At 45.8% G+C, this 72,089-nt stretch overlaps 1 long non-coding RNA gene and 4 other non-coding genes across 5 annotated transcripts; all 5 read left to right on the top strand.

Annotated features, from left to right (window-relative positions):
• The first annotated feature begins 29,249 nt into the window (after positions 1-29,249).
• On the top strand, positions 29,250-31,847 carry LOC105418011 (uncharacterized). The gene is made up of 2 exons (XR_965429.2): positions 29,250-29,522; positions 30,314-31,847. It is a non-coding gene; the product is annotated as an uncharacterized lncRNA (long non-coding RNA).
• An 8,326-nt stretch (positions 31,848-40,173) lies between these two features.
• On the top strand, positions 40,174-40,245 carry trnae-cuc (transfer RNA glutamic acid (anticodon CUC)). The gene has a single exon. It is a non-coding gene; the product is annotated as a tRNA-Glu (tRNA).
• A 255-nt stretch (positions 40,246-40,500) lies between these two features.
• trnap-cgg (transfer RNA proline (anticodon CGG)) lies at positions 40,501-40,572 on the top strand. The gene has a single exon. It is a non-coding gene; the product is annotated as a tRNA-Pro (tRNA).
• A 1,024-nt stretch (positions 40,573-41,596) lies between these two features.
• On the top strand, positions 41,597-41,668 carry trnae-cuc (transfer RNA glutamic acid (anticodon CUC)). The gene has a single exon. It is a non-coding gene; the product is annotated as a tRNA-Glu (tRNA).
• Positions 41,669-41,923: 255 nt separating this feature from the next.
• Positions 41,924-41,995, top strand: trnap-cgg (transfer RNA proline (anticodon CGG)). Its single transcript has one exon. It is a non-coding gene; the product is annotated as a tRNA-Pro (tRNA).
• The last annotated feature ends 30,094 nt before the right edge of the window (positions 41,996-72,089 follow it).

Genomic DNA, 72,089 nt, shown 5'->3' with positions numbered 1-72,089 from the left:
TGTTACATCTGATCCGTTTTCACAAATATTCCCTTGATTGGCAGTGGGAAAACACTCACCGGGGCTTCTAATAAACCTGCGAGATCACAGATTACATAAACATCATCTTCACAGTTTGGTTCATGGCGGAACGCTGCGGTCTGGAGCTGTCTATAGTTTACGTTTGTGCTAACGAGTGCGTAGGGTGGATGTCTACAGCTGCATCTGTCAAAGAGGATGAAAACTCAGATCACGACACAGTTAGGAGCAGATGATAATGAGAAGAAGGATGAAAAGGAGGATGAGTCTGGAGGAAACGTAGCAGCGGTAGCTCAACACATCACTGAGGTGCAGCTCGCTAATAAACCCGGGAACGTCAGGAGCGGGAAGCTCTGACATGCAGTAAAATCACTTCTAAAAATGGAAGCGCAAACAGAGCCGCGACCTCTCTGGGTCACAATCCAAACCCAGCCCAACCGTGCCACGCCCTGATGGCTGCTTAACAAATCAGGAAGCTTTTCTCCAACAAAACTGGGCTCCGGGCGAGGGGGTGAATAATTTATTCACAGTGGTAGTTCTGCCTTGCAATCCCCCATTAGCATTGATCGTGCCTCAACTTCAACTTTTACATTAAGGTGAAATCTGTCTCTGCAGCAGTTACTGCTCACGCCACCGCCACGCCGAGCACTGCGCATCCATGCGGGCTAAAACGCTACTCTCCCAACGTATGGCTAAGTGGTCCTTATTGACTTTAGCGGCAGCAGCAGATACGGCATAATGACAGAAGATTAGCTGCTGGTGTGGAGCTGTGTAATAACAGCGGCGGCGGGGGGAGATATCACAGCAGATAAGCACTGTAAGCAATGTGATTATGTGGAGAGCGGCGTAATGTGAGCCCTATTAATATGTCTAATTGTAGCCATTTGCAGCGGCCCTGAAGCGCCATCTAGGATGGCTTGGCATTTGTTCTGGGTCTCCACCTAAAGCTTCCCGACGACGCTCATATATGTGTAACAATGTTGCTCGGAAAACAATTTCAGTCATGCAGATGGGGGGCCGTGAGTTATCCCGTTCGGGTTCACCATTGCTGTGTTTAATATTTACAACCTTGTTTCTCCCACCGTTGCCCCGCTCACCTCTCCCACCCCCGCATCTATCATCAGATGGAGGAGCTCAGGGCAGAAAAGCCCGTCTTTACTTCAAACGCCTCTCTGTCTATTTGTCTCCACCCTCCATCTCCATCTCCATTGTCACAGAGGCGCGGCCCCCCACCCCCACAGCGCCTGTCCCGCTATCGATCTCCTTTTCTTCTGTCCTCCCCCTCCTCTGCTCCTGTTTGCATCTCTTTTTCTCCTCATTTCTCCCCCTTTGTCCTCCCACTTCCGCTCGCGCAGCAGAGCAAATTAAATGCGATATTGGCTGCTTCATTCCAGAACTCCACACGAGATGGAAACTGTTATTTATGACACAAACTAAATCCTTTTTCACTGTAATTCCTCCAAATTGCTGCACGATGATACGAGAGGAGCCTGATATGATTATGATGCGCTGTGATTGGGAATAGAAGCCTCGCTGGATAAGATTGCAGCAATTATGGAGCATTTATAAAACAGCGGAGAGCCTCATGACGATCTCCTCACAGTTGTACTATTGCTTCTGTCTTCTACAGGCTGCTGTCGCATACGTTTGCATGATTTAAGGTTCTGTTGGAGCGCAGGGATGCACAGTGATGCAACTGGACGAAACCGTACTGAAGGCTGGAGAAGTTCTGCTCGGCAAAATCTCCTCAAATCTGTCCAACATGAAAACTGTGTTCTTATTTACTTTAGCATCTCTGTGGCACGACTTTCTGAAGGTTCTTTCCTTCTAATTTGGACTGTTTTTCTGTAATTGCGCCTGCTCTGACATGCTGGTGACAGCAGGAAAGAGAGCGTAATGCAGTGAAAGGATGAATTTAGCTTCTGTAATAATCCTCTAAACAGAAACGTCACTCTCACCTTCAACTTTCCTGCTGGTCAGACACGTTTATTAGCTGGTTTCGGCACCAAAGAGGAAAAGTAGGAAAATTGGTCTAAACCTTAAGAAACATCAGTGTTAAAGTGTACATAAACCTCAGAAGCATCGGCATCTTGTTGTTGTGACAATGTGCAAGAGTGGTTACAGAGGGCTGCTTCAACAAAAAAAATACTCACTTATGCATAAAAGAAATCAAAGCGCTTTTCAAAAGGATCTGGAGAGGTTCTTTTTATCCTCTTTTAACATCAGATCAAGGCTGGTCCCACTTCCCTGAGAACAGAGAGGGAAGGATTCCAAAAAAATCAGGCAAAAATGATGAGACTGATAAAGACTTGAAAGTGACAGCGAACGCAACGGATTCATATTTTATGTCAGTGTTTCCCAATAAATTGTGCCTGGATCGGCGCCGCGACAGAGAGTCGGAATTTACATCCAAAAGAAGGAAGAATTTCTCAAATTCAATGAAGTCAGGGTTTTTATAGCAAATCCCCATTGATGTGCAGGTTGTAGGAAGTGAATGTCCTGTCCTCACCTGCTTCACCTTTTTGGAGGAGCTCAGAGAAGCTACGGAGGCCCAAACTAGGATGCTAACGTCTACTGAAAAGGATTTCAGTTATTTTGTCGAACTGAATTTGATCCGAAGCGAAAGCAGCAGCAGAGCGTTGTTGCCCTTTAACGTGTTTTTATGAGATGACATGAAGTGGGGGAAAAAAAGGCATCCGTCGGTTCCAAGTGTAGCAGCGGGGAGAGTAAAATAAAAGTTAAAGATGTTTGCCAAGGCTGTGCTGCAGCTCGGACCGTGTGATTAACAGGCGGCCTGCTATTTATTAAGAGACGGCGAGTGTGAGTCAGAGCAGCGGCTTCTTTGGATCTAATAACCACCTGGCTCATCAGGCTGTTATCGTAGGCTCGCGGCTCGCATGTGTAATTGCGGAGCGCCGATGGAGTCAAAGTCCTCTGCCGGCGGTGAAGTGGGCGAGCCGTCAGTTCGCATCCACAATTTATCTTCCATTTCCTTTGTGCTTATTTTCAGGATCCGCCGTGCCTCGAACGCGTCCATATTTTTTCGTCACACATGCACAAAACAAAACAAACAAACAAAAAATATCGCCACATAGGCCCAGTAATTATGCTGCATTAGTCAGCGCACCGTGGGTGTTCGCTCAGCCCGTCAATAGAGGAACTCCATCCATCTCTAATGCATAGCCAATGAGGGCTTCTCTGACAGGCCTTTTGTGTTGCACTGGAAGCAGATTGATCTCTCTGTATGCGGAGCACACGATTGGCCCTCGTCCCCGAGGCCCTCATTGTCTTCTATTTGTTTAACATGATGGAATATGCAAATCAGACAGTGGCTGCTGAGATAAAACACACACACTCGGGTGTTAACTCTCCGACCAAACCCACAAACACGAAACTGCAACCCTTTAATCGTTCCCCTGGTAACAAAAGCAGAAGCCCAAGATGTTTAAATAAACAGGGACGCCGTCGCGAACGCCAAAGCTGCCGAGGACGCGCGGCTCTGCACCTTTCTGAAACCCGAGGTTGGCGCATCGGACATATGGCGTGTTTTCCCGCTTTGATTCCAGAGTCACTATTCCGTTTGAAACAGCCGTGATTTCTTCATCTCTGCAGAGGCGGTGGTCCTGTGGCTTCTGGGATTCCGCCGGCTGCCGCATGCAGCTCCGGCCTCGTTTGCTACGGGTTCATTACGCGGACCTAACGTGCGCGAGTGATGGTTTTCGTGCGGAATCGGTGGAAAATGAGCACTTGCATGAGCGGCGCATGCGAAGATAAACACAAACGCGCGTCACACCCACCAGCCCACCCTCGCCACATGCCGTCTCAGGCTTTCATGTCCTTCGCCCAAACTTCTGATTGGTCCCAGCAAGCGTGCGAGGGGAGCTTGTTTACTTCCCCTCAGCAAGTAAATATTTTACACTTAGCATCTTCATCCTGGAAATCAGAGCGCTGCAAGCGAGAACTTTCATCATTCATGACAGCAAACAGTGTCTGCGTCTGTATGAATGAAGCTAAGAAATAAAGACCATGAAAACACACACAAACACACACAAACACACACAAAGTACACGTGATTGAGTCGTGTGCAAAGGTTGTTTTCCTGCAGAGGCTTGTAAGATGCTACTGCATGGGAGGAGTTTGTCTCTGGTGAAATGGCCTGATAGGCAACATGTGACCCCCCCATGAAAACCCAAAATCAAGGATCAGTGATCCTGGACCCAGGCCTGGCAAACGTGAGCGTGCACCTTGAGGCCTGAGCGATGCTCAGTGTAGCTTTATACCCACAAACAATTACCAATTAACAATCCTGAACAAGGAGGGCCCCCCCATCATGAAACAGCCCGTTTAATTAGCAGCCTCGCTGAGTTCTCCCAATCTGTGTCATCTGCCTCCACCGTCCCACTTTGACTGCACTGTCGGGACAGAGCGGCAGACTTGGAGGGGGGGGGTCATTTGATGTTGTAATGAGATCTAAGCCGCCAAGGAGCCCACCATTGGAAAAATGGAGAAAAGAGAGTGACTAAGTGGCAAAAATGAAACGGGAATGAGATGGAAAACATCTCCGGGACCTGGAGGGAGACTGAGAAAGAGACGGCGGGACAGAAAGTGCAATCGGAAAAAGCGAAGTCTCCGAGCATCATGTTCCACCGAGCTGCAGTCTGACACTCCCCAGCACGATGCCGGAGCATGTTAGCGAGGCGAGAAGAGCTCTGATTCTTGCCTGGCAGCCAGAAATGTGCTCCAGGACCGACTCTGAACATTTGGGAAAAGCGGATGTGAGAAAGAAAGGCATATGTTGTCCTGCAGCTGCTGACAGTGGGGGGGGTACAGAAAGCTTTGAATGGAGCGTCTTGTTGCATCAGAGTACCTGGACGGACGACAACAACCTCTGTCACAAACACACAGGTGACTCACGCTTTCTTTGCAACGCCTCCAGATTTATGGAAAACTGAAACATAGCAAAACTAAAAACTCCCATTTCCCAGAATGTTGTGCACCAGAAACAGTCTGTAAACCCATGATGAGGGCTGCGTTTAGCACACACGGGTTTTTACATGATAAATAATAGAAACTGGTATAAATTAGTGGGAGGGAGGGCGGGAAGGGGGGGGGGGGGGGGGGGGGGGGGGGGGGCTGCATTCCAAACAGCTGGGGAAAAAAGAGAAAAAGATCCCAGCTGTGAAAAATGATGCCCAGAGTTCAAAGCAACTTCAATCAGGATACATTTCTGGGCTTGATGAATAATTGAGAATCAGCCCGAACAGCCTTGAGCTGTAACACTTTCTGTGTGACGGCGTGCACATGAATAAAACACAGTTTGTCCTGCAGAGTTGTCTGCGCGGCAGCCATACGGCACCATGTAGTAACACAGCACTGCTCCGGGATCCAGCTCCCCCACCTCTGCCTCTCCCCCTCCCCCCTTCTGTCTGCCTCTTCACCTCATGTTTGCCTATTGGATTATTAGCATTTGTTTACTCCCTTCAGTTAGCAACCTGCCTGCTAGTTAGCATGTAAAAAGAGGCGACTTTTGACATCAATGCTACAATATCGTATAAATGATAAAATGAGATCTTGGGTGTGAAGGGATTATTAAACAGGCAGAATACCAGGAAACCTAATCTACAGTGTAATAACATTAATAATAATATCATCTGCATACATTTACATTCAGTTCATATATTAAAGAGATTAAAGCTCCTGTTGAGCTTACTCTTGTTTCCAAAAAATAAAGCAACCTTCAGATTTCATTTGCATGTTTTTTAAGGGGCCTTTTCCTTTATCGCCGCTAGTCTCTGCGCTCCAGAAACCACCTGCTCCATAATTTCAATGAGGGGAAACAGGTCCGTGAAGGTCATTACGTCTAAATTATTTGCTCGATCCTCTGAGCTTCAGAAAAAAAGGAAGAGTTATCTGCTGAGAAGCTACAAACTTCCCCCCTAATGTTTTTAATGAACCTCAAATTCTCTGTCATCTCATTATTTTTGCATTGCCTGAGCTGCATACATTTACACAGAATTTAATTCATATGTCTCACAATATTTCTTTGGTTAAGACATGCAGAAATCAGATTTTGACCTTAGATTTAGGTGAAAGGAAAACAGAGTGCACGGTGCCTCATCAAAGCTGTTATGGTATTATGCTAAATTAGCCTGTGGGGGTTAGAAAGGTTCCTCTCCACCATCCCTGCTGCTCAGACTGTAAACACTTTTACACAGACAGCGGTTGTAATCCCGGGGGCTGCCACCAGGAGCTCATTAACAACGCACGGATGTAGTCAGAGGGAGAGTTTAGGGATCTGTGCTCCGAATTGAGGGGAAAGGCTCGGTCTCTCCGCCTGTCACGGAGAGTAATAGCACAGAGGAAACTCCTAATGGACCACGCTTCGATATTTAATGGCTTCTGTTCTGTTTTCTGAGGGCAGGTGCAGACAGGAAGTCCACCTTTCATGAAATGACTATAATAACAAGAATCTGTCTAAACCTTCTCCTCTTTGGTTCCGGTAATTTAAAGTTATTAGTACTTTATGTTCCCATCTGGTGTGTGAGGACTAAAACACTGGTGCTAGGGGGAGGGTTCTGGGGCACTGATATGGACGCTCCTCGTCCCTTATTTAGATGCTTTGAATAACGTGTTGAACAGATGTGCGTGGACCTGGATTCTGTGAACTTGATCCACATGATGCCACAGAGGGTTGACATGGGGTTAATGTGGACATTTGTTGGCTGTGAGGACTGGGGAGGGGACATCCTGTCAGAACTGGGAGACCTCTGACTCGGGATATCCTCCTTCAGATAGACCGCTGCCAAGGCCGCAGCTCTTCCCCCGCTGCTGAGCAAAGCCTCCCCAAGGCAGCTACAATCGAACAAAAATCTGCCTCGTGATGCTTCTGTATCATTGTTTTAGCTCCACTCCGGGAATTTTACACAGGAAGTTGACAGTGGGGGGGTCAGAGTTCATTCCTGTGAAATCTGTTCAAAGCAAACATGCAAAATTAATGACAGAAAAACTAAAACTGACGTCTGTCTTCGCCAGACTTTCTGTTTGATCTTGCGCGGATCCATTACCAGCAGCCCAGTGCTGGTTCCACCTGAGACCTGATGGTAATAAACACTTGTAATACAATTTCAGCTGCATTTATATTTTATCTGGAACATCTATTTTTCATCAGGAGGGAGCGGCGAGTGACCCAGAGCTGTTGTTGATTTAGGTTCAGCGCAGGTTTGAGGAGAACACCAGAACAAACCCTTTCACCTGCATCAGGCTGGAAAAGGAGAATAATCTTTATATTTGGGTTGAGCTGCGGGCCACTGCCTTTATTTTGTCCGTTTAAAAACTAATCCTCTTTAGATATGTGCCATGGCCACGATTAAAGCTGAAAACAAAAGGCAGAGAAGTTCAGCCGTGTCGCTGCATCGTTACTTCACAAAATATTATTCACTCTATTCACTCTCTACGATGAACTCTGCCCCTGAGGCGGAGAAGATTTTTAAAGATTGGGGGAAAAATAATCAATTCAGAATCTCGCTGGCCCACTTTGTTAGTAGCTTTGAGTTTGCCAGATAATCTTTCAGCCGTACCAAGTTCAACAGCTTGTGACCTTGTGACATTAACCCACACAAGATGAACTGCTTTCACACGTTAGTAACCATGGCAACTGTTTACAGTTATGTGATATTTTAAGAAAATTCTAGATCTCTAATCCATCGCAGCGTACTAAAACACAGCGGGAGTGCATGAGCATTGTCTAATAATCCTCTCCATCTGTCCGTCTGTCCAGGGATGTGGTCTCATACATCCCAGTTTAAGGAGAGCGCCCCCCAGTGGTCAGATCTTGAGCAGACGTCCGATGAAGGCCTAGCTGCTGCGGAATTTCAAGATAGGCAGAAAACCTGACAAACCATGAAGTTTTAGAGCCCAAACGGGTCTGAGTAACATCCAGAAACTTTCCCATGTCGACCAACTTCTGAAGGTGTAGTTTCAAATAAAAAAAAAGAGGGATGCGAAGCTTCTCAGTCTCAAGATTTATGGAACTATCACTTTCCAGTCACCAGGCATAGATTCGGGGATTAATGATGGACGGGATATTATGGGCTGCAGCTGAATGTGTAATCTGAGTGGATCTGCTGAGAGCTGGTGAGGTGCTATCGAGTTCGGAAACAACACTTCCTCAAGATGAATTCCTGGAAGCTCCTGACTCACAAAGACAGGAAGATGTAGAGTGAAGGATGGAAGGGAAATGAAGGGCTGGAGGGAAAATAAGGGTGAAAAGGAGGAAGACCTGCCATGAAAGCTGCACAGAGAGGGGGAAAAAGCTTTTTATGGCGTGTACTGACCGCAGGACGTGCGGTTGAAACCTCCCGAGGAGCTCATGTGGATGATTTGTGGATTGAGTGTGGATTTATCGTTACTCTGAAGGAGAAACGAGCAGTTTTGGTCGGCTGTAAAGAGCAAACTCGGTGTCTCCCCTTAATTTTCATTTACAAATGAAGATCCTGCCTGCAGCACCTTAATCCAGGCATGTGCTTTTCAGGCATCATTCATGCAATTCAAGAAACAAAAAGCCAGGCTTTTAAATTTGGAGGCGGTTCCATTGTCCCTTCAACCTGGGCGAGCACTAATTATGCAACCATTTTTCAACACCCCAGTGTTCTGATGATTCTGTTCCTGTCTCCAGATGGGTGTTCACGGTCAGCGTGTGAGCAGATAGAACGTAAGAGGAGATGTATTTCTTCTGTTTCCATGACATAGGAGAGAAACTTTGTCCCCTCTCACCATTTGTGCCGTGAGAACAAGATGATGCAACAGTTCAGCAGAAGCCAAAACAAATGAATCATCCTCGGAAACTAATTTGCATGCATTCGTTGGCTGGAAACGAGACGTTATTACCATCTAAAATCAAGAGCCTATTGATTTTAAGTACACACTGGTATCATTTTTCATCTGGTGTCGTTATGGTGAGAAACTATTTGGCTCGGAAAACAGTGCCCAATGCAAGATATCCTTTAATAATCTTGAATATTCCTGGGATTGTCCCTTTAAGATCAGGGAACATGAAAAGGGGATTATTTCCCTGATATTCTGAAGGCAACTGTCAGTTGGGTTTGTTGTGTAGCCCATTTCAGGTTTCCTGAACGTAATTATCCAGGCTTTTAAAAAGTGACACGTTTCTGTGGAATAACTGAGGCTCGGTCCTCCGTCGGCCTGTCCTCTGGCACCGGCTCGCCCTGGCACATTAAGAGTAATATTTTATTGGCCCGTTTTTGGAATTAAGGGGTCCGTGTTTGTTCAGCGTCACCTTTTCTCCAGGCACATGGAAAGCCCTTGTCAACAGAGGGCCTGAGGAGGAACTGCCCCACCCCACTTCGCTCACCCCTAATGACATGAAAATAAACAGAGGAAACGGCCAGAGACCAGCTCCCTGCAATTAGGTCAGCATCACACGCGTGCGAAAGCTCGTGTTATGTTTCTGTGTAGTCAAAGCTGCAGCTGTTGGCCGAGCGGCAGAGTTGCTCCGTTGCGGTTGACGTATACGGACGGCCAAAAGCTGGAAGCAATAAGAAAAGCTGGAGTTAATTAAAAATAATAAACCCAGTGTAAGCTCTAAGCCTTCTCTGGCTATTCAACCTCGCTGCGCACAGTTAAGATGTCCAAATAATTAAAAATAATAACACAAAAGGTCCTATCATATGATATTAAGGCCTTTCTTGCCCCAGCAGCCCACCAGTAACCTCATCAACAATAATCAGCCGTTAACAACAGATGAGTAATTCCAAGTGTGGCTGGAGTGGTTTAACACAGGCTTCATTGGGATGCGCAGGTTGCATCGTGGACAGATGGGCCACATCAGAGTTTCCTCATCCTTCCCTTTAGCCTCGGGGACTTTGGCCCAGAAAAGGTTGCGGGGCAGTTTTTAACCACCCCTTGTGCTGGCGCGGTTGTAAAATCCCTTTTTCTGCAGGCGGAGATTTGAATTAGACACTGCAAGAAGTTGCAGAGCGACAAGGAGAAGCAGCAGCAAACTGCTCATGGTGCAGCTCAAAACATCTAGGAACAACCGAGGAGCCCTAGAAAACCTGTCCTGTTCCTTGAGGCTTGCTCACGCACGTTTCTCCTTGGACTTCTCCTCCTGAGGGAAGATGAGGCAATATTAACCTTTCTGCAGCTGCCTCGCGTGTTTGCGTGTACGCCACTGGCAGTGTAAACACGTGACCACGCAGCTGACGCGTTGCCACGTGGTCTCGTCCACGGAGGAGAGAACCTGAACCAGGTGCTTCCAGAGCCTGGATCGGTGACACATCTCCAGCAGGATCCTGCTGCCAGTGCAAACAGAGTGAATGAACCACGCCGCTCCACTGAAGCCAGACGTCATGTGGAGCGTGGGAGCGAGTCGGTGGGGGGGGGTGGGCAGCAACAGCTGGCACCAGGTGCTGCTCTGACTGGCCCCTTCGTCTCTAAAGCTCATGTTTAGATCTGACACCATGACTGAGCCCATTTCTCAGCACCCAACTCAAACACAAACACACGGCGGGCTTCGCCAAAGCAGAGTGGTCGGGCCAAAGCTGCCGTCTGATAAGCTGCGATAGCGATTAGTCATGTCTGAGTCCAAACGGCCGTGTCAGAGGTCCAGATAGAAGGATGGGAGGGGCATGGGTGGTGGTGGTGGTGTGGGGGGGGGATATAAGAGAAGAGAAGAGAAGAGAAGAGAAGAGAAGAGAAGAGAAGAGAAGAGAAGAGAAGAGAAAAGACAAATGCTTCCTAAGAGAGAACCACAGAGGATTAGAAAGAGATGGGAGCTGAGGGGAGAGTCTGTGTGTGTGCGTGTGTGTGTGTGTGTGTGTGCGTGTGTGTGTGTGGGAGAGAGAGAGAGAGATACTGCCGTTTTAATTGATGCAGTCGGAGGATATTTATTTTGATGCTCTCGTCCAGCAGCAAAGGTGAAAAGGACACATTGGGGGTGGGGGTCAGAGGTGTGCTCAGCATCCATGTGTCTGTGGTTCCACCTGCGGGGGGCAGGTACTGTAGACTATGTAAAACCTTGATGAGACGATAAAGCACCTCTGTCAGTGTCTGCTCCAGTAAACATCATAAACCAAGGTCAGTGGAGAGAAATGGCTTTAAGGGTGGGCACTGGGCGTGGGGAAGGGGAGTGAGAGGTGTGTGTGAGAGACACTGTGTGTGTGTGTGTGTGGGGGGGGGGGGGGGGGGGGGGGGGGGGCTTACATACATTTCAATCAAACTTTTGGTGGTTTTTCATGTGAACTTCAGTGCTTGTGTTAGGCGTGAGCGCTCTTTGTGCTGCATCCTGCTGGAAGGATAGTTTCCTCATCCTTTTCCTGCTCTGTTGCGTATTTTTACCTCAACACACACACACACACACACACACACACACACACACACACACACACACACACGCACACACACACACACTCTACCACATGCTAACAAACCACAGTCGCTTTTAGACACATGTAGTTCCAACTCTGTGTGTGTGTTCTAGAGAGGGGACCACATGGGTAGACGGGCAGCACCATTGCGGTTTGTAAAAAGCAATGACTGTCAAACACACACACACACACACACACGAATGAGCAGATGTCTCAAGTTTACATCCCTTTTAAAACAATAGACAACCTTTAGGAAGAGGTACAACAGAGTAAACTATTTCTTTGCCCGGACTGCTAAAATGTCCCGCCCAGAGATGTTGTTAGCCTACAAATAGAGAAAAAAAAGGAGGGACATGTGCAAGAGATGTATCAGATAGAGGGGGAAAAGAGGAAAAAAACATCTGCGGGAGGAGAAACTGGTGCGGAGCTCAGTTGAGAAATTCAAAAGTTAGCATCATTAAAGAACTCTTGACAGAGAAAAACAGGTAAATCAGCAAAGCCAAGAGGAGAAAACTGTATCGTGCAAGAGGCCTTGGGCCCGCTGAGGCCCGACATGGAGCAGTCAGGAAAAGAGCAAATCTTCTGCAGCAGCCCTCCCAGAAAGGAAGCAAGAAAGAGCCGTGAGAACAGACAAATCCAAATAAAAGGAATAGAGTTAATGAAGAAGCAGCTTGTCTAGATGATAAAAGCCACAGGAAGCAGCTGGGGGGTGTCAAAGTTCAGTGGCGTACTGCTTCCAGCAGAGAAACGGCAGATGACAGAAAACTACAGGAGGCTCAAAACATCTTCATACTTAAGATGTGTGCAAGTGAAATCCTTTGTTTTCATCCTGCAGCTCATCATGAAGAAGAAACAGAAAGAAAACTTGGAAACATCATCGACGCTTATTTCCCCCACTCATGGTCCGTTCTGTCCTGGAGCCGCTCCCAATCAGATTATTAAATGCTGACTACTCACTATTGATTAAGAGGATCAGAATCGGTCTTGTTGACACAGTCGTCCGGAAACTCTGACAACAAATTTATTGATGCTTCAGCTGCTCCATCACAGCACAATAAGCAGAAATAAAGAATCCTCAAAACAAAAGGGCGACAAACGCTCTGCGACGATCAGAAACTCCTCCAAAACGAAGCAAAAACAGGGAGAAAAGAGAAAAAGAGGGAGGAGGAGGAAGCTCATTAAGAGTGAGCCTTCATTAAGAGCAAATTAGGAACTTTCATTCTGCAGACAAATGTAGAAGGTTGGAACAGCACGGGAAGTGTGTGTATGTGTATGTGTGTGTGTATGTGTGTGTGGGTGTGCGTGGGTGTGTGTGTCTTTGTGCGTGTACAGGCATTAGGGTGGGGGGAGATTCATGGAAGCTCAAAATGACTTTTTAAGCACATCATTAAAAAGACTTTGAATTATGAATTTGTCACGATGGAGGTCTTCAGGCGTGGGAGGAAAATAGAAGGGGTATATCTTCCTCTGAAAGTTGGATGGCAGTGAGGTCCGGTACATCGAGTTTGTGTGTGTGTCTGTGTGTGTGTGTGTGTTAAAGCCTATCTTAGCTCTCAAATTGACCTCCAGTAGTTTATGAACAAGGATATCATCAACAGACGTCATCAACATAACACTTCAGCGGCTCTTGATCAGTGGGAGTGGGCGTGGTTTCGGTGCAGTGGGCGTGGCTTCCGCAAGCACACCTTCCTTCCTACACCTGTCTTTGATCTCCTCCTCCCTTTCTCCTCTCGGCAGCAGATGTTAGCTTCTCCTCTTGCAGCTGAACACTCCATTGCTCCCCACTCCCGTGCATACACACTAGACTTTAAGAACTGAAGTACTTTAAACATTCTATCACTGTTGGAAGGTGACAAAGAGCAGCCGATTGGACAAGGGAGAGTATGGATAAACACCCTTTGTAGCTCTTCTCCTGTCGCCTCGTGTGCGGAGGACAAATCGTTTGGTGGAAATCAAATGTTGATAAAAAGAAAATTGCACAGGAAAGAAACACCCAGAGAAACCCCCGCAGGAGAGGAGAGGAAAGCAGAGCGAGCGAAGGAGGGTGGGAAGATGAAGAGCGAGAGAGACAGAAATGGAGATGGACAGGAAAGAGATAACAGGGGAAGAGGGAGGCGATGAGGAGATATGGTTAGATCTCTGAAAACACACGCAAATCGTGACACGTTTGCACGTACACGCTCTTTACTCATCCCGCACGCGCACGGGCTGATATCCACTGACACAAGGAACTAAAACACTGACATTCAGGGACGAAGAAACAAATGCAGAGAGGAGAAATGGGCCCTCGTGTTGCTCTCCTCTGGAGCAAACACCTCAATTCCCTCATTACGACCCATTTTAGCGTCCGCCCACCGAGAGAACACTTCCAGCAGCAGCAGCAGCAGTAATGGAAGATCAAGTCGGCGCTCTTATTGTGCATTATCTGCTGTCAGCGCCTCTGGTTGAGCAGCCGATTGGTCCAAAACAGGCAGGCCAGCCAAGCAGGAGTGACTTTAAAGCCGCTCTTCCAGGAGGTTAGTGTGGATGTAACTGGTGTCGGTCAGAGCTGAACTGTTGTTTCTGAATTCTGGGGAGAGTGTTGGTGAAAACCATGACGGCCATCTTTGTGTCTGATTTATTATTGTAGCTGATGTCTCTGCGGCGATACTCAGACAGTTTGATGCCAATGAGCTCCTTTCTGCAGCATGAATCACCGATTTAAAGAGGCAACATGTTGTTAGAGAAAGGATAAACATTATGTTTTCATACGCAGCAATGCCAAAGTTCCGTGCTTAGCTTCTTCCACGTGCGCAGTGCTGTAGTTCCAGTGGACTAAGTAGCTACGATTTACGGTTCAAAGTTTAGCCATTAATATTTCACGGATTCTCCTTGTCATCCGGGGGGAAAAGGTGGGACTAAGCGGGTTTTAATGTCCAGCTGTGTCTCCCTGGATCGCTCACCTCTCTGAGCTTCAGAATGAGGGATCCTTTCACTTTATCCACAGCACATTAACTTTGCAAATGTAGGAGGAAAAGTGAGGCGATGAACTGTGGGATAAGAGGGATTCCAGACAGCCCTCAGGCAGCCTTCAGCCCACCGGATTGTACGCTAGAACGCTAAAGCGGCAAAGTCTGCTGGTCTGCAGGTGAACTCCCAGAGTTCGCCTCAATCACACGGGAGTCATTTTGTCTTTAAAGGTCATGGAGATCATAAACCCACATCCAGAAAGTGAAACAGCCCATAAAGAGCAGGGAAATTAAATTTTAGAGGGCTGCCAGGATCTGGCTGCAGAACACGTGTTATGCTTATTTTTTGTTTGGTTCCTCATGTTTGGGGGTCAATTGTGCTCCTCCTGTCTTCCCCTGTGGTCAGAACACCCCTCACCGGTATGATTGCAATCAAGTGTTCCACCTGTGTCTCAGTGTGTCTCTGCTCAAGAAGGATTATGAGGAGTTTGTTATAATGGCTGAAATGCCCTTAAAAAAAGATTTAAACATTTGAGCAGAACTGTTCCCTCTTTTCAGATGCCTGCAGCGCATCCAAAGGTTTCCTGGATTTACCTGCTTGCACGCACATTGCAAATGCCTGATTTATGTCTGCGTCAGCGTCCACGACTGTCTCTGTTCCATGTCCAACCTGACGCTCCTGTGTAGCCACATTCACTTAACCACGTCCTTTTATGTATCATCCTCCTCACGACATGCATCCACAGAGATGGTAACGTAAACCTCAAACTCATGACTCTCTCACACACACACACATACACCCACACCCACACCCACACCCACAGCTGCAGAGATACAAGGTCTGCTGCACATATACACAAATGGGCCGTGATGGAACCTAGGACACACTTCAGCCACTCCGTCAGCATCTTGGCATGTGTTTATATGAGCGGCCTCTGAAAATGCAGCTGAGTGGAGAGACAGCCCGGAGGTTAAGAACAGGAGGAACTCGCCATTTGCTGATGAAAGAATGTTTCAGTGTGGAGAGCGCTCGGTCGGAGAGTGTGGTTTTGACAACAGTGCTAAAAGCTGCAATTTGGCCTGGTATTACACACAGTCCGGCATCTCTCTCTCTCTCTCTGTAAAAAGCCATATTCAGCACAGTCACGTTATTATATGGGGCACGAAGAAACACCGCAGCCTGTTGTCTTCCTGCCAAACAGAAGCACAACTCCCTGGAACACCTTCCTGTTCCTTTGATGCACTGAGGGCAGGAATAGCTGGAATCCAGTCACATCTGCCAGAAAATGCCTGCAAAGTTGTAAAAAGTGCAGATGCGCAGAGCTGGTTCAGGCTGGAGGTGCACGGTGGGGCAGCAAAAGGCGCTGCTAAAGGTAAATTTTTGATTTAGTGCCATTTTATGGGTGAACATTCACAAAGACAAACCCCCAGTTCTCCGCCAGATGCAGGATAGAATCCTGAGTTTTGTGAATATTTCATTCAGCCACACAATATTTCAGCCCTGCAGCATCTGAGGACGTTTTGTTAACGTGCTGACTCGGCAATAACGTGGTGTAGCCGTAATGCAACACTGCGCCCAATGGAAATTTATGGTAAGTGCAGCTGGCAAAGGTATATTTTTAATGGATTATGGAGTGGACCCAATCAAATATGGTCAAGCTTTTCAGATTTTCTACATGAGTCTGTGTGAAGAAACTGGAACGTGTGTTTATTTGAAGACGTATTATACGAATCAGCATCTACAAAATGTCCGGTGTGTGTAATGTGCACCGAGTTCGACTTGCGAGCTTTTGAGTGGATGTGCCATTCTTTTCAAAATCGACTTTGCTGAACGCTTAGGCTGAAAAATGTATGTGAGCGTGTGCACGACCGTGTGTGGGAGTCGGAGGTATTAGGTGAGTATTAGCAGGAAGGAAACGGAGACCCTGAGATTTGGTTACAAGCAACTTGAGATCACTGAGAGTGAAGAAAGAGAAAAGCTGGATAAAAACAGATTATGGAGAAGGGGATGGGAGGGGAGCGAGCAGATCGAGGCGAGCAAAAACTGGACAACAGTGATGAGGAAGAGTAAAAGCATGAAAATGGAGTCACTGATTGTAGATAGTGTGGATGGAAGCTGGAGGAGTGAGTCATAACTGGGCTTCATTAGCGAGTACAGCTCGACCTATCAACATCCACGTTGCACCATGTAATTCCCACGCATCGATCCACTGACCTCCAGTCCCACCATTGTTACATCCTCTCATTGTCTTAACATCCCAGCTCAGATAAACTCCTGAGGCGCTCGTTCAGCGCCGCGACGCTCCCATCCCGGCCATTAAATATTGAATTTTCACAAATAAGGCCAGAGTTCAGGATCTTGTTGATGCCTTCAGCAGGATAAGAATGTACAAATATTCAATGCAGCTGAACTGAAAATGTTTGAAAGTTTAAAATGTCCCATAGCGAAATGTGAAATACGTGTTCTGATGTGCCAAAACTGATCTGTTAAATATGCAGTTGTTTGCCGTCAGCTAGAGAATGCTAATTTTTTTTTTTTAAATCAAAAAGTTTGTGATGATTTGAATGTGTTCAGATCAGACATAGGATACTCCCCAAAAGCGCCACCTGGTGGCCAATCCTGAAATACAACTCTAAACGGCTTCACAGTGGTTCAGGTCTCGGCCTTTCTAAGCTTCTCCGCTCACCTTGTCTCTGTTCACCAGCTGCCAATCTTCTGTTCAGCCAATCACATGAAGTTCCCAAACTTTTGAAGAGCTGTCTCTCTGCTGTCTTTTCCCGTTGGCACTTATCTGCACCCAACACCTTCAGCCAGAATTCCATTTCCTGATGTCCTGAAGCTTCCAGCAGCATGAGCTCACGCTAACCCAAACACACCTGCTCTCAAGATTGTCTCCCTGGAGGATTTGTCAGATGGAGGCTGATGAACCATAATTCATCAGTTGGCCCGTTTGTTTTTCCTCAATATTATCAATATATTATCAAGCATGCTAAAAGGAGCATCCATGAACCAGATGACACGAGACATCCAGGTGGTTTACAGCCACTTTTGGCTCTAAAATTCCCCCTGACACTGATTTGGGTTTGTCATGGCTGTTTCAAGGAAGCCGTTCCTTCAGCCTGAGCAGAGAAAAGGGAATAAAAACAAAATATGCAAAATGGTCATAACATGTGACATGTAGTTGTCTCATAACTCTGTTTAAATACAGAAACAGCGGTTTGGTGGAGCTATGTGATTTTTACTGGTCCACACGTGAAATACTGACGTTCAGTCGACCAGCTGGGTCAGACTTCTCACGAGGATCTGATTGGTGGGACCTTCAGCCTCCAGTTTTATGATTTTCTAACACAAAGATATGATTCACACTGTCGTGACTCAGCAAGAAACAAACATTTATGACGGGGGAAGTTTAGCTACAGGGAAACCTGACGGGTTTGAGCACTTTGAAGAGTCAGAACAGTTCTCTCGTATGCGCGCATGATACTGGTAGACCATCTAACTCAGATTCTGGGAGTAACTGTCAAGCTGTCATCAGTGGAAACAGAAAGGCTGCAAGGCTGCATTTCCACAACTGTTGCAAAAGAGACGCGTGCAAAATGACTTCCTGTGATGAATCAGCTGACAGTGTAAACGGTTCCCCGGTGGCTAAAAGCAATTTTGTAGTTATTGGTGAAGCCGGCGTTGAAAATATGGCTGTCACCACGGAAGAAAACCCAATAATAAACACTCTATTTTCTCTTCATTTGGCTGTTCTCCAATTAATGATGTTCCTGATCTTGTGGATGTTAGACAAGAATGACGCTAAAAACGGGATGGAGACAATAGCAGCTTTGTCCGGGCACCCACATCCTGTTAGACCCGCTAGCAATTGAAACTTGTCGGACCTGTATCAGTCGACACAATCTGCCCGTTCAATTATGATAAAATGAAGGAAAAGTGTTCTAGAGCGCAATTAAAATCATGTCTGATTTATCTGGAGCAACAGCTTTTGATCTCCATTCATAAATAATCTGCTCAAGACTCCGAATATTCAAACAGGGGATTCCAGACGTGACGTCACTTCAAATTATGCGATGTGGTTTTAACCCACCCTGTCGGAGCCGATCTAGACATGACACACAAATACAAATTTTTAAGCAAGTAATCTGCAGAGCTGTCCTTTTGGACCAGATCTGGCCCAGATTCACACTTTGGTCTCCCAATTTTCAACCGGTCGAAGAACAGAATCACATCGTCTATAAAAGAGCAAACCTCCTTGTGGAAACCTGGTTCTGTCCACAAGCCTGTCCACTATAAACATACCAGAAATTTAGCTGAAACTATCCTTTTTCTACTACTACTGCAAAGACAGTTGTTTTTACAGACACTCTTCTCCCTGAAATGCCGCTGCCGGTGGGGAACACGTCGTCTGTCTGTCTGCATTGTCCGTGTCTCCGCTCAAGTGGAGGAACAATCCTCCTTCTGAATCAATGACCGATTCAAATTCATGCATCATGCTGACATTTAACCAACAGAGCCAGAAAGGTTAATGGAATTCCATACGTATGCACACTACAGTGGCTGATTGTATCACAATGCTACTTAGCAGGAAAGCCAAACTAAAGGGAGAAAATCCTCCCGCGGCTAAGCCTCATATCAGCACATTCTCCAACACACTGAATGGGAGTGCATAAGATTAGCTCCTTTGTCCGCTTGTCTGTGTACCACCTACAGGTTCACCTACTCTTTTTCCAAGCCCTCTGCCTTTCCGCTCCCATCATACCGTCCCTGTTCTCCCACTTCCTCACTGTCTGCCTGCATATCTGCCTGTCCTTGTATTCAAGCCCGTCTCTCCTATCTGTCATGTCTCTGCTGCAACGGCAGAAGACGGATCACCCACCCCATCACGACTCAATCACTGAATCAACATCCTCCTCCATATTTCTTTCCTCCCCTTTGAATGTGCACTTACTAAAGCACAATTTCTCTGATTCTTGCCTGATCCGATTTCAGCTCCGGCTCCAGAGGACAGGAAGCAGCCCAGGAAAGGAGGCAGAGCTCGCTCTGGCTGCCGTTTCTCCGAGCCCTCGCTAAGTGATGAGAGCAGTGTGGACAGTGGGTCAGGCTCCTCTAATGTAGCCAGACAGCTTTTACAAAAATACAATTACCCCAACGCAAGGCCGGGGTGCTCACCTGTTCCCTGACTGGCCGGAGGATGGAACAGACACAGTGGAGAGCCTGCGATCCTTTAGGGGACAGAATAGAGGGATTATGGAAAATATGGCAACACAAAATAGAGACAAGTCAGTCTGGGTGCTTGAAAGGAATTACACAGCATGCAAGAGTGCATTTAAATCTGCTGCAGGATTTTTAATCAAACTTTAGAAGGGAAACAAACACTGCGGTTCCTGCTGTGAGGACAATAATGATGCACTCGGAGGACTTTCAGATGACTTTCTGCTGCGTCACAATGGCTTTCAGCAGCGTCGATGCCGCAAGCCAGTGTAAATAATAGGTTCAAGGGGCCTGTGGTGCCATTGTTGAATGTGTTTGAAAGGGTGTTTGCATTCACAGAGAAGATAACAGCGCTCAGACCTGGACCAGGTGAGGTGAAAAGGCCTCAATTGTCACTGAGCTTGTTAGTCCATGTAAAATAGAAGTCATGAGGCAAAAAAAGAATTCAATTCTTTAACAAAATATGTTTTTGTGGTGGTTAGTCTGGTGTCACCTGGGTTCTTACTTTAACATTTTATGGAAGAAACCTCACGTGTGGCAAGTTTGGAATCTGCAGACCTGCTTTAATACCTTCACAAAATGCTGGTTCTACTTTGGCCTTTAGCAACAAACTGGTTGTGTTTGTTTGTGGTGAACTCTGCAAACTCAATCATATCTGTTACTGTAACCGAGTCCACCAACACTTCTGCTGAAGCTCAGAAGTTTCATTACATAATTACCAAACAAAGTTTGGGATAGCTCGCCTGTAGAGCCCACGCTCGGGTCACCGACGAGCCCACACAGTTCTGACCTTTCTCCGTGTTTATTGTTCTTCAGCTCCTGCACGTGACTAAAGATTTGATTAAAATTTAAGATTGCATCTTTATCTCACTGGGAGCTGCTCACCCGGCAGAGCAGAAACCTTGAAAGCTTTTATGCTGACTACTTCTCACTTTTGAACGCTTGAAGGTCTATCAAAGCTTCATATATTGCGCTATTTTTCTAATGGAAACACACTTTGGAATTGGCAGCAGATCTCTTAGCATTACAAGTTAATTTTATAGCTTCATTAAGGCCGGTGGCCTTTGAGTGTCTAATTGGTGTAATAAAAGTAAATGTAGAAAAAAGCTTAACACCGGCAGGACTTATGGAACATCAATTTTATAGAGAAGTAACTGAGCGTCGCTGTGTTAGCATGTGAAATCAATGGTGAAAAGCCATTAAATTCCATTTTTTAAAGCCACTTTTCTTCTAATACCGTCTCCATGTCAACTGTTTCTCACAGTTAGGAACCGTTTAACAAGAACTTTATCATCAAAACAATGCTGCGTTGACTCCGTGTCAACGTTCCAGATACATACTTAACGATCATTTATATTTCCTTCATCGGGGAAACAAAACAAAGCCCTCGTTGCTGCTTGGAGACACGCAGCTTCAAAAACAGCATTTTTTTTTTAAATTTGTGCAAGATGCTCGGCTAATTAAAATGAAAATAACTTGTTAGCGGTCAATTCGGTTCAGCCTCGGGGAGATACACAACACCGGGGTGTTAGTATTCTCCGCTAAAGCTTGGGACGAGCCTCCCTCTGAACAATCTACTGTTCTACCTCCTAAATGTCAGTCATGTTTTTATGGCCCCCGCCCTGTTTTTAACAGCCCATCTCAATTCTTTAAATTTATTCCATTTGTGCCGATCAAACCCGCCTCCATCGGATCTGATTCAGGAAACACCTGTTGGGTTTAAATGCGCGACATAATCTCTGTAGCGAGATAAGAGGAGCTGCGGTGGGTCTTATCTCCAGCAGCAGCTTGTGGTCGGCAACCGCCTTAGAAGCGACCGTCCAATCGAGCCCTTTGACTCGACATTGTGCAGCCATTTGTTCTTCCTTTTGAAAAAGAAATTCCCTTCACCAACTGGGACTAAACAAAGATCAACAAATTAACACGCATTGACCTAAACTTAATCAACGGCAGCTGTTTAATCTGTAATATCTCATCATTAATGTCAGCCTCATTTCGTAGCTATAATTACTTTGTCTTTGTGTTCCAGTATATTTGACGGGTTTAGTTAAATGGCAAGATTGACAAATCTTCTGCGCCATTATGCTTTGTTATGTTTTTTTGTCAGGAAATTGAGAGAGGCTGCAAAGATTTTTGGCACAAAGGTTGGCCTATGAGGTATTTATTACTGTTTATTGAGGCGGCAAATTGTATTTAGAAAAATCACTTTTTTACCGCAACACAGAATCTGAAAAGCTGGGTGAGGCAGAAGATTGTTAGCTTCAACAAAAAGAAAAACAGTTTAAAATCTGCAGGTAAAAATCAAACTTTTCTGTTTGAAAGTTCTGGTGCTGCAAAGCAAAATAAGGCATTTGTTTGGTCCTGGCTCTCAGTTCGCAGCACACAAAAACGCATCGATATAAACATGAAGAATAAGCAGGTGGGTTTCCCAAACGATGCGTTCAAGGACAAACGCCTGTCTCCTCAGACACTCAATCTGCAGGAAGCAACAAAAGCAGCCAAAACAAAAAGCTGCTTGTAGAAGAACACGCAAGGAGAGCGCAGAAGATGGGGGAGGACGCGTACGCAGAGCCTGTCTCTTTCTGCCAGCTTTGCTGTTTATACTATATTCCATCTGTATCGTGTTACAGCTGGCTGCCCGTGTCAGCCGGGAGAGGCTTAACCAGAAAAAAGTCAGGAGTCGGAGAGGCCCGGGAGGGAATACCAGGTCACAAAAGATTTACTTCACCATGTCCACAGCCCATTTTTCAGGCAGGAACAATACATGTAGGAGAAGAAAAGATACGGAGCGAGATAGGCAGGGCCGGTGGGGGAGGAGGGCCGGGAGGGGGAGAGCATGGCTGAGAAACTCCAGAGAAATATACACTCTCAGAAATAAAGCTGGTGAATTCAGCTGTTATGGAAACTAAAACGTTGTCCTGAGAAGACTTCGGTCTGCTGTTCCTACTTTGGCCATTTGATGGTTCCACCAGGAACTCTTTCTGAAGGTTCTATCCTGAACACATGCTCAATGAGGAGGGTTCCTATCAGAACCTCAGGGGCTTCAGCAGGAACATCACATGGAAGGTTTCACTTTATCTAGAACCAAAACACATTCCCCCATCCAAAGTTTTTCTAAGGGTTCCATGTAGAATCAAGACTGACGCTTCCACCAATCAGCATTTTGTTCCGTAAGGCTCATCTGGAACCAACATGAATATATTTTCCAACAGAGTTGAAACCTGGAATGGTTCTAATACAACCCTCCCTTGGTACTTTTCCTTCTAAGAGTGTGCAGTGGAGAGGAAAGGTAAATAGTCCCAGAGTTTTGTCTCTGGGGAGGGCAAGGGATCTCCTGGCTGGCAACGGCTTCAAAGCGTTTTGAAATTGAAAAAGGGACTTGAGAGCAAGATGGGATGAGATGGAAAGGTGAGAGGGAGTGAAAGAGGTAAGCCAAAGAAGAAAGAGGGGGAGAAAAAAGACAGACAAAGAAATAGGGGGGGGGCAAGGTTCCCTGAGGATGTGTGCTGAATTTGAATTGGAAATTGGAAACAGAATGTCAGCACAGGACAAGTCAGACTACAGAACCTCTACATGTGTAAACACAATTAAAATCACTGCGCCACCGTAGTACCAGTTTAAACCAGTTTTGGTCAAACACATGAAAAATTTTACCCAGAAGGTTGGATGGTTGAGCAGAAACAGTCTAGGAAAGCAGGAAAAACACAACATGGCATCTTGAAGATATGAAGACAAACACGACACCCGTCGGTCTGACGCTCGCTTCCGTTCTTTGGGCCTCCTGGCCAAACGCTGATAAATGTGTCGCGTACCCAAGTCTGTCCCAGAATAACCAGAAGCGTCAGCTGCCATCAGCCATGAGAACGTCTGATGTGTAAAACCTTCTTCTGGGAGAAAGATGCATTAAACTGGTGGAGAGAAGTGGAGACTTGGGGTTGCAGGGGAATTATTATGCTAACCTTATCCTATAATCACATTAGCATTTTAGCTTTTGCCCAGTATTAAATTTTACTTTTAAACAGTAACTTTAGCTAAAGTAAAATTATTGTTTTAAACCAGTGGTTTTGGAGAAAACCCTTAATAACACCAGAAGCTACGTGTCATTTGTTATTTTGGCCCGTGGTGAATGCCTCTTCCTCCTTCTCTTCCTCCTCCTCCGCAGTGCAGATGGCGTTCACCCGCAAGATGCACAAGAACCCTTGAGAGCAAGAGGGTGAGAATGCACTCTGTTCCCCACCACCTTGACCGCCGTGCTCTGGTACCCGCCTGAGCGCCACGTGCACGGGTTGAGTATCTCCGCAAGTGCTCAGGGGGAGGAATCCCATGATCCCTGCTGGTCTACACCCATAATGAACATATGCTGGCATCTCAGTATTTGAGAACAGATGCACTTTGTGCTCAAACACTCCCACGCTCTCATCCTCGCCCAGGCATGCGCGCAGACACCGGAGGCTCATGCCTCTGCTGCTAACATGCAATTATGTGGCGATGATGTCATTGATTTCCTGCACTGGTTGGAAGCAGCAACGCCGAGTGATTAGAAAGTGCTGGAAAGTGCCTCGCTGCGTGGAATACTAATGCGCTCATTTCAGGATGGCAGTTAAAGAGGAAATGTTTATCTCCACTGTGCGGAGGGAGGATAGACCTGCTGGCTGACTGGCTGACTGGCTGGCTGACTGACTGGCTGTGAGTGGGTGAGTGGCAGGCTGAATCAGCCATGATGGACACGTCAGATCCGAGCTGTCCGACAGTCCAGTGGACTGAGCCTGCCCGGGGCTCAGGGCGGACTGGGAGGGAAAGAAAACAAACAAGGTGGGTAAGAAAACAGATAAGGAAGCGATGACTTCCATTCCAAATACGACGTCCACCACTTTAGCGGGAGCTAGCTGCTTCTTGTCCAATGATTGGCAGCGCGAAATGAAAACAAATAATTGTATTTTCCAGACAGCAGCAGGTAAATCAAAAAAATGACTCTCTGTCTAACCCAAGGCCAGACAATTACACAGCAGAACAAACCTGCACGCCTCTGCTGACAGCGTGCAACAGGTGTCGCACAGACGGAAACAGATGATATAAACCCACGTATGAAAATGAAATATCGCAATAACTGCAGCCTCCCTGCGTTGAAAGTGCATCACTGCAAACTCCAAAATTTGCAACAGAACTAATTCCAAGTGTGCAGACTTTGACAAGAGGTTAAGAGAAAAACAAAACAACAAACAAACAATCTGGTATTTACATGATTAACAGCCTCTGCAGAGGTGTGGTTGTGTGATGGCCTCATTTGTTAGAGTGACAGTAAAAGAAGACAGTAAAAGAAACCTTTTAATGACAAAAACCTTTGTGTGGTTTTTGACAGTGAAATAAATTGCTCATAATTATCTGTAGAGGAAGTCTCATAATTCAGGGTCTCAGGTGAAATTTACAATGAAAGAAAATCCAAATTCTGAGAATATTCTGATGTTCAGCGGCTAGATTATTGCATGTTTTCCTCTTGATTTCTAAACAGGTTTGCTGCAGGAAGAGGAAATACGTGATGAAAACAGTCAGGAAATAACTGAATGGAACGATGAGAGAAGAGAGGTGTTTGATGGAGAGATGAAGAGGTGTAGGAGACAGACGATGATGGGCGAGTGTGTGAGGAGTGAGAGGGGGATGATGACCAAGCCTCTGCGACTGACAGGAGAAAAGATTTTTTTTTTCTCTCCATGAGCAGGGTTGACAAAGTAAGGAAGACAAGAAAGCCGATGGAATGAGAGGGATCCAAAAAGACTGGAGGGAAGGAAACAAGTGAGAGAGACAGAGACAGAGACAGAGAGAGACAGAGACAGAGACAGAGACAGAGACAGAGAGAGAATTACTGGACTGTTTCAGCAATTAGGAAGGGAGGAGGAAATGAGAAAAGGGAAGGAGATGAAGGAAGCTTCTGTTGCAAGATGTGGATGGAGACTGATGACAAATGTTAGAGAGAAAACTCTTATTATGAGCTGTGGAATCATCTCCAGCTGAGATGTCTGCTGGAAGTCACCCCTGCTGAACACAATGACATCATCTGCATACAGTCGATCCCCGTTCCCGTATCCTGTATCACATGAAGTTAGATCAAAGCCAGTAATAAATGTAGATTATGTTCCAGGGTGGACAAAGACAATTCAGCAAATTTAAAAAAGGAACAATTTGGCACAAGCGTTGTATTTTGGGAAAAATGTGAAGTCCGATTTCTGAACTCAATAGTATGAAATATTCATATTAGTATGATATATTTCCCCATTTCAGGAAAGCAGCACCCGTCCTGTCGCGGCCATCCTGGAAGCGCTGACAAAAGAACAGGTGAGAAATGCGAGAGAAGATGGAGGTTAAGTGACAGTGGGAAGATCAGCGGGAGAAGCAGGTCCAGAGACACAAAGACGAGCGTAAAATCGTGCTCCCCCATCAGAGAGCAGCTCTTTGTGACAGAGGGCTGGAAAAGCATCTTTTTTTATATGCAGCACTCAGAGTCCGAGGTGATCTCGTTCTCAGATGCAGCCGTGCGTGAACAGCTCCTTTTTAACAAACGAGCACGGCCCTGCTGCAGAAATATGGACAGATGTGTGATTAGGATGAGTGAATCAGAACCTGGGTCACTGCGTAAAAAAATGTTCATACAAAATACCTCTTTTTGCTCTTTTTTAACAAGAACAGATTTTCTGTCACATCCTATATCATGTTCTTCAGTTCTTCTTTTATAAAAATCAGAAGGTTTGAATCCTACTAAAAATGTAGGATGGGCTCAATCTAATACTGCATCCTGCCACTAGGGCTGATAAATTAGCCAGTCTTAAAACATTGCAATAATCTATTTTTGCTCTGGATTTCAGTGACTTCTGCTGGTAAACTGGCTGCTGAGGGGTCCTGGCCTGTTGTGACATCATGTGCTGGGGTTACAGCATGTCTTCAAGTTACGTTTCCAACGTAATCAGTTGTGTTCTTAGAGCTGCTAGTTAGCTGCAGGCAGCTAATTCTAATTCATACTGTGGCAGGAAGTCAGAGAAATTGACATTTAGTGGTCAAGTTAGTGACTTTGTCCAAGATCAAGATGTCTTCTGCAAGTATGACCTAATATCCACTAAGTTGTTATGAATATGAATAGAACATTGAAGACCTACCCTCGACTTACTGATCTTTGCCTGCTAACATTCTAAAGTTCAGTCCCAACAACAAATAATTACGTATTTTTAAAAAATGATTTACTGACCTTTGAACATACACATACTTATTCCACCCTTATAGACTTGTGATGTAAGGGCTGTTTGTGGGTGTTTTTTTGTTTGTTGCACTAATTGAATATATATTGGGGATTTTGAGTAATATAATAGTAAAAAAGCTAATTAATACAGGTGAAATTGACTGTTCCCTAAAAGATGGAAATCAATGGGAAATAACCACCGTGACACTAGAAAATGGAATATCCATCTATATCAGGTCAAAGGATGAAACAGAACCACTTCTGAGGGCTGAAAAAAGGATATTTATGCAAAGAACAAACAAAATAATGAATATGAAACAGCCCGAGCCAGTTTTGTTGACACGAAAAATCGCTTTATGAATTATTTGTGCATGATTAAACAGATGATGATCAGTTAAATCCACACAAACTCAATTCTCTGGTCATTAATGAGATAAGAGGAATCCCTTTAATAAGTCTCGGAGGTGACAGTGAGGCCTGTGTGATTATTCATAGGTTGCTTCAGAAAGGGGGAGTTGACTAAAATTAATGACAGCTGAAGCTGCTGAGGCGATCGGGGGGGACATGGGAGGGATTATTTTACTGCAGAGTCACCCTAACCCTAACTCCAGCACATGTAAGCACCAGTCACGCCTCCTGATCTACAGCCATAATCCAAGTGATGGAGCAAACTCAGCTTTTAGAAAATAAACTCAGGATTATTCTGATAGACAAACCCCACCGGTCCCACACCATCATAAACTCAGAGCAACAAACGTGGAAACGCTGACTCCAGGAAATAATCCAATCAAAAATACAAACAAAGCACTCTGAAAAGCATGAACACACTCATCACACAGACACAGACACACACACACGCACATCTGTGCATTCAGCACTTTAAAGCAAACCATTAGTCGCTCAATCAGGCAGACCTCACAAGGGAGAGAAAGTTAATTAACAGCCGCATCGAAACGCCAAGCCTCACACTATATCAAGGTTTCGGGAAACATGGCGGGACCAAACAACTGTCACATTGTTCTCTTTTGCCGTCAGCTCCTATCTCCTCAGCCTGGGCTCCCTTAAAAAGAAACTTCTGCCTGCATAAGCGGAATAAATGTGCTGAATTTAGCCGTCATTAATGTTGGCAGTTGGATGAGCTTCAAGATGGAGCCAAGAGGGTCGACGCAGCTGTGATAGTAGAAACCCAGTTCATTTTGAGGGTAACTGTTGCTCTTTTATTGAACATGAACAACACATTTCTTAATAAAAGTTAAATACATGGGGATCATTGGTCACCGAGGAGATGCTCATAGCCATTACTGCAGTCTACCTCTAGATGGAATCAGTCAGATCAACTCTGCACCAACGGTGAAACCCAAAAGGTTTGTCAGCAGGAGTGTTTGGGCAGCAAACATCCGGCAGCAGATGACTTTAGTGGGTCAGCTGGCGCGGCTGCTCAGAACACGCTCATAAATCTCTGGTTGTGTGTAATTATGTTCTTGGTTGGGCCTCCAGGTATTGAATGTGTAACAGCAATCAAATGAGCTCTGTGCCCTTGTGTCGCTCTCGTCGTGACAGTGTCTACGCATTATTTATTTATACCCTTCTTTTTTCCCCCCCTCAGTTTCTCATCAAAAGTAAATTTAGAAATAGAAGAAAAATATCAACTTACATTTTTGGTGGCAAAAACAAGTTGGATTTGAAAGAGCTTATCGGCATTTTAAAGTATCGCTGCGACGGAAGCAGAGTGGACAGGCACTGGCACAAGGTTCGGCTTCCAATGCCAGATTTCAGCCTTTAATTTGAAACCAGCTCAATTTAAATCCCATCATCAATCTTTATTTTGACACTGTGTTGGCGCACGCTCGCTTGTGCTAACCCAACGCTGAAGTTTATCAAAGTTTATCCGACTTGAAGAAACAGGAACAGTAGCGCAGCCCCGCCTGTGGCAGCTGGGCCCATCGGACAATTAGCAGTTAGCTGGGCATCACAAGCCATCAATTAGCCAAGCGCGCAATCAGCCATTAACAAGCTTCCTGCTCCACCTTTTTCATTAGACAAACTACTCACTTCATGGTTATGATCATTGCTTCGCATCCATGAACAAGCTGAAAAGGATCAGCGGCGATAAAAATGATATTTTGATGCTTAAACGGAGCAGACAGTAACACTAATGCGCGACCGCTTGATGGGCCGAAGGAGGACCTGAATTAAACAAGTGACTCAATCCCCGACTAAATTAGACAAAAGCCGAGCAACCAGATGTTCCCCATTATTCCTTGAATGGAACTGTGTCAGAAGAGGTTAGTTTAGCCCGGTACAATCTGAAAATGGCCGTTGACGTGCCTGTGAATGACAGTTTGGACACAATGCCAGCAGAATAGTGCGCAGAAAGAGAATAGAATAAGAGCTTATTAATTTAAATGGAGCCATTAAAATGAAAATTTTGACTTTTATTCAGTCTTGATTGGATTGCTTACCTAATCGCACCCATTCATTGGGGTTTCTTTATATTTTAAAAAAAACAAACAAACTCCATACAAACAGCCTGAATAGAGGATGAAATTGACTTGGCTCACATATTCCATCTTTTCTTCTCCGCACGCTCCTTAATTACATGTGACAGTGCAGGCGAGATCTTTCAACATGCTTCAGAGTTCATTAGGCTGCCGTTATCAGCGGCGCCAGTGAACCGGTAGTCCGGAGCCGACCACGCATGCTCTAATCAATGAGTATCAGATGCGTCACAGGTGAGCAAAGTGTTCTCTTTAGGAGTGCAATGAAGCAACGATTCACTCCTTTTTCACAGTCAAGATCATAATTAAAGGTTAACCTTGATTTAGTTTAGAAATCCCCAAATATCTCTGCAGTCCAGGTGGTGCTTTTTCTTCAAGTCCCATCTTGGCTTAACAAAATATGTGTTTTCGTGACCTAAACACCAACTTTAAAGTCCCTGTTGTGCAGAATAAAGCCTGCGCCGTTGTTCCTGCTTCCCGTGGTTGATTTGAAGTACGGTATTGTCTGACAAGCCCCCACCTGTGTCTCACCTGTGTCCCGTTAACCTTGCCTGTGCTTCCTTTGTTGCCGCGAGCCTCTTTGGCCTTTGTGGCACAGATGCTCTCAGTTTAACTTCAGCTGTTATCAATTAAGTTAAATTAAATAAACTCTGCAGATTGTTTATGCAAGAGATCCCTGGTTTTCCACTTTTCTAAGTTTAAGTTGAATCCTCTAGCATGTGTATCATAATGTTCACTATATTTGCAGCCTTTTAAAGTATTTTCCAGTTATTTGACCTTGGAAAGTTGATGGCTCTGCTGTAAAGATTGCTGATTGTGACAAAGTCGACTTGAAAAGTTAAATAAACTATATTACAATTCGGCGCTTGCTTGTGAAAAGGATTAAAAATCTTTTCACCAGAGACTATGAAGGTTGCCACACTTGAGGAAAACACCATACATCATCATCATACATCAAGTCAGATAAACAAAGAATTCCTTTTTATTCCTAAATAAATTCTGCCCATTTTCCCATTTCCTGCTAGTTATTCCGAAGCAGAGCGGCTGGTTGTAGCTGGAGTGTTGCCCAGCAGTTACCGTGGCGACAGGCAGGATGGGGACCAGTGTACCCAGAGAAGATGAACGCCGAGTCCGTGTTGGTGTGGACTTATCTGTGATGTTCCCCAAGTGGAGGTTACACTCCAGCTCACCTCGGAGCTACAGCAGCAAAATGAGCTGGCAGAAGCTCTGAACTGCAAGCGTGTCCCACTCTCGCTCTGTCACTTAACTCGGATGTTAAGTGGTCCTCCAGAACTCCCGACTCTTCCTCAGACAGGCTAATTAAAACCAGGCCAGGGAGGGCGGACGAGGACTGCGAGAGAAGCATGAAAAGGTTTGAAGAGCAACTGAGAAGCTCGTCCGCTAATAAAAGTGCAAAGCAGGAACATCTAGAGAGGGGAAAAGAAGGGTTGTGAGGATGAGTGTTAAAGAGAAGGTCATCTTTGTGTTGGAAAGAGAGAAAAGTGAGTGTGGGGGGGCTCTTCATGGTATAAAGCAGAAAGCTTGATCGATGGATCCCTCAGTCACCTCGTTAAAAAGGGCCGGCACTTTTATTAGATACGGAGCCTTGCAATATTTATACCATGAATATTTCAGAGTACCCAGCAGGAGTCCAGACGTGGGGCGCAGCCGCTATGCAGCGAACGCAGTCGCTCGCACTTTTCCTTTTTCACTTACAGGGCCAGAGGAAAAGTGCGGGGCTTCTTCATCATCCTTTCTAGTACAGAAGAGTGGAAAAATAGAAAATCCCAAAGAATTTGATTCTGTCTGTGGGTGCAAAGACCGAGGCACAAAGGCTGGAAAAAAAAGAGCCCAAAACCACATCGGAATCATTTCAAATGCTTTCATATAGTGATGGAAAAAAGCCCTTTTAGAATTTGAACTTATTATCATAGAGAAATAATTATTAGCGACGGAGATATGAATGAACAGGAAGTGCAGGAATGAACAAACAGATGGTGTAAAGATTATACAGTAAATCAACAAAATATTGACTTTATATGCCATTTAATGCCTTTTCTTTTTTTCCTCCAAATTCCTGATTCATCTCGCGTGACTCACCTGTTTTACTGGCTTCCCGGTCCATCAAGTCTTGTTTGTTAAGTTTTTCCAGCAGATGGTTTTTATGTTTTTGCCCGTGTGTTTGAGGTGCGATGCGCTCTGCTGGTGTTTGTGTTTACATTTAAATATATTTGATTTGAAACCTAATTACATGCAGCAGCCCTCACAGCTGCGTGCTGTCCTCAGTCTCTGGATCAGCTGAGAGGACGCTGCTGGTTCTGCAGATAAGAGGGGGTTCTCGACTTTAAAATTGGGCGGCTGATCAGCAACTCTCTGTTCTCTTTAGGGGAGAAATGAAGCAACGATTTGCACATTTTTCACACTTAAGATCAGCACTAAAGGGAGGTTAAGCTTAATTTAGTTTTAAAAATTGGAAATATCTCCACAGTGGGAGTGATCAATGTGAAGGATGAGACCTGCAACAGCAGGTTATTCTCACTCGGTGGCGCTTGAATAAATGTGAATCGATTTAAAGTCCTCTTTAAACTTGCATGTTAATGTGATTTTGGTTAATTTGACTTAACTTTATCCAGAAAGTTTATTTGCCAACAAGATGGGCTCCTGCCTGACCCTTAAGCAAGCAAAGACGTCCTTTTTAAATGAAAGACAACTTGACCGAAACCAGGTTTATAGTGGGGGCAGGTGGGTAAAAGAGGAGTAGATGGATATGGGAGAGAAGAGGATTCCTGCTAAGGTGAGGAGCACCTTCTGGACCAGATCCATCTCTTATCTTCACTGAGAACCTCAGCTTCTCAACACGTCCAGCCAAAGACCATCTGAGTCGGCCTGGAACCGGTTGACTTTTTTCGCTTCGTACGAACACCACTGGGGAATCCAGGGATTCTTCCTGCAGCTCCAGTCGATCCCTGAAGGCAACCTTCTCCAGATGGAAGTCGCTGTCAATCCAATTAAAATTGTGGCCTTTTTAACAAACAAGTGTGTCATTTACATAAATGTGAGGCAGGAAGAGTTTTGCATTTATGAGCAGATGGATTTTTTTTGAAGCACTCCTCTGGCAGTAGCTTTTTTTTTAGATGCTACTTCACATCAAAATGTATAAGGTATTAATATCCTGTTTATGGTCTATTTTGATCGGCTGTTTTGGCATCTTAGTTTTTATGTTTATAGACTCAGATGTTTGAAGATATCAGCTCACCACTTCTCTATCCTCCATGCCATTGACCAAGTCCAGCCCAGTATTTAAGAGTAATGTGATGGATCGTTCACTGCTAATTGAGCAATATGAGTTGGCACGGCAACAGCCTGATGGACTAGACTAATTTAGAGAGGGTCGCTTTCATGACATTGTCCTCCAGTGAGACACACTGCAGTGTTGCAGCAGAGTACTGCGGTATCCCAGTTTTCTCTCAAATTCATAGTAATTTGGCCTTTGTGTGTGTGTGTGTGTGTGTGTGTGGTTGTGAGTTTATTGTGTGTGTCTAATAACGTCATTTAGAAATGTATGAAAATAGAGCTTATTTCTTTTTCTTTTCCTTATAAAAATGATAATTTAATGTCAGTGGGCCAAAATTGTAAAAAAAAAGAATCTACATCTGCTGAAGTCAGCCTATAATTAGGTGCAAAAGACAGCGTTTCAGAGGGTTTTATGTAAAATTTATGATTCCACTGTAACAGAAAATTAATTTTTCTTGTGTTCATGATTTATCTTCTCATAAATGTACAATCTTCATCAGAACAGCCTTTTCTCAGTATATTACCCCCTTTCATTGCATTTAATAAGATTTTAATCCTGTTAAGAGGATTGTCTGCAGTGCTGCCAACGCGTCTGCCTGGATTTCCTGGACAGTAAACTCTTTGAATGTACCATGAATGTCTCGCTCTTATGATCATTGCCGCTGTTATTGTTATTACCATCATGAGGAGGTTATGCATGGCAACCATATCGTACTAGAAGCCATTTCAGACTTTAAACACGGTTTTGTTAGCCCCCCGACCGATCCGTCCTCAGTAGGAGGGAATTGATGAAGTGCTAATTTCTTTGGAATCGATGCCTTCTTTATGGATCCTGAGAAATTACACAGCTCCAGCAGTCGATTGACATTCCAATCCACTGTACTGATCTGGAGATTTTTCTGGTTTTTGTTTGCATTTAAGACCTGCAACACCTGACTGAGACTCCAGCAAGTCAAACTTTCAGACCATTTTTCTCATTTCTGGCTTTTAAACATTTTCTATCAATGGAGGAAAAATAGCCATTTGGACCTGGTCTGGGAACATATGAACAGGCAACAGTACTGCAGTCGGATATAAAAGAAGCATCTCTGAAAATGTGTTCTTCATCTATCAGTTTGCAGGATTCCAACTTATCTTGTTATATAATCTTGAACATATAGCCAACGGTTGATCCCACATCATTCCAAACTTTTGAGTTACTGCAAAGTTTTGTCGTTAAGGTTGAGCTGATCGTAGCTGCGGCATCTATCTGAGAGCCTCCTGACTCCCTGTTCCCATGGTTACATGCACACGCTGTCATCTGCGGTTAAATGAATCTGGTTTTTACCTCTCGTGCATTATGCCGCTTTAGGAAAAACATTTCATTACGCTTAAATTAATGTGAATTTCTCAAAGCTGTGGAGGAAAGTGACAAATTCCTCTCATTTCGCATTCATGAGAGTTTGGAAAGTCTTTCTTGATCTAAACTTTGGTGTGCATGGGGACACCATCCGTCAAATGTAGCGTTAACCCTGGGCCAAAGCGCACATGCTCGGATTTTAATAGGCTGGGAACGCTGATCAGTACCCAGCAGATGTAGCTCACGGTCGGTAGCCTGTTGTTCAGCTATTTCATCCTTTTGTGATAAACGTTGAATGTAGGAGTGTTTCAGAATATTGTCTAAAGCACACGAAAAATGAAAAGGCGTTTGTGGATTTGTGCGCAGACAGCGGCCCCCCCGGCCCTGCCCTCTTGTTCCATCCTTTCCCGTCTCACTTAAAAGAACCAGCAGGTACAAAAGGCCCAAATGGTTCCTCTGCAGGGTGGCTGGACATGAAGAGATTTTCATTGTTTGTTTTCTGGAGCCTGGGGGAGTCATGACTTTTTAAACTTCTTGGGAAACTCTAGTTCAATCTTCCGTTCTAGGCCCCGCCCACTGCTGCAACCATACTCTTCATCTCCACATGCTGGCATACGTCTCCTTTGCACAGTATTCTGATGACCTCTTCCCATGGATTTACTACACATTTCAGTTTCTTTGTGTTTGTACCTGCCCTCTGCCTCGACCAACTGTTCCTTAAACCTGCTGGAGTGCAACCGTAAAGCAGCTTTTCTTTTTTCCTGTGCTTTTCTTTATGGCAACGCCCACTCCAAATGTCTGACCAGTCTCACACAAGTCCCCGGGCACTTAGGTCCTAGGGGAGACTGGTCCTTATTCCTGGAGCGACACTGCTACCACTGAAAGTGGGGATTCCCCGCTGAACCGGACCAGAACTTCTGATAGTTACAACTGGGTTTTAAAGGTAAGCTACTGGTGCTGAGCCTCACGAATGGATATAATCTGATATAACCTTGAGTCTGTTTCATCTGGTGGCATCTACAGTGATGCTCGGTGTTATAAACATGTTGAGTGCCATTTTCAAGTATCTGAGAGTGAAAGGATAATTGAGGGAAGAACGGTACGGATGAGAGAGTCTATCATCCCATATTCTATGTCCACGTGTCTTGAATAGGTTTGCGTCCCACTAAAACCGGTATGGGTCACAGGAGATGTTTCAAGATGTAATTGCGCTGCATTAAGTGTAATTTTCAGATTTTTTTCAGCGGTGACAAGGGTACGAGAGTGATAAGTCCCGGTGCTGGCAGCTCCATTCTAATGGAAATGACCCACTAAGGTCAAACTGCTTCTCCAATCAGCAAATTTCCATATCATTAAGGATTTGAGCTTATTGCTTCTATCTTCCAAATAGTTGAGGGTTTAGTTGCTAGAAAGACGATAATTTAAGTAAATTTGATGCGGTTATCTCTTCCGCCGCCTCTGTTAATGTGCTTGTAAACAAAATCTGAAGAAGAAATAAGCAGATTTTCTTCCCTCTGTTCCCTCAGGTAAATGACCTGTGGCGAAGGTGTAAGTGCTCGCTGGACTCTCGGACAGGCGGAAGCCACCTCTTCACCTTCTCTAATCCACCTCTCTCGCTCCTCTCGCTGCTGGCCGCCCTGCGGACAACCTGCATCGCTGCCTGCTTCGTTTAGAGGAGCTCTCAGAGGAGCAGCCGCTGCTTGAAGCAAAAACGGACGAGTGCAGCAACCTCTCCAACTTAGTTCCACCTTCATCTCCTTCCACTCCAATTTCTCTTCATTAATCGAGACTCTGGCTTCTCCCCGTGACCCTCCTCCTCCCCCGTTCTTCTCATTCTCCGCGCCTGCTCACTCCTTCTCTCCCTGCAGACCGTTTCGGGCCTGTTTAGGTATGCATCATCAAGTGCACATTTAGAGATGTCAGAGAATTGATTGTTTCTCCCTCACTTTCATTTTCAGCCTCTACACTTTGACTTACTTTGCCCTCTTTTTGCAAATGGCAAGACTCCTACAGTTCTTCGTGATTTATCTCTCACAATCCCGCTGGGTGTCGGCAGTACTTCAGAAATCAGTCTGTGTGAGTTTGTGTTTGTGTGAAAAATTGTTTAATTAAGGGATTTATTTATTTCGAGTTTAAACGTTTTGTGTATTATTTCACAACTTCCAGAGGATAATCATGAGGTGTTAAAATCCCCATTTACTGTGCTAAAGCTAATATCCATGTAACCACTGCAAACATCTGCATGACTCTACATGCACAAGAGGTTTTGCTGGCACAGTTTTCCATTAAAATGACATATTGCTGACTCTTCACCTCTTGAATCGATGAAATAACACTCTTTTAAAATGTATTTTCTCTTATGTTTAAGAACAGAGCAGTTTCTTTTTACTCTCAATTCACTGGCTGAAATCCTTTATCTTCAGTTCTTAAGCCTCAGCCTCTGTGTGGGAGATAAAGGCATAATTAGCTTCAAACAGTAAAGAAAATGCTGTACCACAAGTTGGATGTTTTTACTGAACACTTGCATTGTTAAATTTCTAATTAGGTAATCTGAAATTCTGCTTTATTTCTGTTACTTGATCAGAAGTAGTGTCGGTGCCATTATGGATTTCTTTTCCAGTGCATGCTTCCATCCATGCCTGCACACAATTTAGTGTACCCATTTCCTAACATGTTTTTATAAGATTAAAGGATATGAAAGTGAGATTTCTGCTGATGCATCAGCAGGTAGCCTTGTAAAATTAGCTCCTACTCTTTTGGAGCCCGTGTGCCTGCGTTTCTGGCTGAATTACTCCAGCGCTGCCACTCTGCCATATTATTAGTATTGTTAATGTTATTATTGGTATTGTATTGTTCCGGGTATTATTATTGGTATTAGTATAAGAATTAGCATAATTAAAAGGTTGACAGAAAGGAGTATTGAGAACATGCTGCTTCCACGCTGAAACTTTAAATGGGTTAAAGTTTCTCTCACAGGAAAAATACATTTCCAAAGGTAATAATGAGAGTTCTGAGCCGGGATTGCACCAGGAGTATGGCTCCTTTTGATCCTTCTTTATTCCAGGGACATTTATTTCTATTAAACTCTCTTTTGACCTTCAACAATTTGATTCATTTAAACTGTTTTGCTAAATATAAATAAAAAAAACCTGTCCCTATATTTCACCTTGAGTGTGCGAATTGGCTTTTGAGGCACAGTCATGATTTAAATGATTGTTGGGGAGGTCAGGGAAAGTTTGAAGTCAGAATAAAGTATTGTGCTGTGTGGAAAAAGCAGACATGCCTTTTAGTTTCTTTGAGAGCAATACTTTCTCAGAGGGAAGCACAGAACAGAGAGTATATAATCTCAAAGGGAAAACTTGAAAGCTCTGGAGAGAAAACATACAATTCTACCCGAGTAAGCATCCGTTTCAGGCGGACGGTAATTCTTCAGGAACAAGCACCAGTGTGTCCACCTAAATGGCTCAGGGAGAGGAATGGAAATGATGCAATAACAAGGAAGGTGATGAAAAATGCAATACAATCAGCTGTTCATACAACTGCACACATTATTTCTCTTCACTGCCTCCAAAAACATATTTAAATCAGGAGAAGTCTTGGAAAACAGGACCAGATAGATAAATGATGGATAGTATCCTTTGGGATAAATGAAGCCTAGCCTGCAGGGGGAGACAGGGAGAACATGGGCAATCATTAATACCTGGCAGGAAAAGGAAGAAAGCAAGAAATAGCACCAAAAAATTGAGATGAATGTAAATATGGTACTGGAAGATGATACAGTTATGCAGCGAGAGGGCAAAGGCAGATGGGGCTGCAAAGCACAAAATGATATGACGGGCAGGGTGGTAAAATCCTTTTTGAGTCCTATTGTTTGAAGCGTTCCCTTTAGTTATGGTGTCCTCTGCAGATTTATTGCTCCACAAAATGGATGTGTTTTTGTGTTTCCAATAATAGGCCCAGACATAGCCTAGACACTGCAGTGGGATAAATCAGTGCAGAAGCAAGAAAAGCTTCAATGTTTTAAGAGAGTAATAAACTCAATGTCACCTATAAGTTGTTGTGATACAATTGCAGACAAATGGCTATTTTTGGGGTTGTAGTTCTGGTTCATGCTCTTTATTTCTTTTTCTAACAAAAATGTTGCCTGTTCTGAACATCTGAATCACACCTAATAGTTAGCTTTAAAATCCCAACCTTGATAATCGGCACTGCTTTTATGATGCTATCAAATGTGTCAAACACTCCACTCTTATCAAAGTCTGAGAGGAGTCTTCTGAGACTCTTTCAGAACTGAATTACTTGCTAAAAAGTAATATTTTGCATATTTTTACATAATTTCGGTAATGGGTAGCAAAACTGAGCTTGACAAATCATTGGAAATATATGCTAATGACGATAATAATTCATGTTTTAATATAAAGTTAATATGACCTGTGTTCGTGTCGAGGAAGTCTGCGTCTGTCAGTACACCCTGACTTTAGAAAATGTGTCCTCCTTATTCCTTCTCCTCCTCTGCTTAAAGAAAACCATGCAAAATATTAGCGCTGTAATATTTGAAGTCTAAACTTCAATATTTTTCCCCCTGGAGCATTCAAATATGTAAAAACCTTTTTTTTTTTTTAAATCAGGAAATAAATCACCACCAAAGCCTTGCAGTGCAATTCTTTCTATTCATCCTGGATTGATGGGTATAGGAGAGGATTGTTTGCAAAATGTATCTGTAAAAGCGTCGCCGTGTCGCTGACGCGTGGGTGTGCTGAGTGTATAAGAACTGTCTTTGCTGTTTCACACAAAGAATACAAAACAGAGCTTATTTGCTGTGGGGAAATTCAGCGCCTTTTGGCAACGACTGCAAGAGAGGAAAGTGTGACGAATGCACACCTTCTGGAAGGCTGCCTGCCATGTGTGATTGTGTGCCTCATGTCCATTCAGTCAGACTTGTGACAAACAACACTTTTTCTCTCTTACAGACACACACACAAAAAAAACACAAAACAAACCGTCTTGTGTATTTGAAGGGGAAATTTCATAAAAAGGGTAAATGTGACATCGTCATTGAATTTCAACCATTTATCTTTTAAAAATAATTGGTGACGACCTTCAAAAAAGATTTTCATATCATGTGGAATATTGGATGATTCACTAAAGTGTCTCTCCTTCCTGATATTTCTCCAGGTGCATGTAATCAATATTTAGACACTGTAATGACTGATGCCAGACAGAAGGATGACAATTGTGGCAGAAACCTGGCACTGATCAGCAGCTGGTGGAATTCAGTGCTCTCACTGCGGCACATTGGCTTGGATTTGGATGGACCCTGTCATGGTATTCTGCCATGACAGCACCATCACACAGTCCCTCATTGAATACTGCTAATTGTTTGCTGCTCTCACTGACGACTCATTTCATTCATTTGGGATACTCATTGATGCCTAGTCAAACTTGGTGAAAGCCTTATTGATGGTCAAAAATCAGATCAAAATTAAAATGGCAAAACAATAAAAACAGAAAAAGAAAAATTGCATGTCATGAGAAGGCTCGTTGTTCTAGGAGTATGATTCTCGCTTTGGGTTTGTTATGGCCTAAAGTTCTTTTGTAGAAGGCAAATGAGAGATTGTTGCGTTTTCATTCAGGAAGCACCTTTGGCTAAAAAAATGACAAAAATTCAAAGAGGTGAAAGAGGCCATGTGAAAACCATTTTCCTGTGTGACCATAGGACTACACAGTCAAGCTTGATGGAAGCCTTCTATTGCCGGATAAAAATTGGATCAAAATGGGTTTTTCTGAGATGTATTTACATTGGTAAAACATTATAAACATTCTCACATCACCACTCATTGGTCTCGGAGTATTGCCTGCACTGATCATCACACTGCCATGAAGAAAAAACGAGCCCTTAACTTGGGATTTGGGTTCATGGTTGTCTTATGACAGTGTGACTCGGTGTTGCTTTTGTGGGGAAAAGGATGAGCCACAATCCCATTCAGAAAAGCAGCATTTTATGAACATGAAAAGATGACAATTGGAAGAGATGCATGAGCATTCAAAAAACCCTATTCTTCTTTGACCACAGGGACACTGTCATGGTTGGTGGATGACTTCTATTTGCTTTAAAAAATAGAATCTAAAATGGCTTTTTTGGCAGTCCTTTAAAATGGTAAACCATCATCAACATTCTCACATTTGCACTCATTTGTCTAGGAGTATCGCCTACAACAATCATCACGCTGCCATGAAGTGGACACCGTTCAGTCCCTGGTGGTCTAGTGGTCAGGATTCGGCGCTCTCACTGCTGCGGCCTGGGTTCGATTCCCAGTCAGGGAACTTAGAATTAAACAAGAAAAATTAATTTCTTGCTTTGGGTGTAAAAACTCTGTGGTTCAATTTGCAGGCAAGTGCTTGTGAAGAAAGTGGAGTCGTCATGGACCATATATGCTGATCTTGAATCCGATTGTGTTTTCTTTGCTCCCAATACTTAACAGTCCCTGCTGGTCAACATTCAGAAATGCCATATTTTTCTGGAACGAGGGCATCCGGTGTAGCTGCAAACTGAAAAAGAAAAAACGCAAGTCATAAGAAGGCTCGTTGGTCTAGGAGTATGATTCTTGCTTCGGGTGCGAGAGGTCCCAGGTTCAAATCCCGGACGAGCCCTTAAGTTGAGGCTTGGCTTGATGGGGTTCTCACATCACCACTGAGTTTGTTATGGCCTAAAGTTCTTCTTTAGAAGGCAAATGAGAGATTGTTGCATTTTCATTCAGGAAGCACCTTTGGCTGAAAAAATGACAAAAATTCAAAGAGGCCATGTGAAAACCATTTTCCTGTGTGACCATAGGACTACACAGTCAAGCTTGATGGAAGCCTTCTATTGCCGGATAAAAATTGGATCAAAATGGGTTTTTCTGAGAGGTATTTACATTGGTAAAACATTATAAACATTCTCACATCACCACTCATTGGTCTCGGAGTATTGCCTGCACTGATCATCACACTGCCATGAAGATAAAATCAATCAGTCCCTGGTGGTCTAGTGGTCCGGATTAGGCGCTCTCATCGCCGTGGCCTGGGTTTTATTCCCATTGTGGGAAACTGAATTTCGGCAAAAACATTGCGATTCTTGTTTGGTGTTGGGGAAGTCTGTGTTCCAACTCTGGTGACAAGAAGGGGAGTGACCGAGACTGTTGTGTTTTTGCGAGTGCTGCTTAACAGTCCCTCTGTAGCTGCAAAGAGAAAAAGAAAAATTGCACGTCATCAGAAGGCTCGTTGGTCTAGGAGTGTGATTCTTGCTTTGGGTGCGAGAGGCCTCGGGTTCAAATCCTGGACGAGCCCTTAATTTGGGTTCATGGTTGACTTATGACAGTGTGACTCGGTGTTGCTTTTGTGGGGAAAAGGATGAGCCACAATCCCATTCAGAAAAGCAGCATTTTATGAACACGAAAAGATGACAATTGGAAGAGATGCATGAGCATTCAAAAAACCCTATTCTTCTTTGACCACAGGGACACTGTCGTGGTTGGTGGATGACTTCTATTTGCTTTAAAAAATAGAATCTGAAATGGCGTTTTTGGCAGTCCTTTAAAATGGTAAACCATCATCAACATTCTCACATTTGCACTCATTTGTCTAGGAGTATCGCCTACAACAATCATCACGCTGCCATGAAGTAGTCACCATTCAGTCCCTGGTGGTCTAGTGGTCAGGATTCGGCGCTCTCACCGCCGCGGCCTGGGTTCGATTCCCAGTCAGGGAGCTTAGAATTAAGCAGGAAAAATTACTTTCTTGCTTTGGGTGTAAAAACTCTGTGGTTCAATTTGCAGGCAAGTGCTTGTGAAGAAAGTGGAGTCGTCATGGACCATATATGCTGATCTTGAATCCGATTGTGTTTTCTTTGCTCCCAATACTTAACAGTCCCTGCTGGTCAACATTCAGAAATGCCATATTTTTCTGGAACGAGGGCATCCGGTGTAGCTGCAAACTGAAAAAGAAAAAACCCAAGTCATTAGAAGGCTCGTTGGTCTAGGAGTATGATTCTTGCTTCGGGTGCGAGAGGTCCCGGGTTCAAATCCCGGACGAGCCCTTAAGTTGAGGCTTGGTGTGATGGGGTTCTCACATCACCACTGAGTTTGTTATGGCCTAAAGTTCTTCTTCAGAAGGCAGATGAGAGATTGTTGCATTTTCATTCAGAGAAGCACCTTTAGCTGAAATAATGATGAAAATTCAAAGGTTCAAATCCTTCAATTTCCACTCAGGGAATCTCTATTTCAATAAAACCCGTGTGATTCTTGTTGGGTGTTTGGAAAGCCTGTGGTTCAACCTCTGCTGACGTATGTGATTATGGACCACATATGCTTCTCTTGTCACTTCGGTTGTTGTGCTTTTGTGAACACTACCTGACAGTGCCGGCTGGCAAGTCTTTGCAAATACTGACTGGTTGCAAGACATACCGTTACTACAAGGTTGTTGCTGTGAGATGTCTTCAGTTCAAGTCCTGGCCAAGCCGTTAAGATGATGGTGAGGATGATCAGAAGCGCAAATGTCATAGTTTTGTTCATACTACCTCACAATACTGGGTGCTTTCGAGTTTGTTTTAGCACAAAGACTAACACCATAGTCAAATTCAGGTCCTTGGGTTTCGGAATATGATTCTCATTTTGAGAAGAGAGGTCTCAGATTTAAATCTTGGAAGTGCACTTGAAATAATGTTAGAGCTAAAGGGTTTTCTCATTCCTGTTGTGGATCATGATTTTACAAATAACCAGATACTGAATCTTAAAATATTCATAGTTCAGGGGAAGCTTATTTGCTCTGACATTCCCAACTTAAACTGAGTCAGAAGACAATGAAAATCTTTGTGAAGTTGTGACAGCAGAAGCTGTGCATGTCTGAAGAAATTTCACCATTTCAAAGGCTCAAGTTGTCATTCTCTTTTTTACTTCTAGTGGAGTGATGATGCACGTTGATGATGTTTATTGACTGTGATTGGGTGCGGTTATCATCTTGCGGTGTGAATTCATCAAACATCACAATCTTATCCAACTTTAATACAACTGTAATATGGCTTAAGTTTACGGCCTTGGTAGAGTATGCTTCTGAATGCTGTACTGCATGGATGCTCACTTCTCTGCATCCCTGAAAACACAACAATGAAATACAAATGAATGATTGCCACTGGAGTCCGATTATGTCGGGTCACTGACACAACAGATACCATAAATCTAAAAAGAGCTCTGAATAGTAAATCTCCTCCCTCTCATAGGCAAAAATGGACCTGTGTAAAATCTCTTCTACCTCTGTCACAGCAACATTTCTGTGCTCTCATTTATCCATATTGTCAGTGAACATGCTTGGTGGCACCATCACCACCGGGGTCAGCCTCGCCTGTGTGGAGGAGCTCATCTGAGCTGCCGCGTGCTCATTAGGAAGCAAGCTCGAGTTCGTCCCGTTGTTGTGGAGCTGAGCAAACGGCAAAAGAATTTCCAGAGAATCCAGCAGGAAATGTGAACAGAGGAAGCCGATTTATTTTCAAGGGGACTGAAACAAATGTAAAATATACATGCAAATCAGTGAAGGCATCACAATCTTACACTTCACACCTCTGAATTTGATCACTTCTTCCAGAAGAGTGTTATCTGTCAGTGGCTGAAAAAGAACCTCTGAAGGTGTTTTCATGTTTTCCTCCTTTTTGGATCTCTGAATTTCTCCACGTCTTAAATGAATAAGTATGCTTTCACGCCTGCCATCTTTTGTCCTTCAGACTAACAAAAATGTGGCAAAGTGTTCCTTCAGCTACGATCCAGACTGGCACGCCAGGATGGAATTGAGGAGGGCTGAAATCTCAAACTGAGCCGTGTTGTGGTTTGACTGGGGAGAACATGCGTTGTGTCTGTTAGACCTCAAAAGAGACGGACAGAGGATCAGATCACCGATTCATGACATGATTTATCCCATCAGCCTCGCTCAGCACATTTCTGTTAATTATCAGACAACTGGAGTCGAACAGGCAACTCAAAATATAGCTCAAAGGGTTCAGATGAAGGTCAACTCTTAGAATGTCTGCACGTAATATCGACTGTTTCAACCTCAGGGCTGCATTTTTGTGAAAAATGAACTTCTGATCTTCATGTTGGCTTTGAGCTCATTAGTAACACTCCACAAGCTCCTAATCACATATGACACATACTATTCCTTTTACATTATTCCTCTTTTTGTCCTTCAAATTCAGCCTCTGCTTTAATCTCCAACGAGCTGCTAATATGACTCGACACTTCCGTCTGTCTGTAACTCATCAACTCCTCTGCTCCCCTTACGACCATCCAGAGCTGCAGATATCTTCCAGTTCAGGCTGTACTGATGAGTTATAAAAAGTCTGATTAAATGCCTCTCTGCTTTTCTGCTGTTTTGGCTGCCTCATCACGTACTTATATAACTGGTTTTAATATTTCTCTGTCCAGACGTTAAAGCTTTTTCAACGCCATGTTTTACTTTCTGTCTTGAGGAAGAGATACAGGCTTTTCTTTAGTGCTAGACAGAAATGATTTGGAACCGGCGTTCGTGACGTTTTTCAGCCATTTGCACAGCAGGTACCTACCTCCATCCCCCATTGAACAATGACTAAAGAAGTGTGTTATTCTCTTTTTTTTACACTGTTTGAGGTGGTGTTTGACCCCCTGCAGAAGAAAATTGGGGCACAAACCAGGCAATAGAAGCACTCTCATTGTATTAATTAGCATTTCTGCCAAACGCTAGAGGACAGTCAGGAGCTGCCCAACTGTCAGTAATGTATCCAGAGTTGCTCACTTCCCTCCCTCGGTATGTTTGATAGCTCAGTTGTTGTTTTCTGTTGCATCTGGGATACTTTGTTCTTATTTTTGTGCAGACATTGGAAGTGATGACACATCCATAATCCCAGTAGCATGGCTAATATAAAATAATGGATTATTTGTCTCTGTTGGAGCCGACTCTACACCCCCACAGTTCCACACCCAGCCAATGTGCCTGCAGTGAGGGAACACTGAGACCTCACAGGAACATAATAATGGCTGGAGATAATAGCGCCCGTCCCAGGGAGACCGAGGCAGAGATGCTCGTTATTAGTTCGTGAGAATAAGGTGCAGTTGTTTCTTTTGTCAAAAGGAGGCGATAGTGGTGGAACAGAGCTGCAGACAAGACATTTTAAAGTGCAGGGGGAAAAAAGACATCATTCTTATCTTTGGCCTCACTTCACCTGGGCAGGATGTGTGTGTGCGTGTGTGTATGTGTGTGTTGGGGGGGCATTAGAAAGTCTGGCATTGATGGAGGCAACAGCAAAGCGAGGTGCAGTTTACGTTATGAACAGCTATATTACTGTTATTACAAGCATGGAAATGGCTGCATTTATATCACCTGCGTGATGTTCTCTGTCACATCCGTCATTCGCCACTCCTCCGTTCCTTTACACTTTCTCATCTTCTCTTTCCGCTGTGTCATCATGAATCTACCTGCTCTCCTATTTCTCTCTCCTTCGTTGTCCTCCTCCTCTCCATCACCGCGTCACACTTTCATTCCACTTGCACTTTCCCGTCGGCCTCCTCTTCCCCCATTACTGCTATCGACCCCCCGGCTGTGTTCTGTGTCTTCATCACCCTCATCACCGCCCAGACGGCGGTGCGCTGTTTGAAGGTACAGTACTCCATTAAAGCTGCATGCTAATGCAGCAGACGGCCGCCGAGCGGAGCGCCGAGTGGACCAATTTCAGGAGTGCTTGGCTACATTTTATTACAGCTCATAAGCTCAAGGTCAGCTGCCTAAGACGAAGAGCCGGCAGCATCCTGCGCAGCGGTAGAACCGTTTATCATCAGCCTGTTCGGCCTTGCCGTCCTGCTTCCTCTCGCTCATCTTTAACTGCAGTTCAGACAGTAAACTGGAATTTATTTGTCACCTTCTCGAAGCTTCTCTCTTTATTTTTCTACTTCTCTCTCTGGTTACGTCTCTTTAAGATGGTTAGCATGAGTGTTAAGCATATTTAGCGCACCAAAGTGCAAAAATAGCATCACATGTGACGCTGTTTGTCATTGTTTTGTAATTGTTTTTCAGCCAAACATGAACAATTTAACCACATCTGACGCTCACATCTGACAGAAGCTAAAATGAAGACGCTGAGGCTGACGGCATCCTGGGGGCTTTTCACATGTAGCCAGGCATCACTAACTGCACAGTAAAATTCCCAGTCTGGAATTCTGGGATGCAGAGTTAAACAAAGTTGCTTCTGAACTTACCCTCTTTTCATAGAAGTCAAGCCAGCCTTGCTCAGGATGCTGCTGCTGTTTCCCAGGATGCTGAGAATAAAAGTGAAAGTTAAAATCTAAAGTAAAGAGGGGTGAGATGGGATCAAAACTAAATCAAGCATCACTTTTGAGGGGCTTACAGACGATACGTTGTCTGATGACGGCGAGCGATGCAGCTCAGCACATCTAAATTTAAAAAGAATGAAAGCTGCATCAAAAGAGAGAGGGCGATGTGAGACTGAGATCTGAGTTCTGATAAATACATGAGTTGTGCACAAATCTGTCTGGGATCATCAATATAGGAGACGACTGTCACGCCACATATTTGTTCAGACTATTTTTATGATGGTGACATCTTAGCACATCTGTAATCTGTCGATTCATTAGCTAGCAACAACAGGAAGTTCCCAACGGGGCAGAATGAGGCAATAACACAAATAAATCAAATCTATGTTTCCTTACTTTCTGCAATAACAAACTGGATTCTGGGACGTTTCTGTTTCATGCTACATGGTTTAGCATAACACACACACACACACACACACACCTGTGCACTCTGCAGGAGGTAGTTAGTGCGGTGCAGCTCTTTTGCAGCCATAAGATGAAGCAACCTGGTGCGTATTCACACCTCTGTGTCTGAGTAGTGTGTATCTGAGGAGTGTGTAAAGGAGCTTTTTGTCTGATCACACCAGAGGGGCTGCGTGTCCTCAGAAGTGATAATGGATGGGAAAATTGTAGCTGTTCGCATGTGCATGCAACTGCAAGTGTCGTATATGTGTCAAACAGGGTGTGTGTCTGTGCACCAGTGGGGAAAAGATGTGTGTGACAGCAACTAGGTGTGTATTTTCTGGCTTGATGACTTTGAAAAGCAGCGTCCGGAAGTCTTGAGAGCAACGGTGTGGATTTGGACCAGCAGGCTTTCTGGCTTGACGCCATCATGCTTTTTCTTCTTCAGGAACTCGTTTGGGAGCACATCTCCTGCTCAGACTGCTTATTATTTTTATTACTATTGCCACAGCTGAGCTGAGCCACAATGGTGTGTAGCTAAATGCCTTGACACAGGTGAGAACACGTCCTTTCGTGACTGTTGATTGGTGATGGAGCGTCCTTCACCAGGAGGAACTCGTGGCCTGTCTGGATTAGCCAAACTCAACCCTTGGACAGGGACATGAATGCATTTGCATAGATTTGCTGAATGTTAGATTATTTTCCAAAAATCTGGCTAGATTAAATGTCAAACTGTCTTTTCTCTCTCTGCAGCTTGATCGTCATCGGTTATCTTTCGTCCTCTTGCCTGCCATCACATCGCAGCTTCATTGTTCTGACCTGGTCTCGCTTCCTCTTTCCTTTTTTCCATAATCTTTTTCCAAAATGGATAGGGCGCCTTATAATGCGGTGCGCCTTATGTGTGCACCGAGTTCCAAAATCTACAAATGCTTTTCGGCTCTTCGGCTTGCCGGCTTTCACAAAAGCCATTTCGGATTCATTTCGGATACAGAAGATGAGGACTTTGATGGATTTGTGGATGAGGATTGATCAAAAATTAATGTGAGTACATTGCTAAATACACGCCAGCATGCATGTATTAAGATAGAAGTTTGTTTTAGCATGCCCGCGCCCTATAATCCAGTGCGCCTTATGTATGTGTTAAATACAGAAATAGCACCCGTAACTGAGACTGCAACTTTTAATACGCTGCGCCTTATGGTGACGAAAATACGGTACATGCTGCCTATTTGTAGATAATTTGTAGATACGTAGGAATGTTTTCGGTGTATCTGCATGGTTGGATGGAATCGATGGATTGAAAGCTGAGTCCATACTATAGACTTGGTTTGAATATGCTGTCGAAACACGGTAGAAAATTATGTTCCATCTTATATTAAGGATATTAAGCCCTTAACAAAGTGTAAACATGGAGGAGAAAGTTTCACCCACTCACTGCCAGGCTGGACTTTTGCTGATCTGGTACACACACACACACACAGACACACACACACACACATGCAGACACGGATCCAGTTCAGACGCTCGCGGCCTCACTGATGTACCTCTCAGATGTCCACTCCCCCTGCCATGTCCAGTCTTGTTATCCGTGTCTTCTCCCTTCTCCTTGAGCCCCCCCCACCCCCCGAGACAGGAGATCTCATTTGATGGCTCTGTGTGGGACCGACCGCACCAGGGCGCCGAGGCTCGTATGAAGGAATGACCGATCTAGGCCACCCTGAGCGCGCGCTCATCAAACGCCACTAATTGGAATTCACTGCTGCTGCTGGTCTTACAGGTGGTGGTGGTGGGGGGTGGTGGTGGAGGGGGGTGGTGGTTGAGGGAAAGCTTCTATAGATAGAACCTGAGGGCTGCCTAATTAAGGCCTCATTCTTTGAATCTGATTGCATCCTTTTCTTCCACATAGTCCAGCAGTTGAAGCCGCGCTGGCATTCCCTCTGTCATTAGATCGAGGGGGGTTTATCGCTCGGGCGTGAGGAGACTGGCAAAGATGCACCGGGCCCGAGTAGAGGTCACGACCTCACCGGGCTATGCTGCAATTCTACTGGGTGGGAAATCAAAGCAGTTTATCCAAAGACCGAGCCTCTGAAATCTGTCCCACGTCTGCTGTATTCAACAATCAGCTACAGGGGATCATCATCATCGTCATCATCGCATCAGCAGAGACCTTCAGCAGCAGCCCGCAGTGCCCAGCCGCTCCCACGCTGGCGTGTCGACGTTCACGCATTTATGTGATTCAGAGATTCACTTCAGAGCTCCACTTGACTGGGAAGGCAGGGTCACTGGTGAATGTGCTGGTCCTGAAATAATGGTGCTTGGAGGTCTGTGAAAGTTTTTGAATTCCTTAAACTGTCTAAAAGATTCTACACAAAATGTTATCTTCTTTGCTATTTTCTGTTTAAGTCTGAAAAATAGATTAAAAACAACCAAACAGAGCAGATCAGCCAAAGATATTAAAATTATGTATCTGTTAATTAAGAAAAATCCTCCAAGCAGCACAATTTAAATCTTTGAGTGCCTCTATGTTGGAATGGTGGATTGAAATCACTGATATGTGATGTTTGACCCCTGAATCCTGCCCTGGTTCTTTCCTTTGCTTCCCCTTCCCAACTGGAGGTTCCCCCAGGATGCCTTGCATTAGTATGCTGGTCTGCGTTTGGCTGCAGAGATTAACCAGCCAATCGTGACAACATGAGGATTTAACACGTTTTGACGTTAATGCGTGCAGATGAAACAAGCTTCGCCAGAATCGGCTGATTTTCATGTCGGAATGAAATTCGACACTTGACAATCTGATCAGGAGTTTTTATTCACTGTTATTTGCCTGCTTTTGATAAAAGGAGTTTCCACCGAGGAATCATTCCAGCTCTGATCAATCAAAGCTGCAGCCAGATGATTGTCTGTCTTTGATGAGCGAAGCGGCGCCGGCTGTCAGATAACCAGGTTAATCTGGTTCGTGGAGCAAACGTGACCTAGCTGAGCTAGTGTAGCCACTGCAAAGCTAACTGTTGTATCCGTATTTGCATGAAACCCTTAATCACGGTCATATTTGCGCTGCTGTACGTCATTAACTGTGATGGGATCCAAAGCTGCCCCGATATGTTCGCCACGACATTCTCGTTCATCGTCAGCAGCAGCTCAGCTCTGCACGTTTGGAGCGTTTGTCCAGTGTTTCCCTGATTATCATTTTAATTCTACTGGCAGCGTCCCCCCTCGCTTCCTACTTCTCATTTCCAGATCATATCTCTGCAATCTTCAGACTCCAGCCTTTGTGCACATTAATCATTGGTGTCATAAACTTAGCGCCAACCTCAGGTCTGAGCGCTGGAGCCCCCGCTGGCTTGGAGACGACAACATTCACGCCTGAGTGTCTCACACCCTCCCGACGACGATTCGAATCCATCATCTGAGTGCCAGTGGCTAATGAGCGTGATCGTTATTAGCCAAATTAGCTGCATCTGTGGCACCTCGGATCCACCTTCTCACCTCCCCCCTAAAAAAACTGAACTTCTTTATGGGTAAATACAGAGTTCTTCACAATAATGAATGAACATATTTAGGGAAACGTCCGGAGTGAAGAGCCGTGTGCGCTTCACCCTGCAGCAGATTAAATGTGCTGCTTTTGCACACCTACTCTGGCCTGATTAATGTGACGGCTGAGCTCTGAGTTCTGTCAGAATCAGGCGCGGATTGATTAATTTGACAGTCCATTACTTTCGGAGCAGAGCTGGGTGATTAAAATTGAGGTCCGTGCAGCCAGATGTTAATCTGTTTTACAGACACTGCAGAGACGAGATGTAGCCGAGGTTTCGGAGCTCAAACTCAATTTATTCCATAAGTTCCGGATCAGATTCAGCCGCTCGTGCCACCGCTCCGCTGGCATGCCGTAACTCTGCTGCTCCTCCGTTTCCGACTGGCTTCCTCATTAGTCCAGATTTCCAAATCATTATGACTAAAGACTGTAATGAGGATTCTCTCTGTTTATGTCCTGAAGGCCGTTGAAGGCCTCCTCAATCTTTCATGAATGTTACCACAATTTACAAGCTGTTCCGTGTTTTAATGAGGACAAAAATAACACTGTTATTTAAGACAGGGTCTCCCCAGGACAGACATGTTTACATGTCTTACACCGCAGATAAACTATGAAATCAGCCTGACTGCCACCTCGAGTACAGCGCTAGCCTCTCTGCTTGCTATTAGCATGTGCTGGTGTGTACAGTGTTTCTTCTTCTAAGACCTGACTTCTTCTCATGACCAGCTTTTCATGTATTTCTTAGACTAACGGCATATTTGCATTTCAACTAACTGTTTTGAACGTTGCAGTTGGAACAGGTGTCTCTCAACTAGTGCACACACTTATCCACGCATAATCTGAGGAACTGAAGCATATATGGTGTGTTTGGACAGGTTGCTCAATGAATAAATTAGGATCTAGTGGGGGTAGAAAGAGTATTTTCTAGTCCTTGATGGTGGCTGTAAAGATCACAGTTTAATTGGTTATATATGGATGATTTTTATTACCTGCACTTGAACTCACCACGGGTTGGATTTTTTTTCAGAATTAATTTATTTGATGTAACCAGCTTTGGGATAAATGTCATGTGCTGCTAATTTCCAGTGATATTTTATGCTATGTAATGTTAAAGGCTTCAGTTTCATTCCAACCATGTCAGTCAGCTAATTAAAACGCTGCTGAAATGATTAAAAAAGAAAAGTGCTTAACGTCTCTTTGTGACAAAGACTGTTGCTGAAAATCAGCAGCACTTACAGAAACAGTGTCCACTGCTGCTTTTTAAATCCACTATAATTTCACATAATGAGACCCGTGAGCAGAAAGAAGGATAAAAGGAAATATATTTTAATCCCCAGCCGCCCCATGTAAGTTTTAATAATATGATATCATTCATCTGTAGCACAATCACACAGTCACAGATTGCAGGTTTATCTTAGTGATGTGAAAACTTGGTGTTATATTGATGCAATATTAACACATTTAAATGGCTATTGGAAGCATAAATCATGTATAGCATTGGACAGAAAAGTTACAATTGAAGTCTATTTGATACCCAGCCCCCCATCAGCAGGAGGGTCCCCCTACATGAGCCTGGTCCTGCTCAAGGTTTCTTCCTGTTAAAGGGGAGTTTTTCCTTGCCACTGCTGCTTGTTGGGGGTCAGGCCCTGGGATTCTGGAAAGCCCCTAGAAACAATCTTGATTGTAAAAGACACGATATAAATAAAGACTGATTGATTGATTGATTGATTGATTGATTGATTGATTGATTGATTGATTGATTGATTGATATTTCCATATATTTAAGATTAATGTTCACAGTATAATGTCCTTAAAAGCTGGTTCCAGGTGTTCCGGTTTAGCCTGAAGGCATCACCTGCTAATTGATACTTGCTAATTGCATCTAATAAATGCAGCTGCGCCCACTGAGTATAGCTTTGATGTTTCCTGCGACATTAAAACTTTGTAATTAATCAAAAGTTGTGAATCGTGCTCAGATATGCTCTGGATGGTTTTATTACCTCCTGCAGGACCACCAGAGCAGGAACTGTGTCCATGGACTGAATCTGAGTTGCAGATATTAGTGAGTGCGGCTGACTCCTCATTTCCCACGTCCACACCAAAGCCACTTGAGTGATGTTGAACGTTAATCCAAATTAACGGTTTCGCCTCAGGCTTCTGCAGACAGATCCGGCTCGGAGCGTCGCTCATGGCCACAGATCCCCCCCTTCTTGTCTTAAACACCAGTCGACTGTTCTTCTCTCTCTCTCTCTCTCTGTATTTGGGGCAAAGTCTGTTCTTGTTTGTAGATGTTGTGCAGATCAGTGATCATGGGATTTGCATGGGTGGCATTCTTTTAAAAGTGTGTTTTCCTGCTGTAAATCCAGCAACGCTCCTCCACATAGGCTGCATTTCCTTAATTATCATTCTATTAATGCATGATTACTGTGAGTCCCCTTGGTGTTTCCATTGTAAAGCGGCTGATAGGCTTTTAATTAGACCTAAAGGGGATTGTATGGGTACTTTTACATATTCCACTACTGCAATGAATTATAAATCACTGATGGTTGCACTCGCTCGCCTCCTGTTACATAACTATGAGCCAGATTTTCGGGGTCTTCTTCCGAGCTGTGAATTCACATGTCGGCTTTTTCACACGACATCAGGGCAGGGGAGGCCAGTGTGTACCTTCGGCTGCGGCGAGAATACGGGAGCGATTGCTTGACATGCTTGGCACACTTCAGTGAAATCCATCCGCCAATCCTGTCCAATCCCTCCGTGTTATCCTGCAGGTCATCCTCGCCAGAGGGGGGAGAGCGCTGCGGTCTGAGGTTTATTCTCTTTTCATTCACACATTTCTTGCGTCTGCCGTTTGTGTCCTGTTGGGCACATGCTGTCGCCGCAGTAACAAGCTGTAATGATCTGATTTGATGCTCACATTCAGAAGAAAGCTGCAGCCTGCTGCAGAGGTGGATTTGAGTCCTGCTGAGGCCCTTCGGCAGGAATATAAGACACTTACAAGTCCACAGAAGAGCCGACAGGCTCTGGTGTTTGGCTCTGTAGCATTGATTAGCTATCTGGTCGACCATTATGAGCCAGAGATTACTGCCCTCTGGTGGCTGGCTGCAGAAACATGTTAGCTCTGCCTTGACTTCAGACTTGAACTGCTGATTCACCAATTCAAGATAGCCAGAGGTGAAATTCTTGATCCTCTTTCACATTTTAAACCAATGGGAGGAAGCAGCGACGCCCCGTCCACCTCAGCAGGAGCGCTGCTGCTCTCCTGTATCGGTGCTGCAGCCAGGAGCAGCTGAGCTCGTTCCATTAATCACTGAAAACTCAATATCCACACTCAAGCTTCCAGATGGAATTTATTTAATACACTCACATCAGAGGGAGGCAATATTCTCTCTCTTGGATGCCTTTAACTGGACAAAGACCTCAAATCAAATCAATCTCAATCTTTATTTATATAGCGTCTTTTACAATCAAGATTGTTTCAAGGTGCTTTCCAGAATCCCAGGGCCTGACCCCAGACAAGCAACAAAAACTCCCCTTTAACAGGAAGAAACCTTGAGCAGGACCAGGCTCGTGTAAGGGGACCCTCCTGCTGATGGGGGGCTGGGTAGAGAGAGAGAGGAGAGGAGAGGAGAGGAGAGGAGAGGAGAGGAGAGGAGAGGAGAGGAGAGGAGAGGAGAGGAGAGGAGAGGAGAGGACAGGAGGGGCACAGAAACACATACAAAAATACTCTATACTCTGCTGCTCTGCTGCTGCTGCTGCTGCTCTGCTGCTGCTGCTCTGCTGCTGCTGGTAGCATCTTTGTTTTGTTCTTATTAATTATTCTTGGTGGCTGAATGGATGAATAAAAATGTTAAAAATAGAGCAGGAGCAAAGTTCTCTGGTGAGATCTGGACTTTTTAATTAATGGACGCCATCTTCATGTCCAATCTGTGCCGAATTAATCTTGTGATGCTGAAGCGATAAAGTGGCTGCTTTATGAAATGAATCACCAGATTTGATGAGTGTGAATCCAACTTTCTCTGCTCTCTTTCCCCTTTTCTCTTCCACTTTTGACAGTCGGAGGGAAAACAAATTCAACTCTGGAAGACTCATTTTCTAATTTCCAGAAGGCGCAAGGTCACGGAGTCTGGAACCATGATGTCATCTGACCGGCCTCCTTCAAACCGGCTGAGTTACAGGCTGGTTTCCAATTAATGCCCTTCACGTCCTGACAGAGATGGTGATGGGAGGGGAGCATCCAGGGATCAGTGGGAGCAGCTGGGAGGCTTCTTCCAGTCGAGTCCAAACCAAGGTCGTCCTTTGCCATGTGACAGGAAGTCATCACCAGCTCTCCTGGAACAATGAGCAACGTGTCACGTCTGAAGTAACGCACATCCTGTCAGCGCCACCCCTGCCCCCTAACTTTGCGCTTCTCTGATTTATTCGCTCCTCTGAGCCGAGCGGCTGCGGAAAATAACAGGCTGCAAAGTACAATGAAGCAATCTCAGAGTTTGTTTTAGCCGATCGGAGGGTGGGAGGGCAAAAGAGAGGGGTCAGCTGAGCTCAGTGGAGACAGCGGCTCAACCAAACACCTCCTGTTGCTGCCCGCCACTGAATTTGGTGTGAAATATAACAAAGCACGGAGACCAAGAGTCCAAATTTCACACAAAACCAACCAGTATTGGCTCAAACACCTCTGCTGGAATTACCAGGAGTAGGCAGAGGGAGCAGGTGAGCCACAGAACTAAGTTATTCTCTGCAGGTGGGTTTCCAGACCCTTTGAAATGTGCAAAATCAGAGGGAAAAACGGTCATTGAAACAGCTGAATTTTAAAAACACTCAAATATCACTAAAAGGTTTTTGCGCTCTCGTGAGGAGGAATTTAAGACTCCATTTATTCCTAACTGAAGCTGTGGGGGTCTGTGCCAGCCGCCGCCATCCTTAGCCCAACCTGGAGGGAGCCACAGGCTGGGAACGCTGGGATTCCATCACAGTTCTGGTGATGAGGTTATTCCCTGATCTCATCACTGGGATGGAACTTTGGTGGTTTGCTGGATGGAACAAATCTGTCGTGTCTCACCTCCCCACCGTCAGACTCCAGAGACGCGACACTCTCTGTTATACAGTTCAGCTTTCACTCAACCGTCCGAGTACACCCCCCCCCCCCCCCCCCCCACACACACACACACACACACACGCTGAGCCGTCTCAGTCTTCTGTCTCCCCCTCCTCAGGAGGCCACTCCAAGCTGAATACGCCTGGTTAAGGGCTTCAGCGTCTCATTGTACTTTGATATCTGCTCTTCCTTACGAGCTGTCAAGCCGCGCAGACACCGATGGGAGTCGGGGGGAAGGCGGGAGTGGGGGGAGACTGGGCCCAGCTGTGATTTACAAAAAGAGGTGGAAAAAAGAGGGAAAAGCTGAGCTAAGTGGCATCCTTCCAAGTGAATCTGCATCCTGATGCACCAATTAAGGAAGCCATAATTAAGAGTTAGGCCTGACACTCAGGAAAAAAGACCACGTCCCCCTCTTCCCTCCCCCCTCCTTACACTTTTCTCTGCACTCATCCATAGCTGCTTGCGACGCTAATGCAAGCTTGGGTTTCCGCAGGATTCCTCTGGTCTGATCTGGAAAGAACTCTTAAAATAGGCCAGCATCCTTCGGAGCCGACGCTGCTCCTCTTTTCCCATCACTCATCGACGTTCTCCAGGTTGAGATTGTTTTCCTGTAAAGAAGAGGCACAATTTCGTACATGACTAATGACGGTGGAGATAAGTCTCCCAGCTGTGTTGCCTGAGGAGGACAAAGCTGAGGTGAATAATGTTATTCCACTGTCACTTCTACTTCTCTGTAATCATCAATCATGTCCCCTCATAAACGTTGTGTGTTCTCACAAAAGACGTGATGTGTTTGTCCTAAATTAGATGGCGCCGCTCCGTCATTTATCAAGTTTCACTCGCACACGGGGACCCGTGCACAGAGCGACGTGGTCCTCAGCGGACGCAGAGTGTCCTGAAGCTACGTCCCTCCTCGGATTACGTTTCTGGAGACCAGGGCGGGGGAAGGGGGAGTGTGTCGGGCTTCAAAAGGACTTGTGTTTGTTTGAATGAATCCCCAGCTTTTCTGTGGTGGAGGGGAGGGTGCGCATCAAAGCGCGGTGGCATTGACAGTGACTGTACCTTCATGTGCGTTTGTGTGGGTGCAGCCGGTCATGCTGCTGCTTGGCAACGGCCCTTGACTTTTTCTTCAAATAATCGAGGCGGAGAGGTGTTTTTATCCAAGTAAAACTGAGAACAAAGAGACAAAAAAAAGTCTATAAAGTGGCCACTAGAAAAGATGATTTTAAAGCAACACAAAGAGGAAAAATAACCACAAAGAATCGAAGCGTTCTTTGAAAAAGAAAAACTGGTATTTCTGTGTGAACTGTGCAGGTCTGACGGCTGCAAACCAGCACAGATCAGCGAAGCTAGCAAATAAATCTGGTCAGGAGGAACCTGACAGACTGAATAACCTTTAACCAAATCATGTTAGCTTCTTTAGCAGACCATCAGGAGATACCGATGCGTCATAAAATCCAGAACAGACACAAAATGCGACAGGAGCTTAAACTTAAAAATAAAAAAAAATGCATCAAATGATCAATTGAAAAAGCCGAAATGGCTGCAAAGAGACGCAGGATCACAGTTTGCATTTTAGTCATTTAGCAGACGCTTTTGTCCATTGTGACTTAAAGTGAGACAACAGAGACCAAATTAAAAGGAAGAAAATTACAAAAGCTGGAAAAACAACCCTCATTAAACGACACCTAATACGCACAAACACTAACACAAGCTGCGCATGGCTGCTGGCAGTCTGGAGCTAAGAGAAGACCAGGATGCTTAATCGTCATGCACAACTGAATGAAAACCCCCTTTTCACTCATTAAACCGGCCGCTCCCCGATTTCAGTTTGCAAACTGCCTCTGGACGTGAGGGGAGCAACTTACTCACACCAGGAAATTGATCAAATGAAAAGGGGCCACGGTGTTATTTCCCATTACAAATTCACCAGCGTACGGCGCACAAACATGCATAATCTGGGGTGTGATTTAAATGCAAAATACAAACACACACACCGCCCCTCCACACACACCCTCCCCTTACTCCCCTTACTCGGTCACGTACAACCAACAGAGCGCCATGGTTAGCAAGAGTCATTGTTGTGTACGTGCAGCAGCAGTGGGAGACAGACCGCCCGCTCCACCTTCTCCTTGTTTCAGTATATCTCCTTCTCTTACTGCTGGGGGTGGGGGGTGGGGGGGTCTCAGTGTGCAGCTGGGCCCAGGGAGTGCTTCCATAAACAGGAGCATGTGCTCTGTAGAATCTCAAAGCATTTTTACTCTCATTAGATGCTCAAATTCAAGTTGAGTGTGGTGAGTCAGGACAGAGAACTACGTGAGTTGGTTTACACTGATCTAGTCTTAGTGCGTGTGTGTGCGTGTGTGTGTGTGTGTGTGTGTGTGTGTGTGTGTGTGTGTGTGTGTGTGTGTGTGTGTGTGTGAAAGAGAGGGAGAGAGATGTGAGTCAGTAAGGGGGTGAGTCTGGTCTGGAGCGGAGCAACAGATGACAATCGGCCGGGCTGTTTAGGTAGCTGCTTCCTGAGTGCTGATGCGGCCGCCGGGGGCCCCTGAGTGACTGGGGGCACAGCGGCTCTCTGCGCTCTGGTTGGTCAGCCGCGCCCTGCCGCAGCACAGCATCGCCACCCTGTGGAGGGTGAGAGAAGAGCAGCCGGAAACGTCAAACGATGTTGATCCAGGGGTTGCTGGCTCTCTACGGGAGCACACAGGGGCCAAATTTTCAGGATATCTATACTTAGAAGATGATGAAAGCAGCTTAGCGCAGAATAGTCTCCATTACCACTTTGTAAAATCATGCAATGATACCGCACAAATTAGCACAGTAAAATGATGAAAGCAATCAGAGCTACTTCATTAGTCCTCTCAGTGGGCTCTGCCCAAACCCTCAGACCCCCGCTAAGAAGTCACCACTTACTGTAGATGGTGGCAGGTGCTCGAAGCTGCACAGGGGCAAACAAGAGCGTCTCAGCGGGGCAGACTCTTTAGGAAATGGAGTTAAAAGTTCCTCCTCTTCAGAGACATTCTAATGATTAGACAGATTCACACTGGGGGAGACTCCAAGTCACCATCCTTTGTGACTGGTGGAGCAGGTCAGGTAGCGTTCTGGAATTTAAATTTAAATATTAAAACAGATGTTTTTGGCTAAATTTCAGTTAATGAGGTACAATTCATGCAAAATACAGACGCAGTCTCCTTCCCTGCTGCGTCTCCTACAGCGAGGAGGCTTCTATTATTATTAGTTAGTATCTTTTAGCCGTCCTGTGTTCACACAGTTTGCTTCAGGAAGCTTTCATTAGCAGAGCACAGCCCCTCCTGATACTCAGACGGTTTATGGACATTAGAATCGTGTCCTTGATTTATAAATGAATGCATATTTGCTTTGAATAAAGGTTTGCATATGCTGATAATACGCAAATATGCTTTGATGGCAGATTTTTGCCCCAATGTTGCCAAAAATCCCCCCGAGCAGGTCATAAATTTTAATAACTCTGCCTGATCTGAAATATGATACAAAGGAAATATTAAAGAAGATGTGTTTGGGATTTAAAGTTGCTTTTTCAGCACTTCCCCGATGCATTCGAGCAGCAGTATTGGCCCTCACATCTGACTCATTACGCCATCTATCAGCAAATTTAGTGCTCTTGAATGCATCTCAAGAGGAACGTTAATGTGTGAGCAATATTCCAGCCTTGCTGGGAACAATAAAGAGGGATCAGGTGTTGTGCAGCTGCAGGTGGAGGCACAATCACTGAGGATACCGATATGTAACTGCATGCTACAGTCAAGCTACAGGGCCCCACTGGGGCTCCTGCTGACAGGCTTTGAGGAAGGCGTGCTGACATGTAGCCACAAACTTGGTTTTACTTTGTTTATGTGACAGCTGAACAGACGCCTCATCGCTGGTTCTTCCTCCCACAGTGTCATTTGTCTCTCATAACGCTACATTATGCTAATCCCTCCCTGAACGGATACGGCGGTGGCAGACATCAGCGCTGTCATTCTTCAGACTGACGGCTCCGGCACGCGTCCTCGGTGGGCTGCCATCGCCCGTGGAAACAGAAACGCGGAATGAGGAAGAGATAACACGGGTAGGAAACACAGTTGTTCACCTCCCGTATTTGCTTCGTTTATTAGTCAGTTCGGGGTTGCGGGCGATGTCTCCGCAGCACGGCCGCCTCCGTTTACCACAGACTGGTGCTAGCACCATAGAATGGAGACATTCACTCCCCCTTCTCACCCCCTGTCTCTGATAACCATCACAACTGTCCCAGCTGAAGGTGTAAAAGTGCCCAATTACCCCTCTGAGAGGCAGAAATTGACCCTTTGTCAGACATCTCGCCACCAGCATCATCAGCAGTCAAACACACAACATCTAATCGCTCTAATTGCTGCGCCGGGGCAGACTCTTCATACCTCAGGTGAGTTAATAGAATTGTCATCATGGCGCTCGAGTATTGTGCCAAAGATAATTTTGTGGCCGGAATTTAACTCATGAATTTCAAATGAACTGCTGGAAACGAATAATGCAGTCTTGCAGCTGCCGGCCGTGGCCTCTGGAGCGCTGCCCTCCGTCCACCACAGCTCACAGATCAGCCGGCGTGAATGGAAAAAACCCTGCTCATGTTTTAGTTCTTATCCCAACAAGCATCACCTCGGTGGCGTGAGAGGCGAGTGCAGCGTCGCAGAGATTGGAAGCGCGCGCGCTGGGATCAGCAGTTCTACAGCTTCAGCCAAATTGCCCAATTCTCTCCTGAGCGTGGAATCTGTCACCGCCAGCTGGAACCCTCAGATAACTCCTCCCCGGGTTGGCGGCGGCCACTCCTCCCTCCCATCTTCACCAGCCAGCAGGGACAGATGTTCATTAGGAGCTCGTTTCCTCCCTCCGACATCATGTCTGTTAGCGCCGCGGCTCGGTTAGCGCAGAGCGCGTAGCTGCCTGTTGTCTGCTCTGACCTTTAAGCATCATGTGGTTTGTGTTTGCGCGCAGATCCTGGATCAGACAAATGAGTCGAATGTAACTGCGAAGGAGGTGATGACCAAGTGTGAAGTGATGAGGCTCATTAGCGGCTCGTGTCTATTCTCGGCCCTGAAAACTGATAATTAGAAGCTCTTTTTTAACTTGCGTAATCGCTCACAGAGTCTGAAGCTTGCGCTTAAATGATTTCAATTACTCATCTATTGAGGATTAATGAAACCTAATAAAAATACACCAGGAATTGTTGGGGAAAAATAAGCCGGTGTGCTGGAGCTGCATGAGCTTGTGACCTTCTGTTGCTATTATTCACCGTGATGAATGCAGCTCCGCTCTTGGGCCAGTGGCTGTGAAAGAACCGCTTAATCACTAGAATTAGTTTGGAATCAAAATGATCGCCTTGAATTTGAAAATCCCTGTAGCTTTCAATCCAAACCCCCCAAAGAGATGAATGCAGAGATAAAAGACACACCGGAGCGGCGGCCCTTCACCTGCGCCGGGGATGAGGTGCGCGTGGCGGCGGCGCCCACACGCGTGACAAAAGAGTCGGGGGAAGAGAAAAGGACGGTGTTTATGCAGCAAAGAGCAAGCTGCACTGCAGTAATGTGCATGGAACAAATGGATACAGAAGGAAGAGATGATTTATTAGGGCTTCATTTCCGTTCTGCTTATATTAATCAGGGAAAAGCGTCTGTCGTTGACCACCCGGCTGGAATTCACGCTCCTCATCTGTCCTTTAACTGCTCCTGGGCTCTAAGAACGGAACAGGAGCCAAAGTTTGGCCGCATTCTCAGAAATATCTGCAGGGTTTAATAATCCAGTAATCCTAAAGTACTGATGGGAATATTTTATTGGCGACAACATGCCGAATGTTTTTGCTCAAATCCAGATTTTGCTGTCCCGCTCCGAGTGGCTGCGTCATCTCTCATAGGTCAGCTGACGTAACCGGCGGATCCCCTCGGGACGCTCCGGTTCCAAACGCAACCCCGGGTTTTACTCTCTGTTTACAAAATGGCCCCGCTCTTCCGGGTTCGGATGAAGGAATATTGGAACAGGAAGTGAGTGCGGTTGGCTCGCTCCGGCTCTTTCAGGATCACTCAGCAGGAGGATCCAGTGAATCAAAAGAGGGGACGTCGGGGCCTGGACAGGGAGGCGGCTCCGCCTCGTCCCTGAGAGCAGCCCCTTGTTCCTGGGCGGCCAGTGAGAAGCGAGCCGCTGACAGAGGCCCCCCAGGCTGGAGCAGAGGTGCTATTGTGTGGAGCAGCCACTTCCTCTGTTCTGTCCAGAACTCCGAGGAGCCGATGGGCTTTCAATTCACACCTCTTCCCTTTTATTCCGCTCATTTTATGGGACACGTGTTTCCACATTGTCCTGCTTCCTGTCCTCAGAAGTGGGCGACGCTCTGTGGGGAGGATTCGCTCAATCCTCGGTGATTTTATTGGATTCGACTCTCCAGTAAAATCACTCAATTGCACACCCGACCTTTGCGTCTCCGTAGAATACAACCAGCGCTATAGAGACGCAGGCAGCAACAAGGCTCGGAGATCTATTTCCCCTCACGAGCCGGGGAGAAATCCATGGCAACAGTGATACGATCTGACTGATCTACGCAGGCATTTCTGAATCAAGGTGGAGGCGCAAAACCCAGCTAAGATGAAATCGGCTTGGAGATCTCCATTTCGAGCCGTCCATTTAAATCGGATTTGAGATCCTGAAGGGAGCCTCAAAGGTGGATCCAGAAAGATGAACGTCAGCCCTCCATGATGCCCGGGGCCCAGGCACAAAGACTGTAAAGAACCTCCGGTGCAGCTCCGGCGCCGCCCGGGGGGAAGGGGCCTCTCCTTCACCGGGATCACGTCCTTCACCGGGATTCCGCCGCGCTCGCTTCCTGCAGATTCATCCTCGGTAAATGCGGAATTTCGACTCGTTTCGCATTTTAAACCTGGCACCTCAGAACCGAGTCAACAGCCGGCGACGCTTTATTTGTGCTAATTGCTATTTCTCTGACATTTTATCGGCCCATCTGCTGCCCACAATTGGAGCATGTGGTGTTGTACTATAACACACAGATAGAGCCAGAATTACCCTCGTACGCTGTGAAAACAATGCGCACGCACACACACACACACACGCACACACACACACTCAGTGTCTGCACCTGATCCCCAGATGTTACAATAATCCACCTATAATTGAACACACACATTCCTCTACGCTGCAGCACTTATGTTGTTTTATGCCCGATCATGTGGACAAACAGCCTCGAGCTGGAGCCTCTGGTGCAAAAATCCATAAACAAAAGACGCACACGCACACACATCTGAGGACAAACTGAGACATTCATGCCGACGTTAATGGGAAGCCACACCGGTCCAATTAAAGCCCGTTTTATGACGTTGATAAATGAGTTTTCGATATTTTGTCCCCTCGGGGTTGTTGGGAGAGCAAGACGTGGGGGGGGGGGACACACACATGCTGCTCCCACAGAGGCTGACAAGTACAGATTGTCCTACAGCTGCACGTACGCAGGCACCTTCTCCACCCCAGGAAGTCCAGCCTGTCCCGGACCCGGGAAAATAAGCCCATTTGCGTCCGTTCGCCTGACAGGGACGAGCCTCTCCTGCTAGCGTGCAGCGCGGCCGTGCTGCTGATTTGCATTCGATTTTCTGCTCTGAGGAATCTCGGACCGGCCAATAAAGGACTCATTTGCTTCGGCTCGGCAGAGTTGCTGCAGGTGCAGCGTCGACCCACTTTGGGGCTGTTGCACCGACCTTTAAATACGCTGCAATAACGTCCTCCAGCAACGTCCCAGACAACTAAAGAGACACGTTCCACATGCTGCAACCGGACACGAGGACAGTTTAATGTCCCCCGCGGGTGAGACCGTTTGTCCTCTGGTGTTCGCGCGTCACATGACCAGCTTAGCGAATCCCCAACAGCTGTTTCGCAGAGTTTCCCGGTTCTGATTCACCTCTCGGCCAATCGGACGTGCTGCCGCCCCTGACAGAAGGCTTAAAGAGGCCCCTCCCCCTCCTCGCCATGTCCAGGACTTTGGTTCTGGTTTGGGCTTTTGTGTGTTGTGGGAGACGTTTGTTGCCTGAGGCCGACACCAGCACGGCCGCTTCATCTTCAGTCAAAACGCCTTTGGAATCTGTGTTCTTCTTTCACTTTGTCTTGTGGACCAGCTGGACGGCTGCTGCGACTCTTGAGCTTCATCACTGCCCCTCATTACCCCAACGGGTCCCTGCAGGCTGCAGGACCTTCATTCCTGGGGGAGGGCAGCAGAGCGATCGGCCTCTGCGGCCTTTATCGGACAACGGCCAGCGCGATTTGTTCCTCTGGAGGCTGCTCAGAACGTTGGTGAGAAGCAGAGAGGAAACCTTCATGTTTGTGCTGGTGGGGGGGGGGGGGGGGGGGGGGGGGGGGGGGTGACAGGAGGAACAGGGTTTGGAGCACGTGCACCCACTTTCATTCCACTGATTTTATCTGGCCGCAGCCCAGCAGTTCTGAAGGTCAGAGGTCCGAATCCTGCTCTGTGATTTCTTTGACCTCAGTCCTCCGCGGACGACGGCGGGACTAGTTAACGGCGGATGAATTCAGAGTCTCGGCTGCAGCAGATACGAAACCGCAGAGACGGAACTCAAATGAGGCAACACGTGGGCGGGGACAAACGGTCGCTGGCTGCTCTGCAGGACCTTCTACAGAACCCGTCAGGGGCGCCGCCGAGCGGCGTGAGACCCCTCGGAGGATCAGTCGGGGGACGGTGTGCAGCAGAGGGAGATGTCCTGCTGGACGTCTGGACAGGACACGTCTGTGGGCGCCTGGTCCGGTTCTGAGTGCAGGAGCTGATCGAGCATGCAGAATAAAAGGCAGATTGGAGAGAATGTAATTCCACTTGAAAACAAGAGGAAGGCTGCAAATGGAAATTAAAAACAAACAAAAAAACTCATTCATTAGGCTTTGTGCCGAGCTGGAATCGCTAATTACGCTCAGCTAACAGAGCGTAATTAGTGATTTCAGCTCAAATAGGGCTTTTGCTTCCCCTTGACCCTCTGATTGAAGGCTGGAATTAAAAATGCACAGAAACACATGCGCGCACACACACACACAATCTTGTCCTTCTATCTTTGTGAGGACTTTCATAGGCGCACTGCATTACCCAGCTCCGTACCCCGACCACTCCAACTAACCCCTCAAATCTGACCTAAACCCAATTCTAACATCAACCTTAGAACCACGTCTTACCCCTCAAACAGCTCTTTGAAATTGTGAGGACCAGCCATAATGTCCTCAGTTTGCTAGTAGAATGTGACTTTTGGTAGTCAGAATGTAGCAGGTATAATAACACACACACACACACACACACACACACACACACACACACGGTGCAGACATCCTGCATGGAAAAATGATCAGTCACGGAGATGAACGCCAACGTCCTCGTAAATAAGACAGAAGCTGTCCTGACACGTCCTGTCTGTCCCCCTCCCCCCCCCAGAAGTCTGCTGTTCAGGTGCAGGTGGGCCTGAAGTTAAGACGGTTCCTTTAGCTCGTGTTTACTCTGCGTACACGTGTTAATCAGCCTCCCAGCGTGACCAGTACCGGTGTTTAACATGTGTTACAGCAGAGCATGCTGGGTATTCTCACACAACGTCCAAGTTTTTGTTGAGGCTGATTATAACAACCAGCACAGCAAATAAACACGAGCATAATAGGACAAAATAACTTAGAAATAACTCAGAATTGTGTTTTTTGAGCTTCCAGCTCTGCCCGGAGCAGCGTAAATGGAAGCGAAATTTTAGAAATTTACTACCTGGAGGTTAACAAGGTCTAGTTGGAAGGCAAACAGCCTGTCGCAGACAGGCAGTAAATAACGGCGAGGACGCTGTCCCGTCCTATGCTTGCGTCCAGGTCCAGACGGGGACTATTTTCTGCATCTGGGTGGGCTTCAACGTTTGAGCCAGGTCGAAAATGAACAGCAGAGGAATTTATTTTCCTTCTCTACATCACCTTTCAATTCCAGCAGAACTGCAGGCTGGTTTACAGCCTGTTTTATGCGTCCATCCACTCGTAAATCTGATGGTTTTAGGCTTTATTATCCAGTGAAGTAAAGCTTTTATAGCTGCATCGTTCATCTGCATAAATGAGGTTTAGCTTTGGAAATACAAACCTGCAACCAAGAATCCGGTTTTATTCTCATCCTCTTGAGATCCGATGCTGAAGCCTCACCTGCCTGACCCTGAACCCCCCCCAGGTGTCCTATTGAGCGATGCAGGTGGTATTTTCAGCGCAATATTTAGCTTCCTGCGATCAAACGGAGGCGTTGAAACAGACAGAACTCTGAAACGTCTCCTTACGGCCTCGTCCTCTTCTGTTCTATAGATTAGCCCGCTCGCTTGTGGAATCAATTTGGCCGTCCCTGAAAGGCTCTTCGAGCCGCAGCGGCGTGAAAACACTCTGATGCGGCTAACAGGAATTCAATAAGACTCCAGCAGAGAAATGCCACCCGCAACGTGCAGAGATAAAGGCGTCCGCGCCGCGCAAAAAGAGCCGTTTTGACTTTTATTCGTCTTTGGGGGGGGGGGGGGGGTTCTCTCAGTCCATCCTTCTGAGATCTCCTGACAAACACAGGTTTAGTTCTTTTAACTGAGGTGCTCCCTTTAGCGTTTGGATGGAAAGAGATGATTGTTAATGCTGCAGCTCAGCTGGGCCATAAACGCACCGATAACAGCCGACCTTTGACCCCCCCTCCACTGGAGTATCCACTGAATTGGCTTCAGAAAGTCAGACTTGACCAGATGGTGAAGCATCACCCTTCACCACTCAATAGGGACGATCTCCTGCAGCCCAACTGCAGAAATGATGACTGGACTGGATTCATGCTAACAGGGACGCTAACGTTGTGGTTGCAGCACCTTGAGGAATTTTTGGGTTCTCCAAAAGGGGGGGAAACTTCCTCCTGTTGAACGTTCCTGACCGCTGAGTGTCAATGAGCATCTTCAGGATGTCAGTCAGAAGCACGGCAGCCCAACGCCGCCATAGTGACGCGTCAGCCAGCCCGCTCATGCACGAGAGCTGTTCTATCTGATCTGAGAGACTGGAACCCTGCTCGCTCCCGCTTACCTTAAAGAACTCTTTCTGACTCTCTCCTCCTCGCTGTTGATTCATAGCCCCGAGCGTGAAGGTTGATAGCAGCCCCGGTGAACAATGAGCATCTATGTGGGAGCGTGCATGTGCCTAACCATGCAGGGAGGATGACCTTGCCATCTTTAATTCCCTCCAGTGATTCATTCTGATGCGCGCTGGAGACGAACCGCAGGCTTTTATTCTGCTCACATCCTCCCGGCGCCGCCAAATGTGGGCAGAAGTGCGTTTCGCTTCTGTTCATTTAGATCCAAACAATCTAAAAGGGAAAAAGTAAAATGAAAGTGAAGCATTAAACGTAGGTTTGTGCAGGGATTAACGACACGCAACCCCCCCCCCCCCCCCCCCCCCCCCCCCCCTATAGAAACTACCTACGGTGCTGTTGTTTTAAGTAGGAGGCGGAGCTGAGTCACAGTTGGATTCCGAGTTTTCTGCATTTTAATGTTGAACATTAAAAAAGGGTCGGATGAGGAGCAGCGATGGCCCAGAGCCACTCGCCGCTGATGCTAATCTGCCAGCAAACAAACACTTGGTGTTCTTTCTGGGACTAAAACTTTCATTTACGATGAATATTCACTAACTTGTAGGGAGCTGTCCTCTTTCATTTAACTCCTTTCTTTCCTCTCATCCGTGGGAGCATCCTGAGCGTTCGTTTTCTGACAAACCTCTACATTTCTGTCTATTTTGAGAGACAAGAAGGTTCGAATGATCAATGGTGCCACTAAATTGAATCATAGTTGATCTCCCATCAGCTTAGCAGCGCATTACCGTAGCGCAAGTTAGCAAAAACATGTTAGCTACAACAGTTTTCAGGAGCTGTGTTGGCTCAAAACACAATTATTTGTCCTCATTTCTGTGTTAAAGATGTGGAAATGTATAAAAGCCTTAAAGGTTCAAAATAATCTTTCAGTCTTTCAACCATGTGATGCTACGCAGCAACACAGTAGCACAGTTTTTGCCACTTTTCTGCTGACACCCCCCACCCCCCGCCCCGCCATTACCGTCATCACCCTCTCTAATATCGGCCTCTCTGCTCCGCTAAACGGGGCCACATTTCAGCACCTGATTGCCTGCCCCCGCCTGCCTCTTTCAGCCCTGACACACCTGTGTGTCCCACAACATTACAGGCCATTTCCTACAAACAAGAACACACACATCACACGGCCCCTCGAACAAATGGCGCGGGTATGAGATGCCGCTGCCGATGAAGGACGGAGCGTTTCCCATCAGCGGGGTGGGACTGTGAAGTGGTCTAAACAGTGTTTCAGATGCCGTCGGAGATAAAACTCTGCAAATCCATCACCTTAACGATTTGAGTCGGGCCGGCGTTAGCATTGATTTCACGTCGCCGCAGCTTTTTCTTTGTCCAAACTGATCGCATCAATTGCTGAAGCTAAATTCTATTTAGCTTTAGCTTTTTATTTCCTCAGTGAATCAGTCTGTAATTATCAATGAAGGACAATAAATGCGTCACTTCTGTCGCTGACACCCTCAGATTAAAGCACACGCGTGAACGCGGACTCTGGCACTTCTTCTCTGGTTAAAGCAGCCTCGAGGAAAGGTCTCAGAGGCCCTGGTTCAGCCCACATCATTCTTCATGCATCATTAGCGCTGCAGAGACCTCCAGGCAACAAACAGCACCACTGCTCCTCAGACTAGGCAGTAATGAATGCGTGCGATTTTTGAAAAATTCTGTATTTATTCACATGTGCGCATTAGCAAAGAGTTCATCTGCGCAGCCGGAATCCATCATTAACGCGTTCACGCACCCACGTATGAACCTGGAGCTGTAATTAATACTGAGAGTCTGTAATCAGATACATGCACAATTGTCTAAAGATAGATGTGCTTCTTATTTTCCCCTCATCCCAGGACAATACTCACCGAATGGAAATGAATAATAAGGGGACATTGGCAGCAGTGGAGTAATTATACAGCCTCTGTCCAATCTCCATAAATAAACACTCATGAGATGAGAGAGACGCTCCCACTCACGGTTCCAACCATTTTTACTGCGCTTTTATGGCTGCGGCTGAGTTTAACGGCGCAGGTGAGATATGTGGTTTCATTTGGCTGGGAAACGTCCCCTGGTGATGGATGCCTGTATGTGAATGTGACGCTAACCGTTGCTCTGAGTTATGGCAGCGCGACCCCGACACGTGGGATTCACGCTGCGTTCTGTTCACACCTGCTCCGTGATTATTGTCCCTCAGGGCTCATTCTGGCCTCAGCGTCGCTTATTTATTAGTGGCAGAAAGGAAAAGGGTTAAATTAAAGGGTTCCTCATACAGCGCCGTGACTGATTCTTCTTCTGGTATTCCCTTTTAAGCGTCGCTTATCCCTTATTACAGCTTTATCTCTGAGTGGCTGGATGTCAGTCGTTAGCGCTGCCAATTGATTAAACAATGAAATTAAGTTAATTACAAAGGCCGCTTCACAATTTTGGTCATTTTTGGTGCTGGAACATAAGCAAAGACAATGATCCCAGCTTCCTGTCGTGAATTTATTCCTCTTTTTCCTTCAAAGGTGCTTTGAATGCTCCGTTCCTCACTGCTGATCTATTTAGCGAAGACACTTGTTAGCCGACTGACAGAGTCGTCCCAGCTGCTTGGCCTGACTTCACTCGGTGCTAGCGTAGTTGCTAACAGCAAAAGATTCTTTCCTGACATCGGCCCTGTAGTGTTGAAAAGACGCTTCATTAGACGCAAAGCTCTAACATTCCGTGTGGAAACTTTTTTTTTTTTCCTCCACTGAATTTTTAAAATGTTTTGCACATTTGAGAAAGTTCCAAAGCCTTTTAAGCTCTAGTACAAATCAGTTCAGCTCGCTAAAGTGTCCACATGGCGTTTGATCTTTGTTTGCAGACTCCAGAAATGGCTTCAGACAGCAGAGGCCTTCAATCCTGACAGGAGTCTGTCAACTTCTCCCGCTGCTCCAAACCTGTCTGGCTGAATTTGTCATGTTAGCGTGTAGCACGGGGTAATTCAAGGCTGAGGACACAGCAGGCTCATGCCAGCTTTCCAGAATGATGAAAAGGGCTCTGGTGTTATTGAAATGCTGTATTTTTCTTTCGCTTTAACCCAAATCGAAGACTCATCTGATCCCAAACCCCAAGGTTCATCAGTGCTGAGTGAAGGTCTGGACTGAAACTGAAGATTTAAATCCAAACCTTTCAAATTAAATGAGTTTCTAAGATGAAATCGCTGCTTCTCTCTGGTGCAGAGCTCCAGCATTAACCGCCTCTACAGAGGCTCCAAACAGGAGCTGTTGGAGGTAAATTCAGGTTCTTTTTAAAGTTTGTTTACTCCTCATGTTCTGTATGTGGGAGAAAGCCATTCCCCATAGGGGGGGTGTGCATGTGAGCGCGTGTGTGTGTCAGAATCTGTGTCAGCTCTGTTTCAGACGGAAGCAACTTTGAAATTTCTTTTCTCAAGTGTGTAGAAAGGATGAAACGGCGTGACGGTGCCGCTGCGCTAACATCAAAGGGACCAGCCGCGTGCTTTTTTATGTATGCATTTTTAAACTGTTTATCTTGTGCATGAAGAATTAGCCCCCCTCCCCTCCCCCGTTAAAAGCAAATAGAAGTGAATAAAACAAGTTTGGGGGAAAGCTTTTTTAGAGGGAACATGCGGGAGACAAATTCCTTAACATGCGCTACATCAGATTAGGGCGACGCGCGCACAAACACTCCGGGCCGCTCCGCTAAATAAAGCTCAGACACCCAAAAAGCGAAGGTGCAGAGTCGCTAGGCAGCGTCCCCCCTGCTGTTAGCGCCACATGTCCACTTTATCTGATGGGGACTGAGTCCTCGTCCCTGGTCCCAGCTGCTATCTGTCCTCAGGATTGAGACACTTGTTGCCCTCAGCTGTTCCTGCAGAGGCTGCGGCTCCGGCTTCAAGGCCGCGAGGGAACCAAACAGCCTGGATCAGGTAGAACACACATCTGCGCGGGGATTCGAGCAGATGCACGTGCGCGGAGGTGTGCATCAATGCACGGCTTCTGATTGGCGGCTGGGACACAAGCAGATCACAGCCCGCGGGGGTCCAGATCAACACCAGCACGCATGGGTGCATCTGTAAAGCCGGGCTAGTTTTGGCCCCGGACGGGTCACCGGCTGCCACGCTCCGCCAGCCCGTCCGTCAGTCTGTCCATCCGTCAGCTCATCCGTCTGTCAGGGCTGGAACGAAGCAGCTTCTCATCCCCAGTTGGGCTGACAAAACGAATCTGCTTGGCAGCAAAGGCAGGGCGGGGACGCTGATGTGTGGCACGGCTCCACTCAGGGTCACGCTCCACTTTAAAGAGCTCCACTCAAGCCTGAGAAGACAAGGCCGATTTAGGTCTTTCAACAAAAAACGTCAACTTTTTCGTCATCTTCAATATGGAAACCTGGTGTCTGTTTAATTTACAATGTAATGATTAGGATTTGAGAGCAAAAGGATATTTTAACAATAATTGTCCCTACAATCATCACAGGAAAAGAATGGTTCTGGAACTAGCTGTTTGTGTGGCCTGAAATGAAAATAATCCCACTGGGGTGTTGCATTATTGTACAAGAATGTGACTTTTTCCACATTTATATTACTAGAAGATTTAAAAAAATAAAATAATTAATTCTGGCAGCCGTGACCCTACGGAAGCCGGATGATTGAAAACTCCTGAAGTTACCCTCGGTGGCCAGAAGGGGGCGAAAGAGCCCCACTTGACCGCTCCTCCTGTCACATCACCGCCCTGTCGGATCCATCCGCGCCCCTCCGCCAGGACTACATCAGTCAGGATGGGAGCAGGTAGGCTGGAGATGCCCTGCTGGTGACCCTTGACGTTTGATTGACACAAGCAGCCCGTCCCGCTAGTTTGCATTCCAGGCGGCTGCTGGCTCCACTTTAAATTGCTGCCTTGCTCATTACTGCAGCAAACAGACAGATATTTGTTAATGAAGCCACATGCTCCAGTAACTCCAGCTCGCTCGGGGGCACCGGGAGAGCGGCCACCGCTCCTCAGTGGGCTCTCCTGGGACAGAGGGGTGGGGTTGCAATGAAGGGGGGGGCAAAGGTCAAGGGCGAGGTCACAGGGTTTTTAAGATGCTAAGGTCCAGCAGGCAGAGGTTATCTGGACCTAATGGAGTGGTTAAAGTTAAAAAAAAAAACAGTATTGGGTGTCAATTTAGCATGAAGGGCTCAGTTACGGTGCAGAGAAAATGGACTCGTCTTTAACGTGAAGCGGTTCTGTTGTGTTACGCACGGCGTAATTGTTGTGCGGATATATTTATGAGTGTTACCGTGAAGGAAGATGAAGCGGCGCTATCATGAAGTGCGTGCTTCGCCGCAGACGCTCTGCAGCTAAATGTAGAGGCGTGTAAAGTGATCCTCAAAGACAAGCGCCTTTCTGATTCGCAGCCTTTGAAGCGATGCTAAAATGCCGCCTGCTAATGTGTTTACATTCGCCGGCCGGCCGCTGGGATCTGTGGCGAGGCCGCCTCATGGGATTACTGGACCGGGTTCTGATGCGCTGGAACCATCAACGCCTGCTTCCTCCTCCACCCTCCACCACCGCTCCAGGTCCAGTCCCGTTAAGATCAAGTTAAGATCCCTGCAGATTCACGTCAGATCCAACCCGGCCTGTCTACAGATCCTCTGATGACACAAACTCCTCACTCGGCAAC

This window comes from Takifugu rubripes, chromosome 21, assembly GCF_901000725.2.
Source record: "Takifugu rubripes chromosome 21, fTakRub1.2, whole genome shotgun sequence".
In the NCBI taxonomy this organism is placed as follows: Eukaryota; Metazoa; Chordata; class Actinopteri; order Tetraodontiformes; family Tetraodontidae; genus Takifugu; species Takifugu rubripes.
Note: the sequence above shows the minus strand (reverse complement) of the source record. Positions and strands in the feature narration are given on the sequence as shown.